The 62,526-nt window shown below is 39.3% G+C and overlaps 1 protein-coding gene, 1 long non-coding RNA gene and 2 pseudogenes across 5 annotated transcripts; 1 reads left to right on the top strand and 3 right to left on the bottom strand.

Moving 5' to 3' along the window:
* Positions 1–1,818: 1,818 nt before the first annotated feature.
* Positions 1,819–37,595, bottom strand: WDR89 (WD repeat domain 89). 4 transcript variants are annotated; one of them, XM_029952523.1, is made up of 4 exons: positions 37,510–37,595; positions 24,962–25,032; positions 18,532–18,599; positions 1,819–3,934 (listed from the first exon to the last, which is right to left on the bottom strand). In XM_029952523.1, exon 4 carries the CDS (start codon positions 3,901–3,903, stop codon positions 2,743–2,745), a length of 1,161 nt encoding a protein of 386 aa, XP_029808383.1. In that variant the 5' UTR covers positions 3,904–3,934; positions 18,532–18,599; positions 24,962–25,032; positions 37,510–37,595; the 3' UTR covers positions 1,819–2,742. The 4 variants fall into 4 exon arrangements, with proteins under 4 accessions (XP_029808383.1, XP_029808384.1, XP_029808382.1 ...); XM_029952524.1 differs by lacking the exon at positions 37,510–37,595 and adding an exon at positions 30,298–30,339; XM_029952522.1 differs by lacking the exon at positions 18,532–18,599.
* Positions 21,069–29,578, top strand: LOC115302586. The gene is made up of 2 exons (XR_003913542.1): positions 21,069–21,141; positions 29,409–29,578. It is a non-coding gene; the product is annotated as an uncharacterized LOC115302586 (long non-coding RNA).
* An 11,850-nt stretch (positions 37,596–49,445) lies between the features above and the next one.
* Positions 49,446–49,900, bottom strand: LOC115302186 (annotated as a pseudogene).
* An 8,595-nt stretch (positions 49,901–58,495) lies between these two features.
* Positions 58,496–58,665, bottom strand: LOC115303293 (annotated as a pseudogene).
* Between the last annotated feature and the right edge of the window lie 3,861 nt (positions 58,666–62,526).

Genomic DNA, 62,526 nt, shown 5'->3' with positions numbered 1-62,526 from the left:
TTTCGACTGCTGAGTTTAAGGCATATAACCATTTTCCACATGGCCAAGTGCTTTGGGAAAACCTGTCAAGTTGAGTTTTCTCCCTGGACATCTTCCTCCTGAGAGCTTACATCCTCTTGTTCCAACCTGGACTCAATACTATGGGCCTGATATAAAGCTCTTATCCTGCCATGATGCTGGGTTGGTGCCCTGATTCCTAATTTCTCTTGTTTTCCTTGTTTTTTCCCTTATTCGTTGGGGAGTACATCCTCCAGTATCCTTTTCAAAAAGCCCCACAGACAGTAAAGTCTGAAATCTCTGTGGCTGAAAGTGTTTTAAACCTCATGTGACGGCAATTTGGCCTATAGAATTATAGGTTGAAATGGCAAGTCCCTACTGAAATCCAAATCTTTTAACTCCTCGGTGGCCATGAATTTGGTTAGCAATGGATATTCTGGTTAGCTAAGTAACTTTGGTTCCTGAGTTTCAGAAAGGAAATAAAAAACATTCACTTAGTAAGGGGTGTCTCAAAAAATTTACTGTTATCTCTTTGCTTCATGAGTTTGGAGAGCAGAAGTTCTCAGGACTCTGAAGACTTTGGTCCGCCATTTTGTGTCATCCAGATTTGCTAATGAAGAGTCTAATTCATATGTTATTTTTGTACCTGATGATTGTTTTTTCCCCCCTCTTTGGAAACTTTTACAATTATCTCTTTCTTCTTGTAGTTTTGAAACTTCACCATGCTGTGCCTTGGTGCGGGTCTTTTTTGTTCATTATATTTGACACTCTGTTGGGTTTTCTAATCTGCAGACGAAGTTCTAGGGATAGCCTCTAATGTTATTTCATTTTAATAATCCGTCCCACCTCCTTAAAATTTTTTTCACATTGTAAAAACCAATAGTCTGATATTAGACCCCTATATTTATCTTCTGTGGCTTTTATCTTTTCTTTCACTTTGTCTCTTTGAGGTCTACTTTCAAAGATACTTTCTCATCTCCATCTTCCAACTCTATTAATTAGTTTTAAATTTTAAATATTTTTGAAAGCTTTTACTGTTTTGATAACTGTTTCATTTCCTGTTTTTATAAGTGCGATGTCTCCAAATCTTTTTATACAGCTTTTCTACTTACACAGTCAGCAGTATCTCAAATCCTAAGTATCTTAGAAATAGTTTTTCATTTTTACATAGTGCTTGCTCCATCAAAAGATCAAAATGTACCAAAGATTTTAAGCAGCATGAGGCATTACCAAATCTGTGTTTTCTATGGTCAGCCTGGAAACAGCGGGAAGAACGGATTGGAGCAGACTGAAGACAGGGCTTGTAATCTAGATGAGAAATGACGAAACTCTTCTTTTAGGCAATAGTGGGGGGATGAAGGCTAAAGAACAGAAGACAGATTTTAGGAGGTGGAATGGCCCAGGATCTGGTGACCTATTGGTTAGAAGGAAAGTAAAAAGTCCAGATTTAACCACCAGGTTATGGTTTGAACAAAAGCAAGAATAGTTGAATTTTTCCAAATAATAATGATCTGTTTTGAGTATGTTTCACAGTGACTTAACTACGTGTATTATTCAGTCTTAAGTGAGTTAAGTGAGATTACAACTAAATAGAAGTTGCATTGTTCTATAGAATAAAAATTTCCCCCACTGCTCGTTGCAGAGATAACTCATTATTAACATTTAAAGAGAAATTTAAAAGCTTCTAAAGTAACACTTGTATTTTTCGTGACCATATATTTAGTTCAAAAGATTAAAATGTTCTAAAATATTTTTATAAATATTTTTATCTATAAAAAGATATTTTTATTTTTAATTAGATGTAAGAAAACATACCAAACCTTTACAGTGACCAACTTTTTTATTAATATTCCTTGGAAAAATATGTAGGAGGATGAAAAAATTCGCAGTAAACAAAATTTCACGTTTAAATGAAAGATTATGGTGGTGTCCCCCTTCAAGCCCTGGCGGTCCCTCCTGCATGGCCCCCACTCCCCATGGGCTCTTAAGTTTAAAATTATGGAAGAGACACTATGAAAGAAAATTTTATCACAAAATATCAGAATATTTTGAAATAAAAAAGTCATTCTGCTATTATACTTTCATTGTTGTATTTCCATGGACTCAAGGGATTTTGCAAGGTAATTCCCTTTTCGTCAATGAAATACCTGCTTACTATTTAACCAGTTTAAAATACAGATGCAAATATTTACTAAATATATATTTTAAATAGATACAAATCACTTCATTCCAGAAAATCTTAGTTCTATTTAGAATCATTAGAATATTTATATTTAACTACTCCAACATAATCTATGTGTATTAAGCAAGCAGGAGCTCTGACAGAAAACAGTCTGATTTGGTTTTATAAATAATGAAGATGACTTAAAATGTAAAAAAAACAGAGCTTACAAAATATAGCTCAAACCACCTGATTCTTTGAAGTCATACCAGCCATCTACTTCTAAAAAGTCCTTATCAAAGCTATTTCTTTAAACCCAACATTTACTGACTCAACAGATGGGTTTTAAAAATGAGGAATGTAATTTTACTTTCAACTCACTGATTATATACTCAACTGGCAGCTTTAAAAAAATAATTTTAGAATACATGAAGACCTGAATTAAACCATTTTCAACATTTTCCCAGGATTGTTTGCCTCTGGCTTGTTTTTACGTATGAGCTTTAAAAAGATCTGTCACAGGTAGGACACAAAAATAATTACTTGCAACTATAAAACCTCTCAAGTAAGCTCCCAACGTCACATCACAGCTTTTTCCTTTTCTTGTAAGAATCATTACTGTGAACTCGAACTCGCTGGTACACGGAGGATGCTATTTTCATGCTGTCTTTCTTTGTAGATGTCTTGTCTATTGCTCCAGGTTTCCAAAGTAACAACTGTGCATCTTCCCCTCCGGTTAGCAAAGAATCATCCTGCACATTCCAACAGAAAGAACGGACGGTAGCAGCATGCCCTCCGTGAAGGCTGGTCACGTGACTCAATCCTGATGAAGCACAGCTTAGTAAGTGAATAATTCCTGTGTTTGTGCCCCCAACAACAAACAATTTGTCCATTTTCTCGTGATATAGGCCGCCAACCAAATAGTCCAAAATACCTTCTTTTACATTAATTACTTCTCTGACATCCGGGATGTTCAAACGTGTAATTGGTTCATCAGTATCCAGATGATTAAGATCCCACCAACAAAATCCTTCACCATGCGTCATGCAGTAAATCTGTTTATAATCTCTCCCCGACCAACCGATGCAGCTTACGGAAGAAACGCAGTTACAGGTTGTAACCAGTGCGTCATCTTCATTATCGATACTAATATCAAACACATTTACCAGGCCATCAGTTGAGCCGGAGACTACCATGTTGGGATTGCTGGGATGGAAGCGTACTTGAGTGACATCATCACTGTGCGTCTCTGAGTACGCTCCAAGTGGGTCTTTAGAAGTAGACAAGTCCTGAGAACTAATTCTTGCATCCCAAAATACCAACAGTGCATCATCATCAACTTTCTCTGTACCAGCACAAATGACATGGTCATTACAGCTGATATCAAAACTAATAAAAATATTGGAAGGGTAACCCTTGAACAGCTGGACAGGCTTCTCACCGGCTAATCGAGCATCCCAGCATTTTACAGTGCCGTCGGTACATGATGAATATACACCGTCACCAGAATTTGCAAATCTGACTCCATTAAGCCCAGGATACCCACGAAATTCACGTAGTATGGATAACCTTTCTTTGTCATATATTCTGATTGACCCATTAGAACATAAAACAGCGACCAGGCTTTCTTTTTCTGCTTGTTTGGTTTTTGATGTATCTATGCCAAGCAGGTAAGTAGGCTCTGTAGTCCCTGAGGAACGTGTAACAATGTTCAGGTCAGCCAACTGCTCCTCAACCTTCTCCATGTCAGGAGGAGTGTCCAAGCGTAGTAAAAATCTGTAATAAAAATTTAAAAATTAAAATTAAACCCAAAGCTTCTCTAAAATTATAATTAAGTCAAGAACATTTCCCTCTTAGGGCTGGCACAAAATAGAAATAAAATAAAATCAATCCTAATATTTTAATCTTTCCCTCCTTCTAATTCAATCACTCTTGAATACTGAATCTACCCTATATATTTTATGCCAGCAAGAGAAGTCTACAACATGTATATGTACTGCTCAGCAGTTCCTTCTAGCTTAAACCCAATTTTTTTTAAATGTTTATTTACTTTTGAGAAAGAGAAAGAGAGAGACAGAGCACAAGCATGGAAGGGACAGACAGAAAGGGAGACACAATCCAAAGCAGGCTCCAGGCTCTGCGCTGTCAGCACAGAGCCCAACGTGGGGCTCGGACCCATGAACCACAGATCATGACCTGAGCCGAAGGCGGGCACTCAACTTGCCTGAACCACCCAGGCGCCCCAGCTTAAACCCAATTATTGGTCATACTCATAAGTCTCAGCATTAGCCAGGATCTCCACTTTGGAATCATCTCCTGGCCCTAGATGCCATATGCAACTTTTAGAATTTAAACACAGTAGTGAATGCAGAAAAATGGTCCTCTAAAGATGTCTAAGCCTTAATCCCTGGAACCTGTGAATACTGAGTTACGTGACAAAGAGTAATTGAGGTAGCCAATCAGTTGACCTTAAAAAATATATATTTTCAAATTACTGAAGTACTGTTGACACACAATGTCACATTAATTTCAGGTGTACGACACAGTGATTCGGCAAGTTTGTATGTGATTATTATGCTCACCATAAGTGTAGCTACCATCTGTCACCATATAACACTATTACAATACCACTGACTATATATATTCCCCATGCTTTTTTTTTTTTTTAATCTCTGTCACTTACTTATTCTGTAAGTGGAAGCCTACATCCCCCACTCCTTTTTATCCATTTTACCTATCTCTCTCCACTGCTCCCCTCTGGTAACCATCAGTTTGTTCTGTGTATTTATGGGTCTGTTTCTGCTTTTTGTTTTGTTTTTTAAATTCCACATCTAATGAAATCATATGGTATTTGTCTTTCTCTCCTGGACCTATTTCACTTAGCATAATACCGTCTAGATCCATCCATGTAACCTGTTACAGCAACAATAGGAAACAATACAACAGGGGCTCCCAATAGGAGATTCTGGAGAAGTGCTTCTCAGGCTGCAGTAGCTTGTAAACGGTAGAGCTGGAGTGTGAATGTAGGTACTCTGTCCAAGGACTGTGCTCTTCATGACCGCACCACATGCTCTATTTTTCTTTCTTTTTAATATTTGAGAGAGAGAGAGAGAGCAGGGGAGAGAAAGAAAGAGAGAGGGAGACACCAAATCTGAAGCAGGCTCCAGGCTCTGAGCTGTGAGCATAGAACCTGATGTGGGGTTCGAACCCACAAACAGTGAGATCATGACCTGAGCTGAAACCAAGAGCCAGCTAGCTGCTCAAAGGACTGACCCACCAAGATGCCCCTATTTTTTAATTTTAGAGGGAAAGAGAGGGAAAAGGAGAGAGAGGGAGAGAGATGGGGGGAGAGAGATGAGGGGGAGAGAGGAGGGGGAGAGAGAGAAGTTTAAGTAGGCTCCATGGTTTGCAATACCCAACACGGGGTTCAATCCCATGATCCTGGGATCATAACTTAAGCCAAAATCATGAGTCAGATGCTCAACCAACTGAGCCACCCAGGTGCCCTAGAAGTTTAATCAAGTTTATCATGCCTTTTTAAATTTTTTTAATGGTTTATTTATTTTTGATACAGAGAGAGACAGAGCATGAGAGGGGGAAGGGCAGAGAGAGAAGGAGACACAGAATCTGAAGCAGGCTCCAGGCTCTGAGCTGTCAGCACAGAGCCTGACGTGGGGCTCAAACCCACAAACGTGAGATCTGACCTGAGCCGAAGTCAGAGGACTAATGGACTGAGCCACCCAGGCGCCCTATCATGCCTTTTAAGCTAATAGTAATTTGCAGGACTATGGCCATGCACTCAAGCAGGACAGTAGTGCTGTACTCCTTCCCCCCAGTACATTGCCTGCAGAGTCTGTTTCACATTGGAACCGTGCCCTGCATGGCTTTCATTCAAAGGATTCTGGGGGTTGATGGGATGGGCAGAGTAGGCCCCAGTTTGAATAGTACAGCAGACTTAACATGTTGAGACTGTAGCAATGATAACAATCACAGTAGCTGTCCACTTGAGACACTTCAAATGCAGGACAATAAGAAAGGAAGGATGGAAGGATGGATGGATGAAAGAAAGGAAGGCAGGCAGAGGGAAGGAAGGATGAAAAAGAGAGAGAGGGAGAGAGGGAGGAAGGAGAAGGAAGAAGAAAGATATTAGAGGTAAGGTGTGCGTATCTTATAATAATCTCAAACTATAGAGCTTATATTCGTTCACAGATACAAACAGTAAAATAATTCAATCTCTTTGGGGAAACATGAAAACCTCTAGCTTATGTTTTAACACATTAATATGCAAGTGAGTCATATTTGAAATCTAACTTTCCAAGGCTATGTAGTTAATTCTTAATTTTACATACTAATGATTCATTCTAAGATGATAAACACATTTTCTTCTATGTATAGCCCTTAATCTGAGTTTCTCTGCATGATCCACTTCCCAATCCCCAAGAGAAGCCACAGGCTCTCTCCTCTTCCCACTCAACACTCTCGCTGGGTAACTTTCACATTTGTGCTTCCAGCGCCATGTCAATGATCTCATCTATTTACAAATCTGTATTTCTGTCTACTTGCCATTTCTTTTATGTATCGCACTACACTCCAAAATAAAAGTGATTATTCCTGCTTCCCCCCCCCCCCCAACCTTCCTCTTAAAAACAAAAACAATGTATGCTTCACAATCTTCTCCATTTTGGTCGGCAGCATTAGCACCACAACAGGATTCTCATCTACTTGGTAAAGCCAGAACCTCTGTGGTATCTAATTCTCCTTGCTCAGGCCTCTCATCCAAACAGTTTCCAAACCCTACACTTGGGCTGTGTGATGCCTAGGGAAGTATTAACTTAAATCTATTTCAATAGATCAAAACCATATTGATGACCTCATATGATTCAATCCAACCAAAACATATGAAGAGAACAAGTAAGACTGACCATAATTTTTCTCTATTTGTTTCTGTTAGATGCATAAAAGGAAGGTTAGCATTTTAGATTTCAACAGGCTAGTGAGAGCCAAGGACATGGCGTGAGCCTTTCTTATATCAACATACACACGTACACACACCCAAATGAAAAAGGGTGCAAAAAGAAGGGGGCAGAAATAAGTACTAAAGTTAAGAATACGGAGGAGAAAAGAAATGAAAATAAGCCAAAAGGGAACAGTGGAGAAAAGGAATGTACAAAAAAGGTGGGGGTGCGCGGGAGGCACCGCCCCAGGCTCCAGAGCCACAACAAAGGTGAGGTGAAACAGGGCAGTTCTTACTCAGCCAACGCGGAGCTAAGAAGAGAGATCCAGATAATGGAAGTTTAGTAAAGTCTAAAGCTATGGTACTTTGTGTAGCTAAAAAGAATTTTTCTTCATTTTACAAAAATTGGCTGTTTGAGTCAGCTAGCAATCATAGCCAATTTAAATATGGGCCTAAGTATGCTGGGAACGGAGGTAGAAAAACTACTAATATCTCATCTTGAACCACCTAGTGCAGATCAGGAAACGCAAGAACCTCAAAACGGCTGTTGTGGTTCTCGCTGGGGTACTGAGTTCTCGTGTCTGAATATAATGCAAAGGGTGGAAGATGTTTACAAAGACAACCCAAAACATCTCGGGACGAGATTTCAGGGGGTGAGAAAATAAAATTCCTGATAAACTGCCATCCTGAAACATGGTAGGTGGGAAGTGCTGGCCAATCTCTTGAGTAATCATCCTTAGGGGCTCCTGGGCGACCCAGCCAGTTGAGCATCTGACCCTTAATTTCGGTTCAGGTCATGATCCCAGGATTGTGGGATTCTCAAGATTCTCTCTCTCTCCCTCTCTCAAATTAAAAAATAATATCCCAAACGTATCTAGCTGCAATTAGGTATTGCTCTTATTCTAAGCTGGCTAAGTTTAAGTATGAAATCTGAAGGGCAGCCTAAATATTTCTATAATGGAGGAGGAACATAGCTTTCTTTTCCATTTAAATAAGAAACAAAAAAAGAAAATAACATATTTTACATGTATTCAGAAACTATTGACTACAAAAGGCACTATGCTAAAAGTCTTCTGCATATTGTTTTGCATGAAATCAGAAATGGTGGTATCCTTAGAAATACAAATATTTCTGGGCCACCTGGATGGCTCAGTCATTTTAGTGTTGATTTCAGCTCAGGTCATGATCTCGTGGTTCTTGGGATCAAGCCTGGCATCAGGCTCCGTGCTGACTGCACAGAGCCTGCTTGGGATTCTCTCCTCTCTCTGTCCCTCCCCAGCTCAGCTTGGGCTCTCTGTCTCTCTCTCAAGATAAACATTAAAAAAAATACATGTATTTCTATCTTTCAGGTATGAATGTTCATCATACATGAAAGCTTTTACAGCACAAGCAAATACACTATTATACTTTTACTACTGAAGAGTAACAGTTGTATGTGAAGTGTATGTTGGACATAAGACTAGTTGTCTTTTGAGACAATTTATCAGACTTGAGTAGAAAAACCTACTTCCCCACAGCTGAAATTTAGTATTGCCCACTTACTATAAGGAATTAGCTATGATGACTGTGAGATGCAGAGGTCCAGTTGGGGCGCTTGGGTGGCTCAGTTGGTTGAGCGTCTAGCTTTGGCTCAGGTCATGCTCTCACGGTTCATGGGTTTGAGCCCCACGTCAGGCTCTGTGCTGACAGCTCAGAGCCTGGAGCCTGCTTCAGATTCTGTGTGTGTGTCCCTCTCTGACCCTCCCCTGCTCATGCTGTCTCTCTCTGTCTCTCAAAAATAAATAAAAAGCATTAAAAACTTAAAAAAAACCAACATTTTTTAAAAATGTTAAAAAAAAAAAAGAGGTCCGGCAAATGTCCCACATGTAGGGAAAAGTTTAATAACATCACAATCTATACTTACAATTTAACTACAATAATGCTATACCACATTTATGAAATTAGGCTAGGATAACTCAGCCTCACAGAGAAGAAAATCATCATAAATGGAGTTCAACGAATGCTAGGCTATGTGCTACCAACTTACAAGTAGTTTTTTTTTTTTATTCATTATCATTTAACTTTACAGGATAAGGATTATTATCCTCATTTTAAAAAACGTTTACTTACTTTTGAGGGAGGAGGGGAAGAAAGAGAGGGAGACAGAGGGTCTGAAGTGGGCTGTGTGCTGTCAGCTGAGAGCCTGTGGGGCCTGAGCTCATGACCATGAAATGATGGCCTGAGCCGAAGTCGGATGCTTAGTCAACTGAGCCACCCAGGAGCTCCTTATTATCCCTATTTTACAGAGGAAATTGAAGCTCAGAGGTTCTGAGTGACTTGTCAATGCTCTCAGAGCTACTAAGGGGAGGATGCGGGGCTGGGGGGGCTGGGGGGGAGGGGGAGTTTGGTTAAAACCCAAGTTGTAACTTCAAAACCTGTGAACTGGTGTTTACTCCAATACCGAGCTGCTGCTTTTCTATGTAAGTACTGAAGCATTAATGTCAACTATAATTAAGGAACATGCCTATCAGCCTTTGAGAGGGGGAATCACATGTTAACCCTACATAGAAGAGGAGAAAGAAAAGGAGCTGGAAGATTGCAAAAACAATTACTGGCATAGAAAAAGGTTACAGTCAGCAACCATCAATTACTCTTTATTTTTTGTGTCCCACTTTTCTTTCTTTTTAAACTTTTTATTACGGAATTTGTATGGAGTAGAGAATATGCACCCATCAGCCAGCATGAACAATTACATTCCTCAAAGTTATTACTAGGGTTGGGGGGGGACCTCATACATCATATACTGTGTGAGACGCAGTTAAGGAGCTAGTGGAGAGGATGACTGAACCTCTAACTCGTCCTCCTCTCCCACCTCCACGTGGCACCAGCTGGTTTGAAGACCTGACCTTTGCTCCAGGGGCAGATCCTGATTAGCCTAAACTAATCACAGTAATCCTACCCTTTTAAACCAGTGATTGGTTCAGAAACCTTATATTCTCGCCGATCCATGCACATATTCCCCTCCCAACTACAATTTGTTCAGATGTGCTATACTAATTCTAAAGTGGACCCAATTCAACTGATGGAAAGAACTTTTCTTCCATTAATCCATGTTAATGAGATTCCACACTTCCTATTTAAGTCAGTTTGCAGCTGAGTTTTTGTTAACAGCAGCCAGAACCACTCTAACTGAAGATAATCAAATAAAGTCTTGGGTATATCACCAAGTACTCACTTAATGTAAGAGGCTGTGGTAGAGGAAGATTTAGGGAACAGATTTTAAGAAGTCAAATTTCATTCATATTGAACAGAGGGACTTTGATCTTCTGTTCCCTTTAGAACATCTGTCCTCTCCCTCTCCCCACCTTTAAAATTTTTCATTCGAAAATAAAAGGGAAAAAATAAAATACACAAAAGACTTCCCAGAAGACTCTATAAAAAAATCTATGCTCTATATTAATGGTAGGATCCCTGATTCTAAAGACATCAACAAAATAAAAAAAAACAACCACTGAAATGATACAATATTTAAAAACAACGTAAAACTCCATCTGGTAAGTTTCTGTATATTTTTAAAATGTATTTATATTTTGACTATCTAAAATAGTCACATGGTTCAAAATTCAAAAGGTTCCAAAACTAAGGTCTTGACTTGTCTTAAGCCCCTTTCTTCTCCCAGGAGGCAACGGATATTACCAGTTTCTTCTGAATACTTTCAGAGATTATCAATTAGAAACTAATGCAGTGAAGTATTTTTAGCTTATCAAAAACCTATGAGTGTGGTACAAGAGAAAAAGCAATAGGTTTATGAATCAAACATTCTGGGAGGCACCTGGGTGGCTCAGTCAGTTAAGCATCTGACTTTGACTCAGGTCATGATATCACAGCTCGTGAATTTGAGCCCTGTGTCAGGCTCTCTGCTGACAGCTCAGAGCCTGGAGCCTGCTTCGGATTGTGTCTCCCTCTCTCTCTGCACCTCCCCAGCTCACACTCATGCTCACGCTCACGCGCGCACACACACACACACACTCTTTCTCTCTCTCTCTCTCTCTCTTCCCCTCTCTCCCTTGCTCTCAAAAACATAAACATTAAAAAAAAAGAATCAAACATTTTGAGGTGCCTGGGTGGCTCAGTTAAGTGTCTGACTCTTGATTTCAGCTCAGATCATGATCTCACAGTCGTGAAGTCAAGCCCCGCTGAGCACAGAGCCTGCTTAAGATTCTCTATCCCTCTCTCTCAAAAAAAATGGGTTAGGGGCACCTGGGTGGCTCAGTTGGTTGAGCATTCAACTCTTTGTTTCAGCTCAGGTCATAATCTCAGGGTGTGTCCATTCGAGCCCTGCATCAGGTCTCTCACTCTCAAATAAACTTAAAAAAAAAAAAAAATCAAACATCCTAATTTCATGCTCTTGTTCTGCCATAAAATAGCAAAGTCATCACAGTACAAATTACCTAAACTCTCTAAGCCTCAGTTTCCCCATATTTAAGTAGGAATAAAGCAGCACCAGGCTGGCTCCTGATGGCTCAAGATGCCCTTGATCTCGAGGTTGTAAATTCGAGCCCAATGCTGGATACAAACATCAGTTAAATACATTTAAAAAATAATAATAAAGTGGAGATAAAAATGGACACATTCAATATTGCGTACCTATTATGGCTAAGTACTATGCTAAATGCTGGAGATTCAGATCAAAAACATATTTCCTGTCTTTAAGAATTTAGGAGACTGAATAATAAACAGTTACAATATAGGGTGATGAGTATAAGAACAGGGGTAATCAGAGAATACAGGAACACAGAAGTATTAGAGGGCACAATTTTTGGCATTAAGAAAATAAGCAACAAATGCTAATTTCCTTTCTTCTCATGAATCTTCATGTGATTTGCATTCATTTTATTTCACTTCACATTCAAATTTTAAAAATTTATAATTCTTACAGCTTTTAAGAGGTAAGCAGTCTCAGTTACTTTTATATTAAGCCTTTTTAAAAAAATAATCAATATGCAAAATTTCATGAATACAAGTATCAAACAAATAATTCTCAATCTGAATAAATTACTGAAATATCAAACTGAGCTGATGCTTTTTAAGATTATACTTTTCATGAGGGGTGTCTGGGTGGCTCAGTTGGTTAAGTGTCCAACTTCAGCTCAGGTCATGATCTCAGTTTGTGAGTTTGAGCCCCTAGTCGGGCTCTGTGCTGACAGCTTGAGCCTGGAGCTTTCTTTGGATTCTGTGTCCCCCTCTCTCTCTGCCCCTCCCTGCTCATGCTCTATCTCTCTCTCAGAAATAAACATTTAAAAAATTAAAAAAAAAAAGAAAATGATAGAGTTTCACTGCTATAAGTTTATCTTTTAGTTAGGTACTAATCAGAAAAGCTTAAGATCTATTAAAAATACCCTGTGAGCTCCTTGAACAAATGGCTGATTCTAGGTGTAAGGCAGGGAAAATACAAGATCAGTAGAGAGCATCAAGTAATGCCAAAGTAAAGTAGTGCTTAAAAAATAAACAGGAAAGACACAAGAACCAAGGTCTCCCACTGGTCACACCAGACTAATTTGAATAGCAAAATAACAATAATATGGGATTATAATCCCAAGAATAAAATACCCATGAATCCATACTGATAAAAATAAGTAACTATATAAGTAAATCAACAACGGAAGAATTCCAAGTAATTTAAGCAGATATACCCCTCCAGGAAGTGGAGCTTAATTCTCCACCCCTCCTGTACTGACTAGACTTAATTACTTGTTTCAAAGAACAGAGTATGAAAAGAGTAAAAGACAGTATCTGTAGTAGAGAAACCTGGAAGATATCATCTTAACCAACTGATGAAGGTGAACATCATCAGCTATAGGCTGTGTTGACGTCACTTGCCCCCTGGTGTGACATGACAAAGATCCTTCCCTTCTGTGGTATTCTTCCCTCAAATCCATCACCCCAGTGTAATCAGGAGAAAAACCTACATTCAGGGATATTCTACAAATACCTGGCTGGTACTCTTCAAAGGTTTCAAGGTCATGAAAAATAAATAAGCAAAGTCTGAGAGACTATCACAGGTGGGAGGAGACTAAAGAGATCTGACAACTACATGCGGACACGGTATCCTTGATGGGACTGACCAGCAAAATGGTATCAGTGGAAAAGCTGGTGAAATCCAATCAAACTTTATAGTTTAGTTAATAGTATTGACACCAGTGTTAATTTCTTAAGTTCTAGCAAATGTTACCAAATTTAGTTTTGTTACATTAACATTAGGGAAGCCGGGTGAAGGGTACACAGAAACTGTAGTATCTTTGCAACTTTTCTATAAACCTAATATTATTCAAAAAACACTTTTTAGAACTCCCCTAGGACCCAGCAATAGCACTCCTAGGAATTTACCCAAGGGATATAGGAGTGCTGATGAACAGGGGCACGTGTACCCCAATGTTCATAGCAGCACTGTCAACAATAGCCAAATCATGGAAAGAGCCTAAATGTCCATCAATTGATGAGTGGATCAAGAAGATGTGGTTTATATACACGATGGAGTATTACATGACAATGAGAAAGAATGAAATCTGGCCATTTGTAGCAATGTGGATGGAACTCGAAGTTGTCATGCTAAGTGAAGTCAGGCAGAGAAGGATAGACACCATATGTTTTCACTCATAAGTGGAACAAGAGAAACTTAACAGAGGACCGTGGGGGAGGGGAAGGGGGAAAAATAGTTGGGGAGAAGGAGGAGCACTCTAATACCCACAGAGTTGGAAAGAAGTCAATTGAGGAGGAAGGCAGGCAACCTCAGAAAAACTCTCAGAAGTAAATACCCTTACTTACTAAACTGCAGGAGCTCAGCAAGAGAGCTGCTGGGGCTTACTGTATTTCTAAAGTCGTCAGGCTACTTGTGGGAGACGAGAAGCAGCTCACAGGAGTGGGACATCCCTGGGACTTGGTACAGATTGGTTCATGGGATCTCAGAGGAGAAAACAGAGACCAAGTCCCCCAAGGTTTGCCTCCATCTCAGCGACTAGTTTGCAAGTGGAAGTGAATCATGCCATGTCTGGGTCAGGCGATCCAGAAGTGGTATGTCTTCACCTTCTCTTCACCCATCTGCTGGCCGGATGCAGAGGACTACAAAGCCCTATGGGTGAGCCATGAAATGAAGGAGTCTGAGTCCCCCAGTCACCACACGAAAGGCTATCTGCTCACCAGAAAAACCTGTGTCTGGGTGTGTTGCTCAGTTGTGTAGATATCTGAGATATAAGTTTAAAAAACTGTACAACAAAATGACCCCAACCTCATGATATCATTCGCTTTCTCTTTAGGTTAAATTCAACACGGGGTGTGGGGCGGACGCTTGGGTGGCTCAGCTGGTTAAGCAACCGACTCTGGATTTCGGCTCGGGCCATCATCTCATGGTTTGTGAGACTGAGCCCACACTGGGCTCAGCTGGCAGCACAGAGCCCGCTTGGGATTCTCTCTCTGCCCCAGCCTGGCTCACACGTGTGCACGCGCGCGCTCTCAAAATAAACTTCAAAAAAAGGCAATTAGTTTCTTACACTAAGGAAACTAGCACTTTCATTTTATTTTCTATTAAATCCAAATTAAATTAAATGCAATACAACTTAGAGAAAATGTATACTATACCTCCTCACTTTAACAAAATCATTCCTATGCACATCTCTGCTCACTCTATCTGTATATATGTGCAGAAAGATCTTCAGAATAACATTCATTAAAATGTGGTTTAAATATCTGGAGTGCGTATGTGTACATGTGCGTGCACATGGGGTGGTGTTGTCTTTCTAGTACTTTTCTATATTGCTAAAATAAACATTTTTTAATGTTTATTTTTGAGAAAAAGAGACAGAGTACAAGTGGGGGAGGGACAGAGAGAGAGCTGAAGCAGGTTCCAGGCTCTGAGCTGTCAGCACAGAGTCCGATGTGGGGCTCGAACTCATGACCGTGAGATTGTGATCTGAGTCAAAACTGGTCGCTCAACCAACTGAACCACCTGGGCACCCCATATATTGCTAAAATTTTTAATAATAAACAGCTAATATGCAGTAAGGCTGGCTTCTGAACTCAAGCATTCTTGTTCGAGAGCCCACACTATTAACTCCTGTATTGTACTACATCTATAATAAGGCACACATACAGAGGAGTATATTATACATATGCATCTGTATAATAAGTATACATCAGTGTTATTTATTTAGTAATTTTTATGCCCAATGTGGGGCTCAAACTCACAACTCCAAGAGTTACATGCTCTACCAACTGAGCCAACCAGGCATCCCAAGTACATATCATATTTTTTAAAAAATAAGGGTAGGGGCGCCTGGGTGGCTCAGTTGGTTAAGTGTCTAGCTCTTGACTTCAGCTTAGGTCATGATTTCATAGTTCTGCCCCTGCCTTGCTAGCGCATGTGCACACACGCACATGTGTGTGCTTTCTCTCTCTCTCTCAAAATAAGTAAATAAACTTAAAAAAAAAAAAGGGTAGATTATGTTGCCTGTATAGTAAGCATATATCACAGCTGTTTTTTTACAAAGGGTGGGTTATATTAGTAGAGCACTTGGAAGGAGTTGCTACTGATGTCTAATGTCATGTATTAATGGCAAACATGAAAAATCTAATGGGAACCACAAACTCTCTAAGCTGGATATTAAAGAAGCTTATTAGTCATCAAACATATCTAATGTCAGCCTAACTGAAGCAAAATTGTACAAGTAAAACTTAAGAGGCTGGTTATTGATATTCATTTCAGAAAAGCCAGTACGTATGAAATCGTAACAATCACTCCTACGCATTATCAGTATGTCCTAGAGGAGACAATACCCTGGGGTTGAAGTATGTGTTGGTTTAACTTCAGCAGAACATCTCTCAGGAGACATTTATATCAAAAATTTAGACAAATTTGTGTGTATATTTTAAACTAACACAGAACTGGCTTTGAAATAATTTGCCAAAGATCCATTTGTTTTAAATTGGGAAGAAGTGCTGAATATTGAGTGGAAGGTATGCTAAACTGACATCTGCTACAACTTTGATGTAATTTTAAATATCATATTCATTAATGACTGAGACTAAATGTCTTTGTAAATTAAGCCTGCTTAGTGAGCCTGAATATGCTATTCTTATTCACAGGAATGTTCAAAGATACTGGTTGCAACAACATATGGCATCTCATGCATTAAATACACTAAAATTCTTAGGGAAAGCAGAGTTTTTAAAGTGCAGGAATCTGTTACCAAGAAAAAGGGGGAGGGGGAGGGGGAGGAGGGAATGACATACACACTTTCTCCTGCAGGAGGAGATACAACATTCAAGCATCAAGTTCCAGATATAACATTCATGTATCTTTTTAAAAACTAAGACATTTTCCTCAGTATCATCCTGTGATGCCTTAATTTCTCAAGTAAATATTCTGCCGAAAAGTCACGCTTTGAAGTAAATCAATGAATGCCCTGCCTCTTTCAACAAGAACAATGAACAGCGTTTGCCTTTCCAGAACCAGCTGGTTAAGCAAATAGAGAAACCAAACTTCCCCAGTCACCAGATGTCTTAATTTGGAACGGTTAGTAGCAGTGTGGAATAATCCAAAATTCTGCGTTGGTACTATATGTTTACTACTTCTTTTCCTAATTCTGAATAGACGCTTTTAAAAATTAAGCAAATGCATTCTTTTTAATAACTGCAAAAAAGGTGGAGGGATCAAAAGAACCAATGCCTACAGGTCATAACAGAATGATGTTAACATCTAAGAACCAGCCACTTTCTAACCATGGTTAGAAACTGATAAGCAATATCAACATTAAACCTACACAGAAGACCTAAAGAATGACCCTTTTCAATAACTCAAAAACAAGTCTTGAAGGACAGAAATGACAGTCCTACAACACACTGGATTCAGCAAAGAACAATTCAGCAAAGAACACAGGCAAAGTCCTTGCCTTCACGGAGGGCTGTCGGGGGAGAGACAGCTATTAGACAAATAACTAATTATGATAATGAAAAGTGAAAATGTTATAAAATATGGTATTGGGTTACGGCCGGAAAAATGAGGCAGGGCAAGCCTTTTGGATTCAGTCATTAAAGGAAACGCTCAGGGTGCCTGGGTGGCTCAGCTGGTTAAGGGTCTGACTCTTGGTTTCAGCTCAGGTCATGACCTCACACTTTGTGAGATTGAGCCCCATGCTTGAGGCTCTGCACTGATGGAATGGAGCCTACTGGGGATTCTCTCTCTCAGCCACCCCCCCATCTCAACAAACAAACTTTAAAAAATAAAGAAAGAAAACAAACAAACTTTAAAAAATAAAGAAAGAAAAATCTCACCCATGAGGTGACATTTCAGCTGAGACCAGAAGGAAATGAGGGTGTGGTCTAAGAGCCTCCTGGGCACAGAGAAACAGCAAGTGGAATACGGCAGCTGAAGCTGAGTCAGAGAAGGAAAGTGGTATAGGAAATAAGAATAAAAAGGTAGCTGGAGACAAATAAGAGCTTTGTAGGACCATGGTCAGAACTTGAGATTTTTTTTAATGTTTATTTATTTTTACACACACACACACACACACACACACACACACACACACACTCACAGAATCTGAAGCAGATTCCGGGCTCTGAGCTGTCAGCACAGAGCACAACGTGGAGCTTGACCTCATGAGCTATGAGATCATGATCCTAGCTGAAGTCAGATAATTAACTGACGGAGCCACCCAGGAGCCCCTAGATTTTATTCTTAAGTGAGAAAGAAAGACAGTTGAGAGCAGGTGAGAGATTCCTCTGGCTGCTGCCTAAAGAACAGACCTTAGGGCAAGAATGGAAGTAGTGAAAAGTTCGTGCAAAATTCTGGGTAGTGGATAAAAAAGAGAAAAGTGGCTGGATACAGGCCACAATCATGAAAGAGGAATAAGCAGAATTCCCCAATTAAACTTCAAGTAGGGTATGGAGAGAGGTGACAAAGATGGATGGCGCTTTGGTTTCTGGCCTGAGCAACAAGCCAATGTTGGCATGTTACTTTTAGGGTAACTGCAAGTTTTTAAGAAGATTACAAGATGATTAGTTAGATAGTTAGACAAGTATCCAATTGCTTAAATAGTCTTTACTGATCAACTGTGGTACATTAATACACTGGAATTCCACATGGCGATTAAAAAAAGCCAATATACTACTGGTACATACAACGATAATGGAAGAATCTCAGCATGGTTTAGTGACAGCAGCCTGAAGCAGAAGAATACTATTATAATTTCACTTCCACAAAATTTAAAAACAGGCCCCAAAAAAGTCTAAAATGGTAGAAATCACAATACAATCACAATTTTGAGGGGGATACAGGCCGGGAAGGAGAAGAGAACTTTGTGGGTGGGGCTTGTGCACAGATATATGCATCTGAAAAACAAACCATCATGGAGGAGAATGAGCCCCTGCTTCCACTGATTCTCACCTGGAGCGAAAAGCATCAACGGCTGGAAGAGGAAGAAGACAGTGTCCTGAAATCCCAGATCTGGCCTGCTAAAAGTTGGGAGTGGAGGAGGAACAATGAGGAAAAGTCTTCAACATACCAGGCCCAATACTAAGCACAGGCTATTAACATCCCATCGCTGAAGAATTTCAAGTAGTGCACCAAAGGTAACCATAGCAACAACAAAACCTGAAACAGCTCACCTACTGATTAGACTATTCAATCCTTAACACTTAAAGTCTGACAGAAGCAGAGATGTGTCCACTTCCAGGAATAAATATTATTTACCTCAGTGTCAACTATTCTTCTACATATGATTCCCAGAATTCAATTAAAAAAAGACATACGCAAGCACAGGCCAGAAAAAAATAACAAATTGTCAAGAAATAAGGCAATGAATAGAAAAGACATAGAGGTCACCCAAATAATGGACATTAAAATGATTATGAATTGGCTATTAAAAACAAAACAAAACAAACAAAAAACAATAAACGGTGAGAATGTGAAGCAATTGGAACCCTTATACAATATTGGTGGGAATGTGAAATGTAGCAGCCTGTGAAAAACAGTTTGGTAGTTTCTCATAAAGTTCAACATATGTTCATGCAAATATTTGTGTAGGACTGTTCACAGTAGCACTATTCATAAGAGTAAAAAAGTGTAAACAACCCAAATGTTCATGCATGGATGAGTGAATAAACAATACATGGCATGCCCATACAATGGAACATTATTCTGCCATAAAAAGGAACGAAGTCTTCTCAGATGCTACAACATGGATAAACCTTGAAAACATTAGCTAAGACCATATATTTAACACAAAAGATCACAAATTGTATGGTTCCATTTATATGAAATGTCTAGAAGAGGAAAACCTGTACATCAAGAAGATTAACAGTTGCCAGGGGCTCGGGGAAGATTGGAAGTGACTGCTAAGAGATACAAAAAAACTACAGAAGTCAGTGGACAAGGAATAACATTTTTAAAAATGTTTTTTATTTATTTTTGAGAAACAGAGTGAGACAGTGCAAGCAGGGGAGGGTCAGAGAGAGAGGGAGACACATAATCTGAAGCAGGCTCCAGACTCTGAGCTGTCAGGACAGAGCCCGACGCGGGGCTCGAACCCACAAACCATGAGATCATGACCTGAGGCGAAGCCAGATGCTTAACTGACTGAGCCAACCAGGCACCCCAAGGAGTGACATTCTCAAGCATTCAAAGGAAAGGAAAATTTGTCAATACAAAGCTCTATACCCAGCAAAAATACCTGTTAAAAAAAGCGTAAAAGAAAAACAATCAGAAAAAAACTGAGAGGAAGCATTGCCAGCAACATGCAAAACAAGACATGTGAAAGAAAATTATTCAGCCAGAAATCTAGATTGACATGAAGAAATAAAGAGAACTGAAAATGGTAAGCATGAGGGTAAATTTAAGATTCTGTTTTTCTTTAAAAATTTCCTTTAAAAGCTACTGGCTATTTAAAGCAAAAAATAGCAATATATTAAAGTGTTATTAAAAGTCAAATATATGACAGCATTAGGAAGAGGATGGGAGGGAAAAACTGGAAACATGTTGCAATATATCTTCTTACAACACAATTTGGTATCATATTATTTGAAGGTAGACTTTACACAAGATAAAGAAGCATATTATATTATATATATTATTTCATATAGGTTTGCATTTATTATATAATTATATTATATATGTAATATAATTATTTGAAAGTAGACTTTATATAAGTTAAAGAAATATATTGTAAACCCTAGAGCAACAACTAAAGCAAAAAAGGGGCAAATTTAACCAACTAATAGTAGAGATAAAATGTAATCAGAAAAACAATCCAAAAGATAGCAAAAAGGAAGAAAAAAGGAACAAAAAACTAAAGAGAAAAATAAAAAATCTAGAAACAACAAACAAGACGGTAGATTTAAATCCAACCATATCAGCAATTACATTAAATAAAAATGATCTGAACATCTCAATTGAAAGGCAGAGATTCTCAGGTTTGTGGAGGGGGAAGGGAGGCAAGACCCAACTATATGTTGTCCAAAAGAAACCTATTTTAAATATAAAACAGGTTCAAAAGTAAATGGATAGAAAAGGATATACCATGCAAGTATTAATACAAGATAAGCTGCAGTGGCTTATTAATACCAGACAAAGAAGTCAGAATAAGAAATTGACTCAAAACTGATCACAGACCCAAACGTAAGAGCAAGAACTATAAAATTCCTAGGAAAAAAATAGGGAACCTATGACCACAAGTTAGGTGGAGATTTCTTAGAATACAAAAAGCATGTACTAGGAAAGAAAAACTTGTTAATTAAAATTGAAAACTTCTGCTTTTTGAACAAGTCATAAGGGGTCAGTACATATGAGGATGTCACAGGAGGTTAGACAGCTTGCTGAAAGGTGCTAAGTGTGGTGTGAATGTGGGAGTGTCCTGATAGGCTGGGGTACAAAGATGGTCAGAGGATCCCATAACTATCTACCTTGTAGCTTTAAGTATAGCATCAGTAGCAGGTTAAGTAAAGTATGGGAGGTATCTTCAGGACACTGGATCTAATTTTTGGCTGTAATACCTTAGAGGTCAGTGACAACCCTGTGTTTTGGGGGAAGTACTCTGAGGGCATTCCCTTCTCTCTCATATACAAAAAGGAAAAAGGGTAGCTGATGATTTGGGTAACCAAGGGCAAGGGGATTTATTAAGTTTTCCTTCAAAGCCTTAAAAATGAAACTATCTTGGACATCCCAAACAATGGGGTATATGTGGAATACCCTTTAATGAAACATTAAGGAGAATTTTGGGATCCGACTGTGACAATAACCAGCTAGCCCAAAAAACCCCTGTAAGTGACATTTGGCTTTAGGGTTTGAAAAGTTGAAAATGCCTTGAAGACTTAAAACTAGGTATAGTCCCTGTTCTGAGATTAAATGTCCTAAATATCAAACCTCAGTTTGGATAAATTACAATTTTTCCTTTGAGACCTTATGTCCTTTAACAACTAAGATTTCCAACAGGTAAGCACTCTTTTTTTGCGGGGACCCTTGGGAGGGCAAGCAAAAAAGCAAAACATCCACATATTGTAGTAATGGAGCCTCCAGAGGATTTTGTCATTTAAGTCAGCTTCTAAAACTTGTGAGAAGATGGACTCTCTCAGTGAGGCCCTGAGGCATGACTGTCTAGGAATACAGTTATCCATCCCAGGTAAAGGCAAAAAGATACTCATTATCCCTACCAACAAGGATCTTTAAAAATCTACTGCATAAATCAATCAGAGTAAAAAAAAAAAAAAACTGCTTCCAATAGGGATGGATACCAATAGCATGTGGGGATAAAGGATGATAGGGAGGCAGGGAATTAAGATGTTATTTATGGACAAACCATCCTCTGGCCACTGGATTTTTTGCAGGCAAAATAGGGTATTACAAGGACTAGTGCAAAGAATAATGAATCCTTGAGACTTATCATCCTCTATAATAAGCCTTATGCCCTGTAAGGTTTATTTATGGGGTGTTGGGTTTTTGTTGGGAGAGTTTTTTTGAGGGGTCAATCTGGATCTTAATGGGGTGGGGAATATGAATTCTGCCTACGTCTGTTAAGGATTTTGCCAAAGAGTGGGGGTTACTAAGTTTAACAGTGGGGATGAGTCCAAAGTTTAGACATCCTTAGTTCGTTGAGGGCAAAGGGGATTGAATTCTCTTAAGTGCTGGGATTCAAACCCAACGGTTATTTCCCTTTTAAGAGAAAAAAAAAAGGCAAACATTTGATTTCCCCAGGAAATCTCATCCTAATATGTGGGAACTAAATCACCGAGGAGAAATGGGTAGCTCACTTGCAGAAGTCCCAGACAAAAACATCTGGGCTGAGAAATAGGCACACGTTGTGGTATATTTAAGACCCCCACTATCTGGGAACCTGGGTGGCTCACTTGGTTAAGCTTCTGACTTTGGCTCAGGTTATGATCTCACATGTTCCTGGGTTTGAGCCCCAATTTAGGCTCTGTGCTGCCAGCTCAGAGCCTGGCACCAGCTTCAGATTATCTCTTTCCCTCTCTCTGCCCCTCCCTCACTTGCACTGTCGCTGTCTCTCAAAAAGATGAATAAATATTAAAAAAAAAATTAAACAAAAAACAAAAGACCACCACTACATAAGCATACATAGTTTAGAGGAAAAGACTCTCTCATTGTAGTGTACTCTTTAAGTGCAACTACTGATAGTGTAGCTCTTGAGTCCATTTCTGGCAGTCTATTTTCCAATGGCCAGGTTTTTTGCAATAATGACATAGTCCTACAAGACAGATTTGGAGTTTCCAGGAGCGCCTGGGTGGCTCAGTTGGGTGGGCATCCGACTTCGGCTTGGGTCATGATCTTGTGATTCATGAATTCAAGCCCCACATTGGGCTCTATGCTGACAGCTCAGGGCCTGGAACTGCTTCAGATTCTGTGTCTCCCTCTCTCTCTACCCTTCCCCTGCTCATACTCTGTCTCTCTGTCTCTCTCTCAAAAATAAACAAACATTAACAATAAAAAAAAAAAAAAAGAGATGACTTTGGAGTTTCCATATTGGAATCCTTGGAAGTTACCTTTCCAAGGTAAAGATTCAAAATCTTAGTCAAAAAGTTCAAAATCGTTTTTCTGGTGTCATCCTCTAGGGTGTAAATAATTGATCAGCCAGATTGACAAAGTCAGGGGTACAACTGTCTCCCATTCTATGTGGGTTCTTTTGACCAACAGAAATAAGTCCTTGTTTAGGCCATTCATGAACATGGGATTAAAAGCCATCTGAGTGGATTCAGTATCTATAGAAAGTCCAGAATTTTAAAAAATGATGTAGAGGGGAACCTAGGTGTCTCAATCAGTTGAGCATCCGGCTTCAGCTCAGTTCATGATCTTGTAGTTCATGGGTTTGGGCCCCACATCAGGCTCTGTGCTGACAGCTAGCTCAGAGCCTGGAGCCTGCCTCAGATTCTGTATCTCCCTCTCTCTTTCTGACCCTCCCCTGCTCACACTGTTCTTTCTGTGTCTCTCAAAAATAAATTAAAAACATTAAAAAAAGTTTTTTTAAATGATGTAGAATCTGCTTTATTAGTCATGGACATATTTGGGAGGTTTTTGAGTGTGTGCTTGAATTTTGCTCCAGTCCACGGGTTTAAGGAAGGCCCTAGGAATGGCTTCATGTAGCCTTTTGTCCATACTGGAAGCCTGATCATATAAAAGGGCTGGTGGTTGGTTTAGTTTAAACCCTATAGATTGTTTGGGATTTCTTCAAACAGCAGCTTTAATCCACTGCTGCACTTGACCTTCTCTGACTAGCATGTGAGCTAACTGATAAGAGAGGGAAGAGCAGGTTGGTGGTTAGACTTTCAATAATGAATTCCTCAGAAAATGCATGGAGATCCCAGTTACCTAGGGAAATTTTATTTTTACATTTATTTATTTTTGAGAGACAGAGCATGAACAGGGGAGGGGCAGAGAGAGAAAGAGATACAGAATTCAAAGCAGGCTCCAGGCTCTGAGCTAGGGGTCAGCACAGAGCCTGACGCGGGGCTTGAACCCATGAACCATGAGATCATGACCTGAGCCGAAACTGAATGTTCACCCAACTGAGCCACCCAGGTGCTCCAGGAAAATTTTTATACTCCTAACTTTGGCCTTTGTCCACGGAATATAGGAAATCTGTGGTAGTTTCGAACAATCTTCAGGTTTAATTTTGAAAGGAAGGTTTTAATGAGATCAGTGGATAAGGTTTCAGTAATAGGAAAGAAAGGTAGTTCAGAGAGAGCGGAAGGGTTAAGAGAAGGCTAAACAGAAGATAGAGGAGGCAGAATAGTAAGAGTAGGAAAGACCTTGGTTAGCAGCAAGGAAGAGGTCTGCGGTGTTGGTTTTTTTTTTATACATTGTTAGTTGTTTATTTGCTTCAATTTAGAAACAGTATTTTTAAGGAGTCAATTTTAGAATCCTGAACACATTTAGAAGCTTCCATATACTAATTAAAATAACCATCCCACTTGGATTGTTTAGTATTGTAGCCATGTCTTCTAAATTAGTTCAGAGAAAAATAAGTTTGGGGAGATCAAAGTTTCCACATAACGGTCACTGGAGTTCTAGGTTATCCTTAGTAAAACTGATTTGCTTAGTCAAACATGTGTGTGAGCAAGGGGTGTAATTTTTTTTAACATAAAACCAGGAAGGGTGACCTCTAGAAAATTCAGATGACTAGCTTCCCATTATCAGAAATAAAAGAGAACATATCAGGACAATCCATCCTTCTCCAGATCCCCAAATAAAGTCAGAGAGCTCCACCAAAGGAGGCAGCTCAAGACCTGAAAGGACACTTGCCAAACTGAAAGTTACCTTTAACTTGTACAAGCTATGAGTACAAAGGGCTCAAGTGCAGGAAACTCACTTATTTCTGGAGGTTGGTGTTCCTGGGGGTCACCTTCTTCAGATCCCACGTTGATACCATGTAATGTCCACCTAAAAGAAAAGAGATAAATGAAGGCAAGGTCGAGTTACCAGAAATTAAGTTTATTCAGGAATAGTAGAGGAACTGCCACTTGGGACATCCAAACTGCGAGCTATAGGAAAGTCCGTTGAAAGTTTAACCGAGGTTGCTTTTATGGGCAAGCAGTGTAAGGGGAAAGACCAGCAAGGGGCCAAGCAGTAAGTTCACTGGCTGGAAGATGGGACCGATTCTTGGTGGATGCTCATCGGTCAGAGGATAAACTGCAACCCTCTGTAAATCAGACATTTGTGAGAAGTCAGTCTCAGTCTTTGAGTTCCCTTTTGCTGAGTGTGCATGTGTGAGGTTCTCCACTTCATATCCTTCGGTTCCATTTTACACTAAAAATTTTCCATAGTTTTATCCACATCAAGCTCAAGGGACGTGTGGGGATGCCCAAAGGCAGATGTAAAGCAGACATGTGGATACATCAGTCTACAGCTTGGGGGAAATGTATGGAAGTGGGTCATCAGATTACAGGTAGTAGGCAGCCAGTTAAGAACTAGATAAGTGGATAAACCTCCTGAAAGGAAATTATGCAGAATAATACAAAACAGCAGGCCAAAACTGGAATTTTTGAATACCACTGTTTAAAGAATGGGCCGAGGAAGAATAAACTACAAGGGAGACAAAGAAAAAAGAACCCAAGGAAAACCAGAAAAGTGGCCAAACAACAGCTAGTATTAACTGATCATTAATATCTAGATCCAGTATCAGTCTCTTCACATCCATTGCTTCAACCTTCTAAAAGATAGTCTATTTGTTATAGCTTTTTAGACTTGGAAACTGAGGCTTAGGGAAATAGGCATTGCATGGTAGTTTAAGAGAATGAGTACAGGCTTGTGTTCAAATCCTGGTGTCATGAGTTATGTCTTTCAGCTTCCTATTCTTTAAACAGGGGTAAAAGTTGCAACCTCAGAGGGTTGTTATAAGGAATAACTTAATTACTACATCCTAAATGCTCCGAATGATGCCTGATACAAAAGAAGACTAGTAAGTGACCGAGTAGAGAATGTCAAAGAAATAGTGTCAAATGACAAACCTGCAGAATAAACTATTAGACATAAATTCTACTATATATAAATACACACACCCCTGCTGTTAATCAGGACAACTGAGATTGAAATGAAAATGCATACACATATGGGTGTGCATAGCCACGTGCACACAGGGTGGGGGGGGGGCTGGTAAGGCCAACTAGATACTTCTGAGGTGAATTCACATATGAAATGTTCCCCCCAAAAGTCTCCAAACAGAAAGATGCTTTAACATATTAATAATTCCTTAAGTTTCCACTGTTAGCTAGTGTTATCCTGACACTGGAAATCTTATAATCATGTCAATGTGTCTCACTCACACAATCACAATCAGGCAATATTTTTAAAACATTTATAAATTGATACTTTCCTTTATATTTTAAACGTAGATTCACTATTTAATACTCCAAATTGGGTGAATGTCTAAAAGCAATCTGCTGAAACAGAAATCAAAATAATGGCAAAACCTTGAACATAACTATTTATAGTTTTATACTTGTGTAAAGTGACAGTAGAACTGATGAGTTCTCTTAACTACGTTGTGTCATATCATGGGAAGATCAGAATGTGCTTAAATTTGAAACTCATTTCCTCTCTTCTGAGCATATTGAAAGATCCTGACATCAGAGATAACCAACGAAAGGCATAATTCTTGAGCCATCCTGCAAAAGCCGGATATTAAGAGAGAAAAAAATTCACACTTACTTTATAGATCTGACGTGCAGAATAAAAAGGACTGGAAATAATGTACTGCTGATTGTAAGTTTAGGAAACATAGGAATATGTTTAGCTTAGACTTAAGCTATCAAACTCTTCCAATACTTGTCTTCCTTGCCCTTGGAATTAACTACTACTGCCATCTAGCAAGAGGTCCAAAAATTAGAGAATGGAAAAAAAAATCATTTAGGACTTAACTACAGTCTAAACAGAAAGATGCTTTAACTTATTAGTAATTATTCATATTTCTGTTGTTAATCATCATAAGTGAGACTGAATTTTCCTTACTTGTTTTTTCCTCTCTCAAAACATAAATTACCACCTCTAAGTGAACTCCTGGATTTTATCTTCAATCCTCCTCTCTCCCCAAATTTCCAACCCCGTTGTTCTAATGTCTGCCTATACTTCTACCCTGAACATGCTGCCAAAACCCCAAATTAAATATACCCAAGATATAACTCAAACACCTGTATTCATCTCTGTTAACGATATGGTCTTCTCGGCCACTTAGGCTCAACATCTCAGAACCGTCTTGGATTAAAAAAAGTCACAAGACAAGACTCACGAAGCTAAAAAAGCCTCCCCTGAAAATCACCCATCACATTTATCTCATCATTGTTTGACCTGCCATTATCCTCCATTTTTTATTCAGTTTTCATTACCTCTCATCTGCAACTGAAATAGTTTCCTCTAAGGGCACCTGGGTGGCTCAGTTGGTTGAGTGTCCTACTTCAGCTCAGGTCATGATCTCACAGTTGGTGGGTTTGTGTCCCGCGTTGGGATCTGTGCTGACAGCTCACAGCCTGGAGCCTGCTTTGGATTCTGTGTCTCCCTCTCTCTCTGCCCCTCCCCAACTCACGCACACTCTGTCTCTCAAAAATAAATAAATGTAAAAAAAAAAAGAAATGGTTTCCTCTACACCCCCACCACACACAACAGGGCAAGAAATACTTGAGTTGACCTACAATTCCTGGAAAAAGATGGCAAAAAGAGGACAAATTTTACTTCCCACGAGAGAAAGATCATATAAAAAAAGTTGTTCTTAGAAATGAATTTCATGTTGTAAAAAGCACTGACATTCAGCACGACATGAAGTGGGAGATAATAGCAAACATGCGATTCCACAAACACTTTATAAGTACACAAAACTAAATACTTAATTTTTATAGAGTCATATACATTCTTCTATTGTTTTTACATGGGTGGCAGTTTAAACATGTGAATCACATGCTGTATTTTATAGCAGCCCCAGACATATCAATATTAATGGGTAAAATATTTTCCCCACAATAAAACTGCAAAAAAGGTTGCTATTCTCTCCAAGAATCCTACATTGTTTTCTTGAGTTATCTAGATCATACCCATGCTTCAAGATCCAGCTCAGATTTTACCAGTACCACAACATTTTTCTTAACTGGCCTAAAGTAGGTTTCTACTTACTCTGAATGTCAAAATATTGTCTGTTATTTATATAGCAGTAATCGTATATTAAACATATTGAAGTATTATTTATCCCTAGTTATGTTTTATAAGTATTTACGTAGTTCATATCTGTTCCTGTCTACTAGAGAGCATACATTTCTTAAGGACAAGAACCATGTTTTCCAGTTCTCTAATATCAATCCTCTACCAACCTGAGGCTAAGGTTCTTCTATTGTTTTTTTCTATAGCCTATCTCACAAAATCCTACTTCCTGTGAGTGGAGCATAAAAATACAAATACATACACAACACAGTCCATCGAGGACATGGAGGCAAAGATAAGGAATCAAACAGACAAGTAAAACAACAACAAAGATAGGACACACATACACACATCAAGCCATAGAGGCAGCCATCCCTTTTCTGGAGAAAGCAAAGAAATAAAGAAAAAGAAATAAGAAATAAATCAAACAGTGTCAATATTGACATCCATGATATCCATAACCACAGCTTTGAGATCAATTCACTTCAACCTGTAAAGTTACAGAAAACGCCATGAAGGGTGAATTGAGGAAGCTAAGAAAAGGGCCGGGATCTGGGAACTTCACTTTACCATCACGCACAGTACCTAGAGGCAAAAAGCATTCAATAGACACCTGCTGGTGTGAATGTAATTTAGTAGCTATTCCTATGAACCCAAACTCCAGAATTAAACAATACATTCAAAACGCTATTCCTACACAAAATGACTTACAGGATCAAATTACCTCGAATTACCAGAATAATGCAATAAATACTATGTGCTTTGCTTATATGATATAAATACGTTTTTGATGCTCAAAAGAGATACATCTACATTTAATCACTCAAGATTTCCAAAATAACTCAGTGATTCATAAATTGTATTCATCCTATTTTTAGAAGGGCTAAAGGGATTTGTGTGATTCTCAAACACCTTTCTGAATTCCTAAAAAAAAGCTCAATTTGATTTTACCATCTAAAGGTAAAAATAAGAGGAGAGAATCTAGGGGCGGATAAAGTAGTTCTGTAAAAATAATTCAGTGCTACATTAAATACAAACTAATAATAGGCTAACGGACTCACAAATTAAAAAAACTTAGCCTTTATGAAAAATTTAGCTCTGATATCTACTCTTTCTTCCTTTCCTGAAAATAGATGCCTGTCATGCATGGTAACAGCTTAAAAGCCCAAGTAATACAGGACTGAAGGATTCATGAAGAAAGGGAAAGACTCTGATAGAATGCGAACCAAGATGAAAATACTCTGACAAGTGGCCAAGAATTGGAAACACAGTGGGAAATAAAGGAACATGTCTTTGCGGTGGACTTGGTTGACAGGAGTGAGCTGAAAAGGGGTCACAGGAAAAGATCTGCACTAGAAGGGAGGGGGCGTACATATTTTTGGCACATGATCTTTAGTAAATCACTGAATCTACTCCGAATCTTGGTTTTCTCACATTTCCACTTATTCTACTTACTAGCTCTTTTGTATTCATCAATGATACGAATAGTAACTAAGATACTGAACTCTTGCTATATGCTGAATGCTTTCTATGCATATGTCATTTACTGTATAGAGACAGCCCTATACAGTAAGTACCTTACTTACCAGTTTTATAATTAGGAAAGTGAGGCTTAGAAAAGGCAGATGATTTGCCAAAGATCACTTGGTTCACAAATGCATAGCAGGGACTGGAACTGAAATCTGATTTTGGAGCCCACACTCTTAAATGCTTTTTCACGCTGACCCTCAAATGATATAAAAGCATGTTTTACAAAGCATTTTTAAATGGACATTCAAATGTAAGGTTGTTACTATAATTCTCAACTGCACTAAACTAAATGAACCAATATAATTTATATAACCAAGCAATATACAGTTAAAATGTTTAAAGCATACCCATGTTGGAAAGTCTTAATACCAACAAAGATTTAAGATAAAAAGCAGTACCAAATGATATGAAGTCTAGCACAAATTTTAATTGTCTGGACATGCAAATTTCCAAGTATTTACAAGCTTAAATAAAAGATTTAAAATAGGGCACCTGGGTGGCTCAGTCGGTTAAGCCTCCAGCTTCGGCCTAGGTCAGATCTCACGTTCGTGGGTTCGAGCCCTGCATCGGGCTCTGTGCTGACAGCTAGCTCAGAGCCTGAAGCCTGCTTCAGATTCTGTGTCTCCTTCTCTCTCTGCTCCTCCCCCTCTCATGCTCTGTCTCTCTCTGTATCAAAAATAAATAAAACACATTAAAAAATATTTTAAAAAAAGATTTAAAATAGTATCAGCTATAAGATACAGTAAATCTAACTCATAAGCCGTGACCTAGAGCTTTTTCTCTTCTAGCTATTATTTCACATTCATACTTGATGAATGATATGGAATAAACCAGAGAAAGGTATTTAATAGTGTTTGTCAGGCACTGTTTTAAGCACTTCACAAATATTTACTCATTTAATTCTCAGAACAGCCTGTGAAGTACTTACAATTGTCCCATTTCCCGGACAGGAGAACTGAAACGAACAGATACATGAAAACAGCCCAAGATTATAGAGCTAGAAATCGCAAGCCGTGTCAATTCAGGCAGTGTGGTTTAAAATTCTGCACTCTTAACCACTAGCTCTGCACCAACTCAAGGAATAGTGAAACTATTTTTTAAAAAGGCAATAAAAAGTAATAATGATCACGAAGAATGTCCACAAAGAGAAGAGAGCCATCACCTATCTCGGTATCCACACTAACACTAAGGAAAATGTAAAAGAAATACTGGCATGATAAAGTAATCTAAATTATCAGTGCTCTTAAAAATTTTTTTAATCTTTATTTTTGAGAGATAGACTGTGAGTGGGGGAGGAACAGAGAGGGAGGGAGACACAGAATCCAAAGCAGACTCCAGCCTCCGAGCAATTAGCCAGAGCCAGATTCGGGGCTTAAACTCACAGACTGCGAGATCATGACCTGAGCCAAAGTCGGACACTCAACAGATCGAGCCACCCAGGTGCCCTTGATCAGTTTTGATTATAATGGCACACTAAGCTTATTAGTCTTTGTATAAGTTTCTTTTTTAATTTTCCTGTGAAAGAGGGATACCTGAGTGGCTCAGTGGGTTAGGCATCTGACTTTGGCTCAGGTCATGATTCCATGGTTCCTGAGTTCAAGCCCTACACTGGGCTCTCTGCTGTCAGCACAAAGCCCATTTTGGATCCTGTCTTCCTCTCTCTCTCAAAAATAAAAAATAAACATTTAAAAAAATTTCCTATGAAACAATACTGTTAGCAAATGACATTAGGAGATGAATATTAATTAACATTAACTTAAGAGACTTGCTAAACAGAAATTTTATCATTATTTGGTCCAGCCAACATATGAAGAGTCAAAAAACCGTGGAAGAGCTCTAAAAAGAAAAAAAAAAGAATAGATACTTAATATGAGCTTAATAAAAGAATCATATTTTGCAAAGGACTACAGAATTTGTCATTTCATTGGATTCTCACAACTGTGAAAGCTAACCAGGACAAGTAGTAGTATTATACTTACAAATAAATAAAGTTAAGAAAAGTTAAGCATTTTGTATGGTCTAGATAGAAAGAGCACTTTTTAAAAAGCTTATTTATTTATTTTGAAAGAGAGAGAGGTGGGGAGGAGCAGAAAGAGGGGGAGAGAGGATCTGAAGCTGGCTCTGTGCTGACAGCAGAGAGCCTGATGCAGGGCTCGAAGTCACACACCATGAGACCATGACCGGAGCTGAAGTCACATACGACTAACAGAGCCCCCCAGGCACCAGGAGAAAGATCTCTGACTCCACATGCTTATTCTATTACATCATGCTGCCAACCACTTTATGCTTTATACTTTTCAAGTTGTTTCATAACAATTAATTCTTAGCCAAGAATATTTGGAAAATAATAAAGAACACATAATGAAGGTCATGATCCTTACAATGTCAAGAGTTTTTAAAAAATCTTGTTGTATGATGTACAATTTATCTAGCTGAAATGATGAACCAGTTAACTCAGCCAAAATGAACTTGAAATCCAAGAAAAAATCTGCAGTTAAGACTAGATAAATCCATACATGTATCATGATGAGCACTGGGTAATGTATAGAATTGTAAAATCAGTACACTGTACTCCTGAAACTAACACTGTACATTAACTATCCTGGAATTAAAATTAAAAACTTAATAAAAAACACTAAGTGAATCCAATTCTAAATGCTTAAATGGAAAATGTGACCCTGTAATAGTACTATTTTTCAAGAGTAAAAAACAAAAATCATTTCTAACCACCATTTACCTCAAGCATTTAAAATTTCTTCTAAACCAAATACGGCAACTCAAAATAAAATGATTCTGCTTGATGATTGGGAAACCCAAGGAAGTTTTTACTTTCTGAGAAATGCTTGCTTCCCAGAGATGATCAGTTTCAACGACAGTAGTTCATTCCTCTGTGTTTATCTCACCCAGATTTGATTATCACCAAACCAAGGCACAGAGAGGGCTGGTGAACCAAATAAAAACATTTAACAAGTGAAATTACTTTAAATGGATTACTAGAATATTTTTTTAATTATCTTTATTTTTGAGAGTGAGAGAGAGAGCGAGCGAGCACACAAATGGGGGAGGGGCAGAGAAGGAGAGGGACAGAGGAGCCAAAGTGGGCTCTGTGCTGACAGCAGAGACCCAAATGTAGGGCTTGAACTCATGGACCATGAGATCATGATGAAGTTGGATGCTTAACCAAGTCACCCAGTGCCCCACTGGGAGAATTTCTTAAAACATCAGTTACATAATCAGTCATCAGGAAAACACTCAATAAACTGTACTTTGTATAAAAAATAAAAATTTTATGGACTAGAGGGGCACCTGGGTGCCCAGCTTCAGCTTAGGTTAAGATCTCCAGGTGCATGAGTTCCAGTCTCACATCGAACTCTGTGCTGACAGCTCAGAGTCTGGAGCCCATTTCAAATTCTGTCCCCTCTCTCTCTGCCCCTCCCTGCTCATGCTCTGTCTCTCCTTCAAAAATAAACATTAAAAAATGTTTTTCATAGCCTATAAACTGCATACTATACCTTCACATCCCTAAGTCAGGTAACAGACTGCCCGCATTGGACTCGCAAAGATGACCTAAAACTAGTCCATTTTCAGGGAATAAAAACCCCAAAGGGAAGAAGCTAAACAAAGAATTTCTTGACGTCCATTTTCAGGGAATAAAAACCCCAAAGGGAAGAAGCTAAACAAAGAATTTCTTTAGAAGAAGTTATTTGTGAAAAAATATTGTGGAATTCTTTCCTCGTTCCCCTTTCACCCAAGCATGAGTAGCGCAAACACAGACGTTGATCTGGTCCCCTGCACACTATGGATATAGGATCCACACCTGGCCAAGTCTATGACTGTGGCTGGCTACCTCCTCAGAGAGCAAAGGAAAATGGCCGCATTACATGGTTACTGGCCTGTACATCCAGACTTTGTCAGGGCGATGGATACGAAGCTTTTCCCTGTGGACCTGATGACAGCATTAGTATGGGGCCAGCTTAAAAAGTACTTTGTCCCAGAAGGTTGTCTAGAGGCATGTGGCTGCCATGAAGAGTACACAAGATGAAAAACTAAAGGCTACGGGCTGAGAACAAATCTTAAGCATCTGGCTAAGTATTGCCCATCATGGCAGAGACTAATTCATTAGAAGATCACCAGTGAGACACACATCTAGACATTAGGTATCACTTTGTATCAGAGCTTTAGCCCAAGCAACCTGACAAAAAGTAATGTAGGTCACTTCTAGGCCTTACCCATGTAGATGGCCCACATGTGCTTCTCTTTCCAACTCCATACACAAGGCACATAGATATTCATAATCTTATTCCAACATACCCTTACTGAAATGGTAACAAGCCTGACTCATGAGATCCTGGCTCCTAATTATGATTTCTAAGCAGACACAAGAGCAACAGTTGGACTATCTTCGTCTGAAGATATGACAAATACCTGAAGTCATCAGAGCTACTGTCTTGCTGGGGGAATTGGAGAGTATCAATGATGAGGGACTCAGTCCAGTTCTCCGTCAAGCCTAGTGCACATTCTAGCCCTAGGAGCAATGGGACCCAGAGTAGTTACCTGGTTGCTTAAATGGCTTCCTTACAATGAATCCCCATCATCTGAGGTCGTGCTCCTTAAACTGGGGGACACACTGATGGCTACAGTAAACTGGCTATTATAAGCCACAAAAGCCTAAGTCCCTAGAATAGCAATGTTATGATGTGGCAACTAATTCAGCAGAGTACCAAACATGGCATATTATGAAGTGGACAACAACAACAAAAAAATCACATGAGTTTTTAAAGTAGAATCCAAAGACATTTCCTTGTTCTAGGATGCTAATGCAGGCTTTGTGTTCAGCTATCAGAGGGATATTCATTTATCACTATTTTCCTGAGGAAAAGTTGGAGAAGTACCAACCTATGCAGCAAACTTAGGACAAACTGGAAGTCTTTTTCCCTCCCCCCTCTTATAACATATCCTATTAGACTTTAAACACACTAGAGGGGCGCCTGGATGGCTCAGTTGGTTAACGGTCCAGCTTTGGCTCAGGTCATGATCTCACAGTTTATGGTTCGAGCCCCACATCGGGCTCTGTGCTGACAGCTCAGAGCCTGGAGCCTGCTTCGGATTCTGTGTCTCCCTCTCTCTCTGACCCTTCCCTGCTCACGCTGTCTCTCTCTCTCAAAAAAATACAAGACCAAAAAAAACCACATTTTAAAACACACTAGAATAGGACCTGTTTTACCCTTCTTTCTATCCTTTGTAGTAACCTAAAAGATGGCCCTCAAAGATCTCCAAAACCTAATATAAATGGCTCCATACCTGACAAAGGAGTTATCTCCTGGGATGTAGACATTGTTTTGGATTATCTAGGTGAACCTAAATGTAAGCACAAGTGTCCTCATAAGAGGGCAGAGGAAGATTTGAACACAGAACACAGCACGCTGATGGAAGCAGAGACTGGAGTTAGTGCTTGGAAGATGAAGACACCACAAGCCCAAGTAATATTAGCAGCCACCAGAAGCTGAAAAGGGCAAGGAAATGAATCTTCTGCTCAGATCTTCCAGGAGCTGGAACTCAGAACAGTATGTGAGCTGAGTTATTTTTGCTTTATGTCATCTATACCTGTCTAAGGTAGAATACAAACCGTTATGAGTAATACGCCTGCATTTACAGGAAACACTGTCCTGAACCCTGGATAAACCGGTAAGAGGGGCTACAGAGGCTTAAGACAAATTTCGGAGCTTCCAGACTGGTGAGCAAGTGAAGCTTAGAGACAGTGGTACACCTAGAAAGGGCACAGAAGCTTCGCACCCTTTCTGCATACCTCACTCTATGCATGTCTTCCATCTGGCTGTTAGGTCACATGCTTTATCATATCCTTTAACAAGCTGATAAATGGGGGGTGCCCCAGTGGCTCAGCCGGTTAAGCATCCGATTCGATTTTGGGTCAGGTCATGATCTCAGTTTGTGAGCGCCAGCCCTAAGTCTGGCTCTGCGCTGCCAGGACAGAGCCTGCTTGGGATTCTCTCCCTCTGCCCCTCCTCCGCACCCTGTCTTTCAAAATAAATGTTAAAAGAATAAGCCGATAAATGGTTGCAAGTCAATCAAGAGGGACACTGGCGGAAGGTCTTCTTGCAGGGGGTTATTAAAGCCGCACTGCTGGAAGTCATGCAACCAAAGCCTCTGCCAGGGGTCATCCTTTGTTGATGATGAACATCTCAGACACCTCACATCAAAGTGCGACTCCTCAAGCCAGACAACAGATGGTGGAAAATTTAATTGAAAGCATCCTGGCTCCCCTCAATGATCTTCCCACTCCTAATGGAGTGCTACCTAAATGATTCATGAGGCTGAGGGTTCAGTGGGATTTAAAACAGCTGATTCTGGGGCACCTGGGTGGCTCAGTGGTTAAGCGGCGGACTTCAGCTCAGGACATGATCTTATGGTTTGTGGGTTTAAGCACGGCGTCGGGCTCTGTGCCGACAGCTCAGAGCCTGGAGCCTGTTTCTGATTCTGTGTCTCCCTCTCACTCTGTGTGTGTCTCTCTCAAAAATAAATAAACATTAAAAAAAATTTTAAAAAAAGAGCCGAATAAATGGTGGGGGGAATCTTAAAAAAAAAAAAAAAGGGGTCGTTCACATTTATGGGACACCACCCTGCATATTACCACTGCTTTATACAAATATACAATACATAACAATACATATATAAAAATCTATCAAAAAAAAATCTATGCTATTTGATGCTAGTCTAGACTCCAGGAAAGAATTTGAAAAGCAGAAAGACATAGAAAGTTAACATCAGTAATTTATATATTACATCCATTGTCCAATTTGATCCTTACAACTCTAGGAAGCAGGCATGTCTGGTATTGATTTCAATTCCGCAGCTGAGGAAGATGCGGCTGAAAGGGTGACTTGCCCAAAGGTTAGGAAACAGCTCCTAGTCCAAGGTCTTCTACCAGATGATTTTACATCGATAATATCAATGCACTTATGAATATCTCGTATTGGTTTCTAAAATAACTTCAAGTTCGGAAAGAAAACAGAAGCAATGGTTTACAATTTAATAGCATATTTTAATTTTAAGTCCTTGCAAACAGAACGCCATACTCAGGTTTGTCAAGAGACAGGCTGAAGAAAACATGTGGACGAGTTACTAAGCAGTCTGTTCCTTCGCGTGAAAATGAGGAGAACAGTAATAACCCCTTAGATTGCTGTGTGGATTATAGGAGATAATATATATATACCGCGTTTAACACAGCTGGTCTCAAGTTTGTGTTTTATGTTTCAGGACGTCTCTTCCAAAATTAAAATTTGCTTTCCTACCTCGAAAATTAACAAACTCTGGAGTAAGAAAAGTGCGAGGTGCAGTAGAAACACAAAAATAGGTACTGGGTACCCTTTCTTGAACACTCGGTGGATGGCGCTTCGCTTTTACGGTAAGATAAGCCACCGGAGACACTGGGGGCAGAGATCCCAAAACCTAACCCGCGTTTAGGCCGCGGGGCAGGGACGACGCGGGCGCGGTACAGGGGCTCCCACCCCCGGACCAGAAGCCCCAACACGCGGCTCTCTCCTCCCAGCCCCTCCCCCACTTCCCTCAGCTCCTCGTGCTACAGAATCAGCGACTGCGACTTTCTGGGTTCAATTCGCACTGTCGCCGTCCGTCAGACACCTGCCCGTCCCGGGAACGAGCCCAACCGGACCCCGTGAAATATACCTCAACGGCAAGCCCTCAACCGGTGCGGGAGGAAACGCCAGCTCTGTCAAGGCGCACAGCGCTCGACCGGAACTCCACCCCCTGCCTCTCTGATAGGGCAAACGTGCAAAGGAAAATGCAGAACATTGGTCAGCAGCGGAGAGGCGGGCCAGGAGCCAGCCTCTCTCCGGATTGGACAAAAGCAGGACGACTGCGCCTGCGTAGACTCAGTTTACGTATAGCTCCGCAAGTTCCGCCCCTTTTACGTTACGTTAACGGAAGTTTCAATGAGTCATTAGTTGTGATGGATTTACGCCTTCTGGCTGCGTGGCCAATAAAGGGCAAGAATAAAGCGGGTTCCGCCTACTCCTCGGGCGACTGAGTTCTGTTGACGTTGGGTAACGTGACTTACTTTGTGCTTTTAGACGCTGTAACTTCCACTAAGCCAAATTCGGGTAGAGAAATTGCTATAGTGACTGCGAAACCTTTACTGTAAGAAATACTTAATAGTTAGGGTCCCGAAATGCCCACCTAGTCTCATAACTTCTAAATATGACTCCACAGTTAGACCGCAAGGAAACTGGTCTTTCAAACCCTTTTTTGTATGTGTGACTGTGTCATTGGCCGAAAAAGCTATCAATTTGAACATGGCTCCGCCTCCGCCCCAAGCGCCTCTAGGATTTGTAGTCCCGGACACTACATTCAAGTTCTGTAGCTTTAAATGTGGTTGTTGCTACTGAGTTCTTATGATTAACGCCCGCTGACGTCTACTGTGGTTTTGATGTGTTCCGTTGTGCGTTTTATCTTTTCACTGATCAGCACAGTTAAAGCTGAAAGACAGAGAAACTTTAAAGACTTCATGTGTGTTGCAAAGATAAAAGTGTTTCAAACATTTTACAGCTTGTACTTGGGCGCTGTGCTATATGTGCGTAAATTGTCGGTTTGTAAAAATTTTGCTCTTGCCACAAAACGGCCCTTGATTTTCATATTAGTGTACATTCGGGAATATTTGAAGAGTACCCAAAGTTTGGCGGCTCTGTATACTATTTTGGTGTGGGTAGCAGCTGCTTACATAAATGAAGTGTTGATACGACAATAAGCAGAACTGGCTGCCGTCATGACAGGAAAACAGTGCCCTAGTTTAAAATGTTAAGCATGACCAATCTCAGATGGTTACACGCATAGTGTACTACTCAAGCTTGTATTATGAAGTCCATTTTCAGCCTTTATGGAGACATTATGTTGGTTTAAGGCAGGGTTTCCCTACCTTTATTGAATCATGAACTTTCACTTTCCTGGGCCCTTTTAGTAATATTTCATCACTTTTGTCTTTGGCAAAGTAAACATCAATCTGTAAATACCAAAATCTTTCCCTGAGTGGCCTTTTCCCTTTCGACAATTTTTCCCCTAATTAATAGTAGGTAATTAATGAACTGTTTCATTTGTGTAAGAAAAAACACGGTTTTATGATATATAATAGTTCTCCATTCTGGAGTTAAAATTAAGTACATTTTAAAGCCAAGCAAACCCTGCTTTTATGACTGATGCTTGGAATAACTGCATTTTTGTTTTAAACAATTCAAATTATTTTTATAATTTTTTGTATCTTGTTTCTAAATGACCGAGAGTATCAGATTGTTTGTAAATGCAACATGGAAGATAAGATTTCTTTTTATTCTCAATAAATGAAGAGCCAAACTGAGTGTAATCAACACTCCTTTTAATATTCTATATGACATACTAAGTGAAATCTATGAATATAAAAGTTACCCTGAGGAAAAAATCAGAATTATCAGTTTTAATGCTTTCCATTAACTACCATTTTAATGTTATTTTTCCGTTTGTCTCCTAATTTATTACTTTTAAGTTTGTTATTTACTTTAAGAGAGAGGACGTGCATGCGTGAGTGAGGTAGGGTCTGACAGGGGGAAAGAGAGAATCTCAAGCAGGCTCCACATTGAGCGTGGAGCTGGACACGGGGTTCAGTCTCACGACTGTGAGATCATGACCTGAGCCAGTATCAACAAAGGCTAAACCCACTGAGCGGCGCCTGGGTGGCTCAGTCTGTTAAGTGTCCAGCTTTGGCTCAGGTCATGATCTCATGCTTCGTGGGTTCGAGCCCCATGTCAGGCTCTGTGCTGACAGCTAGCTCAGAGCCTGGAGCCTGCTTTGGATTCTGTCTCCCTCTCTCTCTGACCCTCCCCTGCTTGCACTGTCTCTCCCTGTCTCTCAAAAATAAATAAAAAACATAAGAAAAATTTAAACCCACTGAGGGACCCAGGTGCCCCTGCCTCCTAAATTAAATCAGTGGTTCACATTTGGCATATAAATGAAATTCATCTGACCGAGAATTAAAAAACATTAAAACTACACGTGTCAAGACCTCTACTGTAGTGAGCAGTGTTGATAAATCAACTGAGTGATTGAATCATGAGCACATTTGGCTAATCTGTATTAACTGTCCTAAGTGCTCACTCTTTGGGAAGTTCCCAGAGTCTTTTGCTTAAAGAGAAAAAGCTTAAATAGTTAATTGTTGAAAATATAAGAATAGAAATTGAAACAGGTGGCATTACTGCCTTTTAAGATGTGAACCCTGGAATCCTTTTTATACAGTGTCTGCTGGGAAATAGGTTAAACAACAACATAGTGAGATAAATGCAAGAAGAGTCTTGAGGTGCAGGAATAGAATATTACAACTTGTTTAATACTTACTTTTTAATCTCAATTTTTTCTTTCCATTTTTGTCTTTTAAAAAATTGTGCACATCATATAATAGTACAAACTTCATGAAATCTAGCTTATTTAATTTGGAATAAATGGTAAAAGTTTTTTTTACTGGGAAGTATATGATCAAAATAGTCTGGAAGTGTTAAAGAAAAAATATTCATGGTATTTATTAAAAGACAGTAAGACAGACTTTATTCACAGGGGGCTATTGTGGTGGGGTTTTATAATACAGGAGAGAGATTGAGCTCAACTCTGAATGCACAAGTGGGAATTTATAGCCAATGAGCAGGGTATGGGGCTCAGTGGATGGAAAATTACTAAGAAGAAACACTGGGGTCTGGAGAGTTATTGCTAGATTGAGTCAGCAGTATTCTTGCTGAAAACAGGCTAGGGTAATCAGACATCACCTATGAGATAGTGAAGGCGAGGAACCCAGTCAGATATGGTTAAACTGATTCAGCGCTCTTACTAGAATTGGACCCTACAAGGAAGGACACGGGAGCCCAAGCTCAGGCCTACTCAAAACAATAAGAACAACAACAACAAACCATGCATATGTGTATACCCCCACAGACGCTCTCCTACATACACACAGAAATACTCGTATTTGCTGTTAAAATAAAAAGTCCAGGGGCACCTGAGTGGCTAAGTCAGTTAAGCATCCACAACTCTAGATCTGCTCAGGTCATGATCTCACAGTTCGTGAGTTCAAGCCCCACATCGGGCTCTGCACTGATGGTGTGGAGCCTCCTTGGTATTCTCTCTCTCCATCTGTCTCTGCCCCTCCCCTCCCTTGCTTGTGCTCACTCTCTCACTCTCCCTCTTTCTCAAAATAAGTAAATTTAAAACCTTAAAAAATGCTTTTAAATACAAAGTCCAAATTGTACATAAAACGTAGAAATACTTGTGTTCAGTTACTATACCAAAGCTCAACCAAAGAAATAGAGCCATAAGGAAATATATATTAAATTTTTGCAAGGCTTTGACTTGCACAATGTTGGGGACTGGCTGGGGGCAAGTCTGAAATCTGTAAAGCTGGCTCTCAGGAAAGGCAAGCTGGAATTCTCAGGCATGAGCTGAAGTCGTAGTCCACAGGCAGATCCTCTGGAAAACCAACTGACTGAATCAGGCCCACCCAGATTACCCAACATAATCTTTATTTAAAGTCTACTGACTTATGAGTGTTAATTATATCTACTGAATGCCTTCACAGCAACACATCGGTGAAGAACTTCAAATCATTCCTTTGAGAGTGGGGGTTTCAGGCTTGAAATCATTCCAGAGAACCGTGTTTGATCCTGTGTCTTGTATTTGTGGGAGTCAATTAACATAAGCATGTAGAATGTACAGTCCAATCCCATATTCAGCTCAGGAAAAATATGTCTAAAAAGAAGAACTCTCCTTCAGGCTTTGTTTCAGCCTGCTTCTCTAACTTCCTGTGTCATTTGGCTGGCTGGTCCTTGAGACCTTGGCCTAACAGCCTACATCTGAAGCTTCTGGCTTCATTCCTAGGCACTATATTCCTTTGTCCAACTTTTGAATCCCAGAGCTTCTTGAAGGTTTCCCAACAACATCAGATCGGTGCCTAGGCATGCATGCCTCTAATATGTAAGGAGTACTTCCTGGCAAGCTGCCAGCTGTGGAGCTTTTGAAAATGTCAACAAGACTGCCACCGAAGCCAGAGGGTGGGGTGGTGGTGAGGGCATCCTGGGATAGGTGCCCAGTGATGTATACCAGTCACCATGACAATTTCTTTTTTCAGTGGTGTTATTTTAACTTAGTTTTCAGGTGGACTTTACTGTTTCTCCTTTTAGTTTACACTGATGAAAATTGGGGAAGAGGCAGGACCGGTATTGAAACAGATAATTATGTTCATCAAAAACGGCACCTACTGCCAAAAAAATCTCTTGACAGAGCTGCTTAAAAGTGAATCGACTGGTTTAAGCTGTATGCTCTCTTCCTGCCACTTTGAAGTTAAAAAGAATGAATAAATAGTAAAATGGCACACTAAATGGAGTTAAGAGGAGAAGAGAAAAAGGCCAGAGTATTCGACAAACTAGTCTTTGGGTTTTTTATTTAATTAATAATTAGATTATAGATTATTTTACACAGAGAAGTATGGTTAGGACTGAAACCAACAGTTGGAGATTTTAATAGTTGCTAAGTAACAAATTCACTTTTTTCTTGAACAAGGTACGAAAGTGCTTATGTGCCTGTGCATGTGAAGTGATTCAGGGCATATGGCTGTAAGATTAGCTCTAAATGGACTTAGCTGGAGGAGTTAGTTATTGAATTGCTAAGGTGAATGCCACTCCACATTTACATTCTCTTTTTTCCTCCTCCTGGCACCCAATTTATACTAATTCTACTTTTCCAATTACTTACTTTAAAAAACTGTTCAGTTTGGGAGAAAGTTCCATCATACACAAGGGTAGAAAAAATGATACACAAAACCTTATGTATATGACCCCATTCACCCAACTTTAACTGACAGCTAGATTTATTTCTATTGCACCCACAAGCCTGTTAGATCTCCTATCCCAGACATCATTTGGCTTGTATCTCTTCGTATCACTAAATGATGCAGATTTTTCCTCCAAACATAACCTCAATAGGCAGATATTTTAATAAGGACTGTTACTTAAAACAGCAACTTCTTTAATCTCTCTAAACCTGAAAGTACTCCTTAAGTGACAATATCTCCTTCTCGGGTTTTCTGAAAATTAATGTAACATCACTGAAACGCCCAGCACAGAGCTCGCCACATTGCAGACATTCAAGTTCTGGACTTTGGTGGCTTATACCACTTGCTCTGAGAAGCTATAGGAAAAATGACAAAAAAGGATATTCGCTGAGCTCTTTTACTGTTGAAACGATCCTTGAAAAAAAAATTAAAACAAGTGTTTTTAATGTTTATTTATTTTTGAGAGAGAGTGCGAGCAGGGAACAGTCAGAGGATCTGAAGTGGACTCTGTGCTGACAGCAGACAGCCTGATTCGGGGCTCAAACTTCCGAACCATAAGATCATGACCTGAGCCACAGTTGGACGCTTAACCAACTGATCCACCCAGGAGCCCCCAAATTTTTTAAATTCTTGCACTAGGAATGTACCACAGCTAGGAAGTAGAATCAAACAAGTTTAATTTTTTAAACTATTCTCTTTTCTAATGTTTATTTTTGAGAGGGAGAGAGAGTCAGAGCACAACCAGTGGTGGGGGGACAGAGGGAGAGGAAGACACAGAATCCAAAGCAGGCTCCAAACTGAGCTGTCAGCACAGAGCCCGACATAGGACTTGAACCCACAAACTGTGAGATCATGACCTTAACCGAAGTCAGATGCTTAACAAACTGAGCCACCCAGGTGCCTCAAAAATCAAAGACATTTAAATGAGGTAGATCAAAGTTATGAGCAAAGTAAAGCCCAGTAATAAAAAGACAATGGACATGAACTTATGCGAAATACAGGCTATGTGACTAGTCTTAGAATTTTTTATGTGATCTCCGCTAATATATGTGATGATATAATATAAAAAACAATTTTCTGAGCTGTAAAAGAAATATGAAAGCCTTCAGTTTTCTTTTGTAGGATTTCTGGAACTTTTAGCCCTCATACTCAAATAGGAGTGTTCTTATTCATTGTCTTCATCTTCTTGGATTTACATATTGGATTTACCTATTTACTTTCTCTTCTATTCTAGAAAAGTATTCAGTAGGCGGTTGGATTTAATTTTCTTTTTTTTAATTTTTTTTATTTTTTTGAATATAACACAATTTATTTTTTTTAACATATGCAATTATTTTCCATCATTTACACTATAGTACAATGACACTCCAAACAGAAAAGCAAAGTAAAAAATCAAAACACCAACTTCTATTTCATGTAATTAGACTTATACAGAAATTAGAAGGTTAAGTAACAACTAGTTAATCACCTAATTTCACAGCTATCTGAAGTGGCAATCGTTATATAGCAGCTTATCTATGATACATTCAAGATATGGATTTAATTTTCTAAACATTATATTGAATAAATTTCCTTGCCAGATAATAGAATATCCTAAATTGTGCTGAACATAATAAAGATAGATCTGATCATGATTACCAGCATCTTAATATCTGAGCAATACTAGCATCACATTGCAAAGAAGTCATGTTTTCTTTCATTTAACAAAATACAGGGTAATGATGAAGGAGATAAAATACAGTCACAGTGAGAGGCGGCAGCTTGAATAAGTTTGTAATTAGGTGATTACAAATGATTACAGATGATTGCCCTCAGGCTGATGAAGTGAAATTTTAGAAGAGAAAAGGAACATTAAGTAGATTAAGTCTCAGTCATGAATATATTAATGTAATTAACATTTTCTCACCCTTAAATTCAAATATTGAAAATCAATACTTGGTAGTTGCTGGTTTGTTCTACAAAGTGACTACTTCTTTAAGTGACTACTTTCAATAATCATTTCCCACTGAAACTTGTAGCATGTGATAATTTTTCCTATAAATTTTCCACATTAAACCAAACTACATTTCAAAAAATTTAGACTATTACTTAGAGTAGCATGATCAGTGACAAGAAAACTGTTTCTTCCAAAAGCAAAATCATAATTATGCTAAGCAAGATAAGTCAGAGAAAGCAAAGGAATTTAAGAAACAAAGCAAACAAGGAAAGGGGGAAAAAAAAGAGAAAGGTAACTCAAGAAACAGGCACTAGGAATGTACCACAGCCAGGAAGTAGAATCAAAGAAGTTTAATTTTTTAAACTGTTCTATAGAGAACAGAATTTTTTTAACTATTCTATAGAGAATTTTTAAAACTGAACTATAGAGAACAAACTGAAGGTTACCAGAGGAGAAGTGGCTAGGGGATGGGTTACACAGGGGATGGGGATTAAGGAGTGTGTTTGTTGTGATGAATGGGATTGTTGAGTCACTATATTGTGTACCTGAAACTAATATTACACCGTATGTTAACTAACGGGAATTGAAATAAAAACTTTAATAAAAGAAAAAGAAACTAAAAGAAAAAAGAAAAATCTTAAATAACAAGTGTAAGTGAGATGAATTATAACCTTTGCCCCCACCCCCCAGGAGAAAGTTCTGGGCAGGAAAAAAGGAATCTCCCTCTTTTCCCTTAGAGTTCCTGGCCTGCCTGTTTGATCAGCTAAGAAAAGGAAAAGCAAGGATTTCCAAGTTTTACTGTGTCCTTGAGTAAACAGATGGCAGACATCTCTAACATGGAATGGTCACCATTGTGGTCATTTCTTATTCACAAGGCAACCTCTGGGCATGATTAGGAAACTGGAGGATAAAAAATGAGGAATGGAAACCATTCTGCAAAACAATATAAAGAACTACATCTGTTATGGCCAGGAACTTACATAAAAATGTGTTTCATTTAGAAAATGTTTCTCCTTGATATGAAATGATTCATTCATTGAACAAATGCTTTTGCTCACCTAATATATGCCTGGCATATTTTAGGTCCTGAATATACAGTATTAAAAAAAGTCCCTGCCTCATACAGCTTACTTTCAGGCAGACAAATATCTATATATTAAAAAGCATATAGCAAGGGGGAGAGGGGAAAAGAGGTGGTGGTGATGGTGGAGGGCACTTATGGGGAAGAGCACGGGATGTTGTATGGAAACCAATTTGACAATAAACTATTAAAAATTTTTTTTAAATTAAAAAAAATAAAAAGCATACAGCATAACTTCAGCTGTTTATAAGTCCTGTGTAGGGTGGAATATTCAAATATCTAACCCTGGTATGGCCACCTTGTGTTACTTGGTATGGTTTCACATCCCCGTGTTTTCCCTTGTATTTTCTCTTCCTTCCCCACTTTACTTCCCTTTCCTGCATGCTCTAACTTCCTTGATATTGAACTTCCCAATAAAGTGTTCCACTCCCCATTGAAACATGGGCCAGCCTTAACCCTTGTTGTGGCCAGGGTTATGCCTTTAGTTGTGGGATCATGGGAAGATCTGAGAGATGCCAGGATAGCAAAAGTAGGGCATGCGCCAGGTTCTGGGGCAGCAGCTGCTTCCTTGCCGGCACAGAAGTAGAGTATTTCAATACGATAGCAATTGATACAGCCAGGCTACCGTCTACCTGCTGGAAATCAGCCCTGGTGCTCTGGAGACAAATAGGGCAGGCTAAGAGAATGGACAGTGATGGAATAATGCTGTATTAACTCTATTCTTTCTGAAGGGTAGCATCCTTAGGAAGTGTCTTTACACACCCACACCCACACACGTGGATATTTTCTACAACAGTTGTCTGTTGGATGCCCAGAGAGCATGGAAAATATCTCTTTACCCCACCCTGATGGAGAGACTTCAGTGGGGATGTGAACTAGGAATGCCAAAGCCAACCTTACACTCTTCTGACGAGGCCTCCTTTGTGCTGTTCTGGCCTGAATAATTCATATTTTAGGATATTTGTTATAATGTGTTATCGTTCCCTACAGATGGAACTGGTAGGATAAGAAGAGAGACAGAGACAGATCTCAGTGCTAGATAAAAATCCTGTACGTGGGTGTTTTCTGTGTGCATTTCAAGGGAGTAGAGGTGGCTAGGAGATTCCAGGAAGTTCAGGAGTGCCCTTCTTTCTGAGGTTGATCTCTGCCAAGTACTTAATCCCATATCCTGCAAGGCCTTGAATCAATTGTATACTCTATTTTCTGCCTTTTCTTCAGTTCTATGTTTTCCTTCTTACAAATATGTAGGTCTCTTCTGTTCTATAAAATACTTTTCCTGTGACTCTGACTATCCACTGATTTATTCCACTTTCTGTCATTTCTATACTGCCTCCATTTCATCTCACCTTCATCTTTCAATCTGCAGTAACATAGCTTTCATCTCGGCTCTCATGAGAACCTTCCTCTCGTAGGTCACACATCAACTCTTACTCGCCAAATCCAAGGATTTCTCTCTTTTTGTCTGAGAGGCCATCCCAACCATTTGAGAACGTTGACCCCTCTCCCCCACCTTTGCTCATCTTTCAACACAGTGGTCCTTTTTCAGTCCCTTTGCCGCCTCCTGAAGTAAATGTCACCAAAAGTCCACATGAGATTTTCTCCACCTTCTGTGTTCCCTTTCTCAGTGGCTGCACTGTCTCAGTCAACCATGTTAAAAGCCTCAATATACTTTTTGACCCTCAATCCTCTTCATGCAGTCACACATTGGTAGTACCTGGGTAAACAAACCACATTTTCATGTACCCTTGCTTCCCCCACTGCTACTATCCTAGCTCACTTCCTCATTATGGTTTGTTCTCACTTTGCAATAGCCTCAGACCAACTTTGTGTCCATTTTCTTCCTCTGTCAGCCTCTTCCCTATAAAGCCACCAGTGTTTTAAACTTTTAAAAGACAGAGCAAATCCTTAGTCTCCTGCTGAGATCTTCAATGGACTTTGGTTTTAAAAGGTGGAGTAACACAAGTTTCACTCTGTTTCCTCACATTTTCTAAAGTGATTATTAAGGAATGAGAAAATGTTATTAACTCAGAAGGACCAAGCGAACAAGCAAAAAGAAAAGAGATTCTAGGGGCACCTAGGTGGCTCAGTTGGCTAAGTGTCCAACTTCAGCTCAGGTCATGCATGATCTTGCTGTTCGTGGCTTCAGGCCCTGCGTCTAGCCCTGTGCTGACAGCTGAGAGCCGGGAGCCTGCTTCAGATTCTGTGTCTCCCTCTCTCTCTGCCCCTCCCCTGCATGTGTTCTCTCTTTATCTCTGTCTGCCTCTCTCAAAATAAATAAATATTTTTTAAAAAGAAAAGAGATTGTAATGGATTTATAGAGGATGGAAATTGAATGGAAGAGTGGTACTTGATTTAGCAGTGTGGAGGAACTAAATTTAGGGAACAAAAGTCAGAAATGTTAATGGGACATCTGGGTGGCTCATTCAGTTAAGCGTCTAACTTCAGCTAAGGTCATGATCTGGCAGTTAGTGAGTTAGAGCCCCATGTTGGGCTCACTGCTGTCAGCACAGAGCCCACTTCATATCCTCAGTCCCCCTCTCTTTTCCCCTCCCCTGCTTATACCCTCTTTCTAAAAAATAAATAAAAACATTAAAAAAATGTTAATGAAAAGCAAGACAGTTAACTGTGAAGAATCCCTCAGGGGCTCAGTACTTACAGGTACCAAGTTCACAAGATGGCATTAGACCTAGCTCCAAAGTCTGCCATTGAAGTCCTAGTTCCCCCTCTCTCTTCCTGCAGATCCTCACACCCTAAAAATGAACAGACAGCCAAAATTTACAGACCTTGGAAGAGAACCTCTAATAAAAACCAAAGATGACCTGTAGAAAATAGGGTCATTGTAGGGAAAACTTTAAAAAAAAATTAGCTATTATAAAGAGTTTTTATCCATAAAAGAATATGTGTATATGTGTTCTATGATATATATTTTATATAATATTTAAAATGCTTATTGATACTTGTTACATATAATTATATATGTAATTACATATAATATTTAATTACATGGGAACACCTGGGTGACTCAGTCAGTTAAGTGTCTGACTCATGGCCCAGGCCATGATCTTATAGTTCATGAGTTCGAGCCCCATGTCAGGTTCCCAGCTGAGAGTGCTGGAGCCTGCTTGGGAGTCTCTCTCTCTCTCTCTCTCTCTCTCTCTCTCTCTCTCTCTCTGCCCCTCCCATGCTGTGTGCACCCACATGTTTTCTCTCTCTCTCTCTCTCTCTCTGTCTCTCAAAATAAAATAAAACTTTAAAAAGTAATAATAATATCTAATTACACATATCAGTTAACAAGAAATAGTTTGATATATATTATATGTAGGGATTCATTATCTAATATGCATAAAACATATACAACATATAGATGTATGTTAGGTATATATAAAATGTATATGTTAACGAGAAAGAGCTCTTGGAAATGAAAAAATATCATAGAAAGTAGAATAAAAAGCAATGAGATGGAGTGTAGAAGAAAAATCATTTTTATTAAGCTTTTCATTTTAATACCAGTATAGTTAACAGACAGTGTTATATTAAAATGTTTATTTATTTTGAGAGAGAGAGAGAGCAGGGGAGGGGCAGAGAAAAGGAGAGAGAGAGAGAATCCCAAGCAGGCTCTGTGCTGTCAGTCTGGCACCAAGCTCGGGCTTGAACTCACAAACCATGAGATCATGACCTGAGCCAAAAGCAAAAGTTGGACACTTAACCACTGAGCCACCCAGGTGCCCCTACAGTGTTATATTAGTATCTTTTTTTTTTTTTGTAGTTTTATGGTTTTGTTTAACACAAATATGACACGCACATAAGCTGTCTATTCATCTTCTTTGCTGTGCAGCCTCGCATTGGGATTGGTGACTCCGATGGCCAGTTGGGCTGCCCTTTCCACAATGGCTTTTTGATTCCTGGAGGAGACATTGTGAGCAGTTTCTGCACAGCAAGATGTGTTGCACATCAGTAGCACTTCAGGCTCCTTGAGGTTTTGGACTAGGAACTTCCCAAAGCCATTGGGCAGCACGTGCTTTGTTTTCTTGTTGCTCTTATAACCAACGTTGGGCATCAAGATCTGGCCCTTGAATCTTGGGTGCACTCTACCGTGAATGCCTCTGAGTTTCTGCCAGTTGCTTTTAATTTTGACATATTGATCTGACTGGTGCCAGATGAACTTCTTGATTCTCTTTTTAACAGTCTTGGGCTTCACCAGAGGTTAAGGGCAGCCATGATGCTGAGTAAGATGGGGCTGACACATTCACGGGCAGCGCCAAGGAAGAGAGGGGAAGCATGTAAGTGTCAGGTGTACAAAGTAGTGATTCAGCCATTCTGTACATTACTCAGTGCTCATCACAAGTGCACTCCTTAATCCCCTATTTCACCCATACCCCTACCCACCTGCCATCTGGGTAAACATCTGGTTGTTGTTTATAGTTAAAAGTCTGTTTTTTAGTTTGTCTCTTTTTTCTCCTTTTTTCACTCATTTCTTTACTTTAAAAATTTTTTTAAGTTTATTTGAGAGAGATAGAGCCATGGAAGGGGCAGAGAGAGAGGGAGGGAGGGACAGAGACAATCCCAAGCAGGCTCCACACTATCATAGTATAGAGCCCACTGCAGGCTGTAGCTCATGAACCACAAGATCATGACCTGAGCTGAAATGAAGAGTCAGCTGATTTAACTGACAGAGACACGCAGGTGCCCCTCTTTTCTTCTTTTTAAATTTTACTTATTTATTTTGAGAGAGGGGCGGGGAGGAGCAGAGAGAAGGAGAGACAGAATCCCAAGCACGCTTTGCACTGTCCCTGCAGAGCCTGACTCACTGCTCAGCCCCACAAACTGTGAGATCATGACCTGAATGGAGATAAGAGTCAGATGCTTAACTGACTGAGCCACCCATAAATGAATGAAGTCAAATGGTATTTGTCTTTAGAAGAAAAAAAATTTTAAAGAATTTAGACATTTCTGTTAATATGAGGTACAGAAAGAAAAGAAAAAAATGGAAGACTGGCATTTATCAAAGATATAATGCAAAGATGTCCTAGAACAGAAGGACATGAGACTTTATTGTGTCTCCCAAAGAGTGAAAGAGAAAGCCTGAGAAATGTCTGTGTCCTAGGCCTACAGAGAAGATCCACAGTATGAGAGGGTGGACCGTGGTGGAATGAAGTCCTCCTCCATTGTGATAGGAAGTCAGTATCTGAAGTTAATTTTGGGGGCACCTGGGTGGCTCAGTCAGTTAAACTTCTAACTCATGATTTGGGCTCAGGTCATGGTCTCACGTTTCGTGGGTTGGAGCCCCATGTCAGGCTCTGCACTGGTAGTATAGAGCGTGCTTGGGATTCTCTGTCTTCCTCCCTCTCTGCCCCTCCCTCACGCACGCTGTCTCTGTTTCTGAAATAAATAAATAAACTTAAAAAATAAAATTAATTTTCAAAGAACCCTATAAAAGGATTGTTTAGAAATATGGCTGTAAATTCGGGTCAACAGCCAAAAGAATTTAGGATAGTTACCTGGTAAGCAGGACTGGGATCAGAGCAGGGAATAATTGTTAGAATTATGAGCCTTTTAGTATTATGTCTTTAAAAAAATTTTTTTAATATCTTTTATTTATTTTTGAGAGACAGAGAGAGACAGTGCGAGCAGGGGAGGGTCAGAAAGAGAGGGAGACACAGAATCTGAAGCAGGCTCCAGGCTCTGAGCTAGCTGTCAGCACAGAGCCCGACGCGGGGCTCGAACCCACGAACCTTGAGATCATGACCTGAGCTGAAGCCGGATGCTCAACCAACTGAGCCACCCAGGCGCCCCTGGTATTATGTCTTTTTAAAACTATAGACTTTTATTTTGTTTTATTTTATTTTATTTTATTTTAGTAAGCTCTGTGCCCAATGTGGGGCTTGAACTCACAACTTCGAGATCAAGAGTCCCATGTTCTACCAACTGAGCCAGGCTAAAACTATAAAACCCTAAAACTATAGACTTTTATTGCTTTGTAAATAAAATAAATAGTAAATAAATTTGTAAATAAATAGAATTAACAAAAACCTCTCTAGCCTCCCTGCTCCCTTTTGTCTGCAAATATGCCTTAAATCTCCATAGCCTGCTTTCTAACATCAGGCCTCCTCCTGCCTTCTGATCTCTTTATCAGCCCTCTCTTCCTAGCCTCACACATCCTGCACACCGATCACATGTTCCTTTACGAACATGGATGGAGCACCTACTGTGAGCTAGTGGCTGTGGAAAGACGAATAAGATGCCTTCCCCATCCTCACTGAATGATCTAATAGCAGAAACAGATGCATAAAAATACGCACTTCCATGCATTTGATACATAAAAGTGTGTACCATGGCCTGTTCTATGGGAATCCAAAAGAAAGAACAACTTGTTGCACAAGTTTGTTACTTACTCAGAGCTCCATGCCCTTGATGATGCTGATTTGTGTGTTTGGGGTTTTTTTTTGGCCATACAGAAGGACAACATGAAACTTCCTCTTACTGGTCCTGCCCTCTCCCTCCTCCCAGAAACAAAGGCTTTTTTCTTTCTTGCTCTCCAGTCACTTTGTCCATTGTGCTCTGATTCTCCCTTACTCAACAAGCATTGTAAAAGCACAGTTAAGAACTCCAGCTCTGGAGTGGAGAAGACTCTGGCACTTTCTAGATATGTGACAGGGCAGGCTACATATCTTCATGTCCACCTGCTTCATTTATTAGATGGGAAAATAAAATAGAATAGGGTTATTTTGAATATTTTATGAGATAATTCATTGTAAACGCTTGGAACATAGTGTTTATTATGGTCATGTGAATCCCCCCTATTGGCTACATTCCTGAGGAGGACAAGGATTGTATTCGATTCAACATTTTGTCACTGAGGTCCAGTTGAGAGCTTGAAACCTGCAAGACACCTGTTTGCTATGATGATACAGGAAGAAAGAAGATGTTGGTCTAAGCAGATTTAATGGCAATTGTGGGAACTGAACTGTTATCAAAGAATGGATAACATCTTGCCAGGTGGTGGGAGTGGCCAGTGCCAAAAGTCTGTCATTGGGAAAGAGTGTGTGGTGCCAGTGAGGCAGTCAGCTTGCTTACAGAGAGGGTGAGTGGTGGGTGAATGGGAGATAAGGTTGGTATGTGGGATAAAGTTGTGAGCATTAACACAGGCAGAGGTATTTGGACCTGAGGGGGTAAACAGGGCCTCAGTAGGCTCTTAAGAGTAATGCGACAGTACCAATACTTAAGGAAGGTTAGTGTGTAAGTTAGCAGGAATGCAAGGCTCCCTCTTGCACTCACCACACCTGTTGAGTCACCACAGTTGGTATGGAGCTAAGTGAAAAGCATGCATCTGAGTTTTAGCAATAAAAGGAAATGAGAGATGAATCAATGGCTACCTACAAGGAGTAGTGCAGTCAACCAAAGATAAATTTGCGAAAGAGAGCAGATTTAGAAGAAAACTAGGGGTGCAACATTCCTTTTTGAATTCAGCAAATACTTATTGAAAAAATACTGACTGAGCTTCTACTCCATGCAGAGCCCTGCTGAGTGCTGTGATGAATACAAAGTTCTCTCTCTTCGGGTAGGGGCAGTAACACAGGTGCACAAACCTCCACGTACCGGAAGGAACATGCTAATGCTGGAAGAGAGAGAAGATGAGTAAAGGACAGAGCATATTCAGACCAGTAGTTCTGAAATGTTTTGTTCTCAGGACCCCTCTACACTCTTAAAAATTATTGAGGACCCCACAGTGCTATTATTCTGTATGTTATGTCTATTGATACTTATGTATTTGAAATTAAAATAAAAATTTTAAATATTTACCTATTTTTAAGTGACAATATTAAAGCTATTACATGTTAACCTAAGTGACATTTTATGAATAATATGTTTAAAAATATGTAGTAATGGGGCACATGGCTGGCTCAGTCGGTGGAGTATGTGACTCTTGATCTCAGGGTTGTGAGTTCAGGCCCCACACTGAGTGTATAGATTACTTAGATATAAAATCTTTTTTTTTTTGAAAGAGAGGGAGCAAGCAAGGGAGGGACAGAGGCAGAGAGAGAGGGGGAGGGGATCTTAACCAGGCTCCACACTCAGCATGGAGCCCAATGCAGGGATCAATCTCCCAACCATGAGATCATGATCTGAGCAGAAATCAAGAGTCCATTGCTTAACCAACTGAGCTACCCAGGTACCCGAAATGAAATCTTTAAAAAAAAAAAATAGGCAGGGGCACCTGGGTGACTGAGTCAGTTAAGCAGCGGACTCCTAATTCGGCTCAGATCATGATCTCACAGTTGTGAGATGGAGTCCTGTGTCAGGCTTGATGCTGACAGCAGGGAGCCTGCTTGGGATTCTGTCTCTGCCCCTCCCCCTTCAGTCCTCGGTTTGTTTTCAGTATTCAGTAGTCTCTCAGGTTTCGTGTCCTTCTCTCTCCCCAACTCTTTTCCCCCCTTTCCCTCCCCATGGTCCTCCATTAGGTTTCTCCTGTTCTCCTGTTTATTTTGCATATTTTATAGGCCTGTGCTTCATGGGTGTTCCTGACTGGCATAGCGATCTGATCTCCATGCTAGAGTTTGCAGGGTAACTCACTGAGGTTCAGGAACAAAATACTAGAACTTGCATTTAAAATTTCTTTTTTACTGGGGTGCCTGGATGGCTCAGTCAGTTGAGTGTCCAGCTTTAGCTCAGGTCATGATGGGGTTCGTGGGTTCAAGCCCTATATCAGACTCTGTGCTGACAGCTCAGAGCCTGGAGCCTGCTTCGGAGTCTGTGTCTCCCTCTCTCTCTCAGCCTCCCCCCCTCAAAAATAAATAAATATTATACTTATTTTTTACCTACAAACAGGAAATTGATTTTTACTAATACTCAATATACAGAATACCACTTGCATCTTTACTCAGTCCAAAGGTCTGATGGTCACATAAGGGGGCGGCTTATCCAGAAACAAGAGCCACTCTTGTTCAGGGGCCACTCTTCTGCGTTTGCTCCTTTGTAGCACATTGTGATGCGTTGTACAATGGTAAAAAGATTTACCAATCATAATATCTAGTTCTAACTACACTAATCTCATACAGTGGGTATTGGTGCCTTGCCAAGATCTCTTTTCTGGTCGGCCATTGCACCCATTCCCTGGATGCTGTTGCTTCATGGCTGCTAACAACTCATGGGTATACCCTTCTGCATGGGGGAATTGCCTTGAAATGATGGGAGCACCTAATCAGAGAGGTTGTGCTCTACCACTGCCCTCCCACCCACACCTCAGTCGACCTGTAGCTGATGACCGAATGTAAGGCTTGCCTCCTTTCCTCAAAGTGAGATGACTTCCTGGTGCCATCCATACCCCACAACTCCTTGTGGGCTTAGATTGACCATGAACTTGAATTGAACCCACCCCTTTGCCTAGCCCTTTCTCCTGCCTTGTTCTGTTTCCCTCACTGCCTTACAGGTTTCATTGTAACAGCACTCTTTGAAAAAAGAATCACTGGAATCTTCATCTCAGACTCTGCTTTTTAAGAACCTGGCCTAACAAAATAAGCATATAATTTAAAAATAGTCATAGGCTGCCTGGGTGGTGCAGTCAGTTCAACATCTGACTTCGGCTCAGGTCATGATCTCACGGTTTGTGAGTTTGAGCCCCGTGTCAGGCTCTGTGCTGACAGCTCAGAGCCTGGAGCCTGCTTTGGATTCTGTGTCTCCCCTTCTCTCTCTGCCCCTCCCCCACTCATACTCTGCCTCCCCCCAAAGTAAACATTTTTAAAAATTGAAAAAGAAAAAAACAATAAAGTAAAACAGTCACAAAAAGAAGACAAGAATTGAAAAGATCAGTAACACAAAAGCCACAACAAAATGGCAAATAGATTTTGCTTACTCCCCGTATAGTCTCTTGTTTGTCAAAATATGTGATAAAAATGGCAGCTTAATGAGATCTAATAAGAAGTCAGGTAAAAGAAATTATAAAGAAGATTACTTGAAATACAGATTTCTACTCACTTCTCTAGCAAGCAAAGCTTGCCTTAGTGACTAGAATGGTTTGAAATATTAGCTAATAAATAAAACACTGTTAGCAAGGTACTTAAAATCTATGCGTCCAGAATGTGCAGCTTGAATCCCGGCAGTCTTTTCAGTGATGTTTAAAATTATGTGACCATGCGATGCTGTGTACATTTTCATATTACATTAATGTTTAGAATTCTAAGATTTCTTCCGAAGTTTCTTAGCAATGAAAGACAAAACAAAAAAAGAGCAACAACTGAAAAAAATCAATTTACTACTACTTATACACCATTTCTTCCTACCACAGTTTAATAGCTAAAATAATTTAAAGAATTTTTAAAAGAGGCAAAACTTATTCTTTTTTTTTATGATTATTTATTTTGAGAGAGAGAACACGAGCAGGGGAGGGGCAGAGCAGTCTGCACTGTCCAGGCAGAGCCGGATGTGGGGGCTGAACTCAAGAACCGTGAAAGTGTGACCTAAGTCGAAATCAACTGTCTAATACTTACCGACTGAGCCACCTGGGCACCCCTAAAACACATTCTTTTAGGTAACATACACTAAAAAGAACATGAATAGAAAATATTGTGGAAAGTTGAAGAAACAAGCCTGAAAAAATTATGCAGTGTGAGAGGTTCTTACTAATTTGGATGAAAATAAAAGTGTTTTTAATATGTCTCAGCTTATGTTAGCTACTCAATTCTGAGTCAATAATGAAACATGCAAAGATCTGTTTTTCTTAAGCCATTAAAAGAAAGCTATCCCAGAGAGATTATGTTTTTAAAAATAAATGACTTCTTTAATAAAAATTTTTCATGAGAAAACAAAACTGACTTTTTTAGTGGGGCAACTGACTTCACTAGAATAAATGAATTTTCTGGAATATGGTTACAGTGATGACACATGTGGAATTAAATCAATGGGATTCGTCATTGGCGGGATATAATAATAAGAAACTTAGAGTCAGACTGACCAACTTCTGCAGGATGTCATCACTGTAGTTATTTAAAAGAAAATTTTAATGTTTATTTTTGAGAGACAGAGCCAGAACGCAAGTGGGGAAGGGGCAGAGAGAGAGGGAGACACAGATCTGAAGGAGCCTCCAGACTCTGAGCTGTCAGCACAGAGCCTGACGCAGGACTCGAACTCACAAACTGTAAGATCATGACATGAGCCAAAGTCAGACACTTAACTGACTGAGCCACCCAGGTACCCCAACCTGTCCATTTTTTTGAAATAAGTTTATTTTGAGAAAGAGCAAGAGCATGTGGGGTGGGCAGAGAGAGAAGACAGAAGACAGGCACCCCTCATCAATCTAGTTATATTAAAAAAACATGACTTGAAAATTTTAGTGTAGGGGCACCTGGTTGGCTCAGTCAGTTAAGCAGCCAACCTTGGCTCAAGTAATGATCTCGCAGTTTGTGAGTTCGAGCCCCGTTTTGGGCTCTGTGCTGAGGCCTCAGAGCATGGAACCTGCTTTGGATTCTGTGTCTCCCTCTCTCTCTGCTCTCCCCTGCTCATGCTCTGTTTCTCTGTCTCTCAAAAATAAATACATGTTAAAAAAATTTTTTTAAAGAAAATTGTATTTTAGGCTTTTTTTAAGATTTTATTTTTAAGTAATCTGGATACCCTATATGAGGCTTGAATTCAACAACCTCGAGATCAAGAGTTGCATGTGTACCAGCTGAGCTAGCCAGGTGCCCTGGTAGTGTAGATTCTTTATAATACTTTTTAATTATATGTAGAATGAATATAAAAATTTTTCACACAGAGGGAGAGGTTCACTGATTTTTCTGTGGCAAAATACTCAACAGAGTTGCCAAAGTGAAAAATTACACACTGTCGTTTTACAAAAAGGAAAGGGTTTCAAATTTCCTGTCTTTCTTGTGCTGACAAGTGGTTTTCTGTAAAATACATTGTTGGCAAATATTTTGGGGAACAGAAAAAGGGAACACATGATCTGATTATTTCAGATAACAGTGATCTTTTAACAATGAATGGAAAAGTGATTTCTCATCAAGAGTATGTATAATTTGAAAACACATGCTTGGAAATTTCTATTATTGATTGTGTGAATTTATTGCTGAAGATGACATAAGTTTTTCACCTATAAAAATTGAGGTACACTGAAATTAGAAATGATTGTCAAACTTGTTTGAAAATTTACTAAATGAAGAGTTACAGTATTTTTAATCTATTTGTTAGATATAAAAAAGTAAGGTCTGATTGATGTTAGGGAAGATGGATATTCCTAGTGGAATTTCACAAAAATCTCCACAATTAGGATATAGGATAAAAAAAAATGAGTCTCCTTCTTTATATTACTTCCCTTTGAGTCTTACTACCTTTTTAAAAAATTTTTTTATTTTGAGATAGAGAGAGCATGAGTGGGGGAGGAGAAGAGAGAGAGGGAGAGAGAATCCCAAGCAGCACGGAGCCCCACATGGGGCTTGATCCCATGAACCGTGACACTTAACCCACAGAGCCACCCAGGTGCCCTCAAGTATCTTTATATCCAAGATGTTAAACCAAGAGTTTCAAAAATAATGAAATTATTAATATTTTTGGTAAGAGTAAAATATTTAAGAATCACTAATAAGTAAAAAAATTTTAAAGATCGCATTCTATAAAAATCCTTATTTGTGTATTTTATAACATAAAAACATTACTATAGTACATGTAATTTATTAATTAAAGATTGAGAATAGATACTTGAACATTTTTATGATGAATATATAGTCAACAAAATTTGGGGACCAAGGGTTTTGTGAATACTAAGTACTACATTAACAGAATGCTTTTTATTCTTTTTTTTTCTTCTTCCATGATTTTGTTTACATTCAGGTTAGTTAACATATACTATAGTGTTGGTCTCAGAAGTAGAAGAATGCTTTTTATTCTTTAATGAAACTCTCCAACCTGATACAATTAGGCATTTTAAACTGATAAGAACAGATACTACACTTGATCTTAGCCAAAAGGCCGAGAAGCGATACAATTAGGCATTTTAATTGCATTCTAAAATAGGTGCAAATTGAAGATGTAAGAATGAAAATATAACTTTTTTTAATGTTTATTTTTGAGAGAGAGAAAGAGAGAGACAGAGCATGAGCAGGGGAGGGGCAGAGAGAGAGGAAGACAGAATCCAAAGCAGGCTCCAAGGTCTGAGCTGTCAACACAGAGCTCGATATGGGGCTTGAACCTACGAACCGCAAGATCATAACCTGAGCCCAGGTCAGACACTTAACGGACTGAGCCATCCAGGCGTTCCCTGAAAATATAATTTTCAAGTTTTTCCTTGGCCAAACAGTCCGAAATCATACCTGTAGTAATGTAGCGTCTGGAACTCAAACATCCTTTCTGTGTTGGGAGAGTTATGTCAACAGAGCAAACGTATAAACCAGCCTGCTGAATGGTAGATTGAGATCTGCCTTATGTGTTGATTAGAGAGCTCCAAAAGAGGTGGTCCACCCATGAACCATGGCCTTCCACCCGTGAATTCTACTCCTTACAGAAAGGCGATTCAATATGTGTCATAGTCTCACAATTTCACCAAATAGATGGATCACTCTTGCATTCACAGAGGTGGAGAGAAGACAGAGACATCTCCCCTAACACTTCCTAAAGAATGGAAGCTTTGGCAGACATTCTTTCTTATTAGCTGAGGCAAAAATGTATAAGAATGAAAGTAGATATCCCTAAAAAACAATTGAAATTCTAAAGGCAGATGATTTCAAATTTAACACTCAGAGATCAATAGCTTTCCCACACATAGAAAAGATCCAGTTAGAACATCAAGCGAATAAAAGATCCCATATGCTCCTTAAAAGATTATATACTCAGGGACAATCCTAAGAAATAGTTCGGGCCTGTGTGAAGCTAACTGGAGGATATTGAAGATGATTTGAGTATGTGTTGCAGTCATTGCAGTTGTCATTTCTTCCAGGAAGACTGCCGGGATCCCCTGGGTTTTATCACACCACTTAATGTAAATCCACCATAAAACAATGGACCTGTCCTTTAGAGCTTGGCAATTTTATGTTTATATGTGCAGCAGTTTGCTTAATCTCTGTTTCCTCTTCTGGATTTCACAATATCTCTAAAAACAGATATATTACTTTGGTTACATTTACATCTCCAGTGCCTGGTATAGTCCCTGGTGTAAGAGGCACTCAATAAATGTTCCTTGAATGAGTGATAAATGAATGACTAGGGTTGAAAGACCTCTATTGAATTATATAAAATTCTGTAAATTTTACATGATTTTTTAGTTATATTAAAGACAATATTGTAGAAGATGTTACTCTATATAAATTAATGTGTACCTTGAATATAATAAAAATCAGAGTATCGGCAGCACTATGTTTTAGAAACTGACAAATTGTTAGAATTCATCTATAGATTCTGGAGACGGTTGATGGAGATAGTTGTACAATAATGTGAATGTGCACAATGAAATTGTACACTTATAAATGGTTAGAATGGGAGGCGCCTGGTAGGCACTCTGTTGGTTAAGCATCCGACTTCAGCTCAGGTCATGATCTAACAGTTTATGGGTTCAAGCCCCGCATCAGGCTCTGTGCTGACAGCTCAGAGCCTGCAACCTGCTTCAGATTTTCTATCGCCCTCTCTCTTTGCCTTTCTCCTGCTCATGCTCTGTCTCTCTCTCTCTCAAAAATAAACATTTAAAAAAATGGTTAAAATATATGTTTTATGTATATTTTACCACAATAAAAAATATGACCAAAAATTTATCTAGAAATATGAAAATATACAGAAAGAAACTTTTTATTTTTTATTATTTTTTTATTTTTTATTTTTTAAATAGTTTATTGTCAAATTGGTTTCCATACAACACCCAGTGCTCTTCCCCATAAGTCCTCCTCCATCACCACCACCTCTTCCCCCCTCCCCCTTTCCCTTCAACTCTCAGTTCGTTTTCAGCATTCAATAGTCTCTCAAGTTCTGCGTCCCTCTCTCTCCCCAACTCTCTTTCCCTCTTCCTCTCCCCCAGGTCCTCCATTAGGTTTCTCCTGTTTTCCTGTTAGACCTATGAGTGCAAACATGAAACTGTCCTTCTCTGCCTGACTTATTTCGCTTAGCATGACACCCTCAAGGTCCATCCACTTTCCTACAAATGGTCATATTTCATTCAGAAAGAAACTTTTAAAAATTATTATATTTTAGAGAGAGAGCACAAGCTGAGGAGAGGGGGAGAGAGAGAGAGAGAGAGAGAGAGAGCGAGCGAGCGAGAGAGAGAGAATCTTAAGCTGACTCCATGCTCAGCACAGAGCCCTATAGAGGGCTTGATCCATGAACTGTGAGATCATGATCTGAGCAAAATCAAGAGTTGGATGCTCAACCAACTGAGCCACCCAGATGCCTTGACAGAAAAAAAAAACAACCCGTAAAAAAAAAGAATATTAATAGAGGAATAATTAATCTTTCTAGAAATTAAAATGTAAAGGTGCAGTACTGGAAACCCTTTGCAACCAGATAAACAAATCAATGACGCTGAGTAAAGAATCCAGAAAAAGACTAATATTTTTATGGGAATTTAGTACAAGATAAAGATAACATTTCAGAACGAGTAAAGGGGTGACTTACTCAACAATACTTTTGGGGAAATAGCCATTAAAAAAAGACTGAATTTGAATTAGGTCACTTTCTTAGAAAAATTAGGTTATTCACATCCATGGTAAAACAAAAAAAGAAAAGACCTTGAGATGATACAAAAGTATATACATTAAGAAGTGAATTACCCTCACACTCTGTCCCTATTTCTCTTCCCAAAACTGATCCCTAAACTAGTTTCTTGGTTATCTTTCCAGAAATCTCATATGCCATTTATGTATATATTATCTGTTTTTATTTTCAGTTTATTTATGTATTTATTTTGAGAGAGAGAGAGTGGGGGAGGGGCAGAGAGAGAGAGAGAGAGGAAGAGAGAGAGAATCCCAAGCAGGGTTTGCACTACCAGTGCAAAGCTCAGTTCAGGACTTGAACTCATAAATGGTGAGATCATGACCTGAGCTGAAATCAAGAGTTGGATGCTTAACTGATTGAACCATCCAGGCACCCCATATATTATCTGTTTTTGATAAATATACAGGAACATACTTTTCTTCCCTTTGCTTTTTTTTTTAACTTGGAAATAGGTTGGAGTTATTCCATATACATATGTATATAGTTGCCCTCTTTTTTGTTTTTGGCTTAATAAAATAGTCCTTTGAAATAATGTATATATATTCATCTTCATCTTGTGTAAGTGACAGAAAGGTTTAATATGCAGAGAGCTCTCACAGATGGGTAAGACAAAAGCCTAAAATAAAAGGACAAAGATGGGATATAACACAGAGGAAAACATAAACATTTGGAGAAATGCTTAAACTTTAAATAAATACAAAATGAAACAATAAAATTAAAGAATGAAGCATTTGGTACTCAGAGTGAAATATGGAAAAGTTCAAAAATATCCAGCCAGTATTGATGATGAAGAGGGAAGCAGGGACTCTCAGATACCATTAATGGCATAATCAATTAATATAATCTGTCTTGAGGGCAATTTGACAACATCTGTCATCACAAAGAAATCCACAAAGGTTTATTCATCAATTCCGCTTCATATAAATGTATAAAATGTGTTTATAGAGATGGTCACTGTATCACTAATTCTTAAAAACCTGGCAATATCTTCAATGTACAAATAGAATATTAGTTAAATTATGCTACAAGAATATAACATATAGCCATTGAAATTAAGTGGATCCTTCATCATATACATTTTTAAATGAAGAAAACTGTACAGACCATATATACATAGCTCATTTTTATTTAAATTAACTTTTAAAAGGA

Source organism: Suricata suricatta, chromosome 9 (genome assembly GCF_006229205.1).
Source record: "Suricata suricatta isolate VVHF042 chromosome 9, meerkat_22Aug2017_6uvM2_HiC, whole genome shotgun sequence".
NCBI classification, from domain to species: Eukaryota; Metazoa; Chordata; class Mammalia; order Carnivora; family Herpestidae; genus Suricata; species Suricata suricatta.
Note: the sequence above shows the minus strand (reverse complement) of the source record. Positions and strands in the feature narration are given on the sequence as shown.

What these genes read in the sequence shown, in the direction of transcription:
- WDR89 (XM_029952523.1), bottom strand. Translation starts at nt 3,903, where the DNA reads ATGGAGAAGGTTGAGGAGCAGTTGGCTGACCTGAACATTGTTACACGT.